Raw genomic sequence first — 70,086 nt, 5'->3', positions numbered from 1 at the left:
GCTGAGCTGTCCCCTAGTCTCGTGGCCCTGCTGGGAATGGTGGGGAGGGAAGGCAGATGGTCCAGGGTTCGGAGGGGGCGGTGGAGACGTGGGACTGGGCCATCATTTGCATTTACTCAGGCAGCTTTGCGCGGTGGCTGAGAGGGCAGGCCAGAAACCGTCCGCCTGGGCCAGCAGCTCCCTGGCTTTGTACCTCCGGGCAAGTGACTTTATCTGTGGCTCGGTTTCCTCCCTGTGAGAGCATCACATCGGCGCCCACCCCCCAGATCACTGTGAAAAGTAAAGGAGTTAATACAGCGGAAGTGCTTGGTGAACGGATAGTAAGTGCTCAGTAAACCCTGGTCTTAAGTCGACCCAGCGTCTAGAGTGCCTGGTCCGGGCTATGCAGTCCTTTCCTAAGCTGCACTTCTCCCACTGCTGGTCAGTGATGATGGGGAGGAATGAGCAAGTACCCCCGTTTCCATCACTAAAATAACCCCCCAGATGGAGATGCACTTGCACCAAGCAGCCTACCGGGCATGCACTCCCGCCTCCGCAATCTGGCCACGCCCCCTCCTGGAGCCCCTGGGGCAGGTGGCTTCTTCTTGTAGGCTGTCCTTGCTGACCATCGACCCAGATCACACCCCCGGCCCCATATTTTGTAGAGGCAGTGTGTGAATGGAAGGAGCCCTCGGTTGACCTGGGCCCCAGTCCTGACTCCACCACTTGGGAGTTCCAATGTGTGACCAGAACTCTGAGTCTCAGTCTCCCCAGCTGCACAGCACACATCAGCTTGCTTCACCCCTTCCCCCCACCCTGTGTGGCTGTGGGGACCCTCCCGGAACATGGTGGGTGTTGCAGGGATGTCAGCTCTCCTTGCCTTGGGGAGGGGACTGGGTGCCCCCCAATATAAAACAGGCTAATATCAGGGGCACCTGGGTGGCTCAGTGGGTTAAGTGGCTGCCTTCGGCTCAGGTCACGTCTCAAGGGTTCTGAGATTGAGTCCTGCATCTGGTTCACTGCTCGATGGGGAGCCTGCTTCTCTCTCTCCCGCTGACCCTCTCCACCGCTGGAGGGTTCTCTCTCTCTCATGTATACTCTTTCTCAAGTAAATAAATAAAATCTTTTTAAAAAAATAAGGCTAACATCAGAGGGAGGGAGGGAGGGAGGGAGGGAGGGAGGTGTGGAGGAGGACCGTGTGCATATTTCCAAAATTAATTTTTAATGATACCAACGATATGCAAACATACCCTCCTGTAAACACGGATAAGGCTAAAGATGCCCCCTTGACGTGTGTCCCCAACTGCAGGCTCCCATCCCCTCCCTGGAGGCGGCTGCTCTATCGGTCCGGTGGGGACATTTCCGGACCCCCCACAAACACACTGACCTTTATATTTGAATCATCTTTGTAACAGGGAGGGCTTTTGTCCATCTCTTTTGAACGTGCACTTACGATTCGGAGCACATCTGTCTGCTGCTTGCTTGCTTCTTTTCACTCCCTAGCCAGTGCCTCATTTTCCAACCTGGTGCTGGTGCGCAGGAAATTCTGAAAGCCATTAATTCTGCTGCCAGCACTCTTTCCAGCTGCCAGCCAGGCTGTCTCTGAAGCTTGGCATCGCGGTCTTGCATTTGAATATGTCAAGGCCGCCGAGTCCTCAGGGGCCCGGGATTAGCCTAATGGGACAGGGGGTTGGCAGGTTGGCAGCCCAGATAGGCACAATTGCCAGGCAGGGGCCACCTTGCAAGTGCTTCTCTCAGTGGCCCCCACCCCTATTCTTCCCATCTCATCCCACACTTTCACCCAGCTTTATGGACACCCACTGTGTGCTGGGTGCTGGGAGACGAGGTCAAGGTGACACTGTCTCTCTCCTTCTGCCCCAGAGCACACGGTGAAGGGCATACCATTGGCCGGAGCATGGTTCTGATTATGGCATGTGCTGTTATGGGGGGACAAATGGTGTGCCCCGGGGGTCCCCAGAGAGGAGGCAGCCATGCTGCCAGAAGCTAGACTTGTTGGATTCTCCTCTCCAGAATGCAGGCCAGTCACCGACACTACTGAGCTTCAGTTTCCTTATCTGGGAGACAGGGATTTTTGACATCTCCCCACAGGTTCTTAACGAGTTGAAGCCAAAGTTTGAGCATGAGCTTGTAACCCCTGTGCTAACATCCGGAGATGCAGGCACTGCCCACTTGCTCGCCCCGCCACTCCCTGCGACCCCTGTGTGGCCTGTTTCACACCCAAAGACCTGCCTTGAGTGACGCAGTGAGTTGAAGCAGGGAGTCTTGGAGGCTAGCACTCACTCATCCCTGATTTATTCAAGAAGCAGAGAGCACCTGCGTATGCCAGGCACTGGCTGGGCAAGAACAGTAGCAGGTCAACATCCTGGCCTAGCCATGTTCACGCTGTGTGGTCTTGGACAGGGTGTTCACCCTTCCTGAGCCTCTTTTTGCTCACCTATACCAGGAAGCAGAGGTTTGGGGAGGAGTCTGGGAGGAAAGTCCGCATGAGGCACATGTCCCACCCTGGCTCTCGATACCTCTGAGCATGTGTCACTTCCCATTCATTATCTGGTGAAGAAGCTCTATTTCATCCACATGGGGCAGATGGGGAAAACTAAGGTTTAGAGAGGGCCTGACCTGCCCCAGGCTGCGCGGCCAGCAAGCGGCAGGGGCCAGATGTGAACCTTAGGCCAGCCAGGTGCCAGCACTCTGAGTTCCTACGATTCCAGGCCTGGGTGATGTGCATGGAACAAATCGGGCAAGACCCCTACAGTCATGAAAATTATATTTATTAGTATTATTCTAACATAGTCTACACAAATTCGCAAGCCACTCACTCCATCTCCAGCTCTGCAGGGAAATGTTGGGGGAATTAACTGTGTCTGAGCCAGGCTGAGCCACACATTAGCGACATGACCTTGAGCAAGGGCTTTAACCCTCTGGGTCTCAGCATCCTGCCCTGGAAAATGGGGAGAACAGTGACTGCCCCACAGGCTGGTGGGAAGGGTTGAGTCAATGACTGGGAGGGGTTGGTCAGGAACCCCCGTGGCCTCACTGCCTGGGGTCTCTCTCTCCACAGGTGATGTCTTCATCCTGGTGTTCAGCCTGGATAACCGGGAGTCCTTCGATGAGGTCAAGCGCCTCCAGAAGCAGATCCTGGAAGTGAAGTCCTGTCTGAAGAACAAGACCAAGGAGGCGGCCGAGCTGCCCATGGTCATCTGTGGCAACAAGAACGACCACAGCGAGCTGTGCCGCCAGGTGCCCAGTACCGAGGCTGAGCTGCTGGTGTCCGGGGATGAGAACTGCGCCTACTTCGAGGTGTCGGCCAAGAAGAACACCAACGTGGACGAGATGTTCTACGGGCTCTTCAGCATGGCCAAGCTGCCCCATGAGATGAGCCCGGCCCTGCACCGCAAGATCTCCGTGCAGTACGGCGACGCCTTCCACCCCAGGCCCTTCTGCATGCGGCGGGTCAAGGACATGGGTGCCTATGGCATGGTGTCGCCCTTTGCCCGCCGCCCGAGTGTCAACAGTGACCTCAAGTACATCAAAGCCAAGGTCCTTCGGGAGGGCCAGGCCCGTGAGCGGGACAAATGCACCATCCAGTGAGCAGGAGGGACGCGGGGGTGGGGCATGGGCAGTGCCTTCGCGAGGCGGCCCCAGATGCCCGCTGCCCGCGTCCTCCCCCACCCTGCCTAACGAGACCCCGACACCCCGACGGCCGTGCAAAGGGCCCTGGCACCAGACTGCGGGACCCCAACCTCTGACCTCTGTAGGTTCTGCCGCCTTCTCGCCACTTCCCCCTGATTCTGCTTTTCAGAGCCCCCCCTCCCCCGCCCCCTGCCTTCAGCTCCTCCGTGCAGGGCCGGAAACAAGGTTGGGAGACGTCTGGACTCCGAGCCGGAGCTGAGCCGGAGCTGGCCCGTCCTTGGGGTCACACGAAGTGCTGATGCTGGAGGGGCCAGACTCCCTACCTTGACGGAGCATCCTGGAACGGTTGGGGGGGACGAGCCCGGAGCCAGGTGGGAGAGGTCTCCACTGTGCTGGACCCGAGCCCCCGCCCCCTCCCCGCCCCGGCGTCCCTGACGACGAGCCCCGGCGGCCAGGTGTTGGAGGGGGCGTGGCCACGCTCCAGGCCACGCCCACCGCGGCACCGCCTCCCTCCGCCTTCTGCCTCGCAGTTTCTTTCCTCCCGTCCGTCCGTCCGTCCGTCCGCCCGCGGGTGTGCTTTGCAGCTCCCGCTGTCCTCGCGTCCCGCTGTCCTCGCGTCGTGCTGTCGTGCCGTAGCTGTAGGAACGGAAATCCTTGTACTGTAAAGCCTCCCCCGCCTCTTCGGCCAGGCCCCGCCCCGGTTAGACCCGCTGCCTCTGCTGGGCGCAGCCCCCGCCCCCGATCCCAGCCGACCCCGGCCTGCCTGCAGCAGGACACTGCCCTCCGTTCGGAGCTTCACAGTTTACACTCGCGCAGACGGGGCGGGCAGGCTGGGGCTGCTGCGCCCGGGCCCCCACCCCACCCCACCCCGTGTCACAGAGGAGGCAGCTGAGACTCCGGGGGGCGGGGGTGGCAGGCCGCAGCCCACCCCACCCCACCCGGTTCAGGGCAGAGCTCTGCCTAGAACTACAAGGCCGTCTTCTACTGTGCTCGTTCCTCAAGCATTAATTGAGCATCTGTTGGGTGCTGGGTCCACTGTGTGCTAGGAAACAAAGAGGGTGAGCAGTGCACTTTATTCCCCCCAGGCCAGGCCTTTCCCCAGCCTCGGCTTGTTCCCTTGGCCTGTTCCCTCACCCGCATGGCCTGTGCCCACCCCGCCTCCCTGCCCCACTGCCCTGTGGGCTCACCGCTGTTGGGGGGGGGGGTGCAGGAGGGAGCTGAGCCCGGAGAGGTAGGTGGGAAGGCTCCTTGCGGGTCCCTTCCTTGTACCTGGCTCTAGACAGCTGCATACCAGGTGTGGCACCTGGTGTGGCACCTGTAGACCAAAGGTCTTGTCAGAAGCCCTTAACACATACATTTTGTATCCTAATCTCCTTTAAAATATTGAGATTTAGGGCTACGAGGAACCTTAGTGATCATCTGGTGAATCTTTCCAAGGCCCAGAGAGGGTGAGTAACTCACTGGCTCCAACCCACACACAGCAAGCCTGTGAGTGGCAGAAACAGGGCTTAGTGTGAAGCTTCCTTAGCCCCCCAGGGAGGTGGGGGGCGCCTTCAGAAACTGGAGGTATTTTCCCCTGACCCTCTCTCTAGCTCAGTCCTTGGGGGCTCCTGTAACTTCTGTGTACGTCACTCCCGGGTATGTCCGTGTACAGGTAAACACGAAGATACACACGTACCCCAACTCCCATGCCGCAAACTCTGTACCTCTACCCTGGCACTTGCTGCTCCAGGCAGCAACTCTGACCCTGCTTCTGTGCCCTCGTTTGGCCCCAGCCTGAACCCTCTCAGCAGACGGGGTATCATGGTCAGGACAGGTGTGTGGCCTGGTCCCACCCCGTGATGTCCCCACTGCCCCAGATCTCTGTGTACGCTACCAATTAAAGTGGGTTTGTTTCTAAGCTGTGTCCTTGACCGTGTGAATTTTCTGTATTTTCAAAAGGAGGGATGCTTCTTCCTCCAACCAGAGCTGGCCTTGCCCTCCTTAGATTGTATCTGCCTGGTGCCCTTGCCACAGTAGCAGCACCGAGTCAGTCCTCAGGTTTAAATATGTGGGGCAGGGGCACCCCCAACAGGAGGTTGTGCCTTGTGCCTCTTGGCCTTGCCCTTCTGGGCCTTCTGGGAGGTGTGTGCCGAGTTGTCAGTGTCCCTTTGGAGGGGTAGCAGGTTCAGAAAAGAGATCCCCCCATCCCTGCCACCCCATAGACCATCAGCCCTTTGGGGCCACTATATGTCTGAGTTCAGTGTGGCTCCTGTAGACCATTGATTTTGCTCCAGGAATGTTTGGCATTGTTTGGAAACATTTTTGAATCCCCGAGACTTGGGTGGGAAGTACTGCTAGCATCCTGGATAGATGCCAGGGATGCTACTAAACCCTCAAGAAAGAGCTGTCTGACCCCATCTGTCAGTAGTGGGCAGCCTCAGTTGGATGGTTGGACCTCAAGGTCAGGACAGAGCCCAGGTCTGTATGGTTGATCTGATGTACAACTTCTGGACAGTATTTAATAAACACAGGGCAAGCAGAGTGAGCCCTCTTGTGAAATGAGGCAGGATGTGGGTGGGGATAGGTGGAGACAGAAGGACAAGGTCTTATGTCTGCCACTCTGAACCTATAACCCTAGACCATAGCTCTCCCTGGGTAGAGGGGAGAGGAGGGGACCAGCCTCACACCTGCTGTGAGCTTTACATTTCGAGTCTCGTGCCACCCTCCCATCATGAGAAACCTGCTCCTCACGGTCATCCTGTGGTCCCTACCTCTCCAGGATGGCATAGCTGGTGCTGTGGCAGAGAGGGGATTCCCAACCGGAGGCCATCTCAGCTTCATGTGGGTGAGGAAAGGATTTTGCATCGATGGTCTGTGCTTTTGATCAATCAGCAAATGCCACGAAGCATGGAGGTGAGGGGGCTCGCAACTCAGAGGGAGAGAGCGCTGTGCAGACATTCACAAAGCAAGGTGAGCCTACCTGTGGTGGAAGCAAGCCCAGGTGGGCCTGGGGTGTGGGGGAGCAGGAGGAGAGCTCCCCCCTCTGCCTCCGAGGGAGCCCAGCTCCCCTCCTATCTTTTACCGACACTAGGCAGAGAGGCTAAGCGTAGGAGGCAGATCACTGACCCTTTCCCAGTCCTGGTCTTTGTAAATGTGAGACACCGAGCCCAACAGGGCCTCCTGCATTACAGGGCCAGCACTGTACCCTAAGAAGGGCTAGCAGGGCTGCAGCTGGGCTCACCAAAGCAAGCCTTCCCCTGTGGGTCAAGCCTGGGCCCCCTCTGCCACTCCCTCCCTCCACCGGGTCTGTGAATAAGTCTTGTCCTTTCCCAGACTTCAGCTTCTTCATCTCTAAACAGGAGGTGGGGACAGAACAGTGGGACCAGACAACACACCAACAGCCCCTTGCAACCCTATGTTCCCTGCAAGAGGGAATTAAGATTCCTATTACGTAACCTGCCACATTCCGCTCGTTGCTAAACAGAACACGCTTGCTCCGGTCGGGGCCCAGCCCCGGCTCCCCGCATCCCCTGGGCTCGCCCTGGGCGTGGGTTAGTGAGCACCGGGCTGGCTGCGGCAGAGGGGGAGACTTGCCCCACAGACCTCTGTTTAGCCCTGGGACAGAGGGTAGAATAGGATTGTAGGAAAATTCGCCCCCAGCGAGACCATCCAGAGACAAGCGCGGGCCGGCGGGCTCAGTCCCAACCGGAGGACAGGAACACTGGGAATCGGATTTCAGAGAATTCTGCACTGCGAACTCCAAGTGCTTATTCTGTTCCGCCTCCCTGAACCTGTCACTTACTCAAAGGAAAAACTTCAGGCTGGGTCACGGCTTGGTGGGGCTGATGGGAGGCCAGCTGGGGCTCAGCAGCAAAGGCTGCTGGGAGTATGGGGAGGGAGGGAGGGCTGGCCTTTGCTGAAGACCTACTGTGCATTGAGCACCGTGCTGGGCCTGACACCTGCAGCCTCTCGTTGGATCCTGGTGGCAAAGCTGCATGCGAGGATTATGAGTCCCTTTGTACTTTACATCCGAGGGAACCAAGGCTCAGAGAGGTGAAGCCACTTGCCCAAGGTTGCACAACTGTAAGTGGCAGAGCTGAGCTAGAATCCACGTCTCATTGCAAAGCACGTTATCTCCCCAGAGTTTTCCTAACTGAGTTGACTGAGGGGCTGCTGGAGGGAAAGGCAGGCAGGCTGAGGGGTGCCATCTGAACGCAGTTCAGCGACTTTGAACAGATGTCGTTCATAGGGAGGTAGATGCTCTACAGCTCTTTACAAAAGGCCCAGCCACTGTAACAGAACTTGACTTCTGTTTCCTGGGAACTTCTGAGATGAGTGTGCTAGGCCGGCTGGGGGCAGTGGGGGCCAGGCTCTGCCCCCCTCCAGTCATTCAGGCATCCAGGTTTCAGGCCAGGCTGTCCCACCTCTAGGACCCTGTCACCATCTGCAAGATCAAAGTCTCCACCACATTCACATTCAGCCCTTAGGGGAAGAGACTGCAGGGATGCCTACCTGCTGCTCTCAGAGCCTGGACACATCCCTCCCCCCACTTCCCCTGGCCAGGCTCCCCAGTGAGAAGCACCAGGAAACGCAGTTCCTTGCCAGGTGGCCCCGGGCCCAGTGGCACCTCCGCCTGGAGAAATGGGAGAGGGCATCTGGCTGGCCAGCTAACGGTCCCCTCCTCCCGGCACCCTCACTCGTGGGTGCAAGGCTTCAAGGGCACCTTGTGCAACCTGACTTCACTCAAAAAGCAGCTTGACCTCCCACTGCTTCCTTAAGGAGGATCTGGGCTTTATTTCCACCCCCACCCCCGTCGCTTGATAAAAACTTGGACTGTCCCGTGATTTTTCTCATCTATACCAAGGCACTTCAGGTGGCAGGAGCAGCCTCAATTAAACATCCCTTTGACCCACATCATGATGATGGATGGACACTTCAGTCTTTAGGCAAAGGAAAGACACTTTCTCTTCCACCCCCTCCCCCCAGCTGTGGTCTGCTCACACAAAAAGATAGAAATTGAGGAAGAGCAGGATGGGCAGGATGTCTTTTTCTTGCTCTCTGGCTCCCCTTTTAGCTAATTTCAGTTTCTCTTTCCGCTGTCCTCCATCCTTGGGAGGTGGGTCTGGGGGTGAAGGTGGGGGGAGAAGGTCAGAGGCACAGGAAACTTCTAACTGGCCTGGTACTGTGGTGTCTCGGGAAGACAGTGTCAAGCTCAGAGCATGGGAGATGTTTAACAATGACATTAGAACTGCAGGCATAATTCTGTGGATTTTCCTGACACGATCCCACCATCCCTGGCAACGGCTCACCTGCGCCCAACCTGACGTGAGTTCTGTGCATTTTCATGTGGGTTGCCTGCTAGGTCCTTCTGCAGCCTCTAAGAATGTTCTAAAACCTGTCTGTTTCCTGTGCTGTGGCCTCTTGCCCCTCCAGAGGGCTCTGTTGGATGGGGTTTCAGGCATCCCCCTGACAACTTTCTCTCGAGGTTTTCCCACATCTGGTCCATATGAAACTCACATCCTTGGCCCCCATCAACTTTAAGAATATAAGCTGATGTGAGTTCAGTGAGGATCTCTGGCCTCTAACTCAAATGGTCTATCACCCATTAGATTTATCAGGCAGAGGACAAACAGGACAAACAGTGGTCCACAGAGCCCTCAGCTAAAGGGACATGCATCAAGCACTCTAGGTTTAAAATAGGGGCAGGCACTCCCACAGCATGCTACATAGCGCTCTTAGAAAAGCCTCTTTCCCAAAACACCCTCTCAACGACCGACTCTTTCCTATCTTTGACATAGGTGAGAAGCCTGAGAGTCAAGAAGCTGGGTCTTGGCCAAACATGTTGAAACTTTTGCCTTTGGTTTGGCACCTGGCTTTGGAACCTGAGACCAGTCTTGCTAGGGTGCTAGGGTCTCGGCAGAAATGTAGGGGAGCAGGCCAGGGCCACCTGCTGGGCAGGAGGGAAGCTGGAGATTGGACTCAGGGAGGAACTCCAGCCTCGCCTAGGAAAAAGAACACTGCCCAGGGCCAGGCTGGGCCTCCATACCCATCCGTCCTTACTTGAAATGTTGGTATTTTGTTCATTGGGGATATCTCAGTCCATTCAGGCTGCTATAACAAAAATACCATAAATTGAGTATTAAGGATAGACCCATACTGCAACATAAACTGACTTATAAAGGATAGAAATTTATTTCTTACGGTTCTAGAGGCCCAGAAGCCCAAGATCAAGGTGCCGGCAGATTCTGGATCCAGTGAAGCCTGCTTCCTGGTTCAAAGATGGCAGTCTTCTCACCATGGGCTCACATGGTGGAAGGGACGAGGAAGCTCTCTGGAGTCTTCTTATTTTATTTATTTATTTATAAAGATTTTATTTACTTATTCACGAGAGACACACAGAGAGAGGCAGAAACACAGGCAGAGGGAGAAGCAGGCTCCCCGTGGGGAGCTCGATGCGGCACTTGATCCCAGGATCACGAGATCACTCCCTGAGCCAAAGGTTAATGCTCAACCACTGAGCCACTCAGGTGCTCCTGGAGTCTTTTGTGTATAAGGGCATTAACCCCACTCATGTAGTTTCCACCCTCATGACCTCATCACTTCCCAAAGCCCACCCCCATCCTCTCCAAATACCATCACACTGGGAGTGAGGTTTCAACATATGAATTTGGGGGGCGCACAAATATTCAGTCTATAGCAGCAGATTTTTCACATTACTATTTATTTTTAAAATTTTTTACATGAAAATATTTAGGCTTGATTCCTGAGTGTTTGGGCAGCTCTCTAAATTCTGCCCCACAGCCCGAGTGGCTCAGCAGTTTAGCGCCTGCCTTTAGCTCGGGGTGTGATCCTTGAGACCCGGGATTGAGTCCCACATCGGGTTCCCTGCATGGAGCCTGCTTCTCCCTCTGCCTGTGTCTCTGCCTCTCTCTCTCTGTCTCTCATGAATAAATACATAAAATATTTAAATAAACAAACAAACAAATAAAATAAATTCTGCCCCAGGGGCAGTTGCCACCTCCACCCTTCCCTGGCTTCAGGCTGCGTTTCAGTCTGTTCCATGTGTTCATTTTGGGACCCCCAGGGCTGAAGAGCCCACAGCCACACAGCGTATGCACTTCTCAGGACAGATCATCGGAGCACAAGGGGGTAGGTGGGAGCATGAGACACCCTCAGCCCGGGACAGACACACTGTCACTTCCATCCTGTTTCAATGGCCAAAGCACGTCCTACACAGTCAGCTCCCGATCCACGGGGTAGGGAAATGCACCCTGACCACCCCAGGGGAGCCACACGGCAAAGGGCTCGAGCACATGTTCTAGCACAGGGAAGGTGTGAAGGCTGGTGAGCATGGCTTACTCTACTACACCTGGCTTCTCTGTGACTCAGTTTCCTCTTTTGTAGGAGAGGTAATCATCACCACCGTCTCACTGGATCATAATGAGTTAACAAATTAATACTTGTGGAATGCTTAGAAAGCTGCCTGGCGTGTAATAAGTGCCAGCTGCAATGACGTCCGTGCCAGGAGACTCTCAGCCGAGCCCACTGGGGTGGGCACGCGCTCCCCATGGGGCTCCTGCCCTGCAGCAGCGGCTCTGGCTGTGTGCCTCCCTGGGACCCAACCTTGGACACGCCGCTTCTCTACACCTCTTGCTTCCTCAACCCTGAATCTCAGTGGGGACCACTGAGACAAGGAGTTCTTGAAAGCACTGGGTGCAAACGTCGACATGTGTTCACTGTAGGGTTTTAAGACGTGGCTTAAATTCATGACACCCCCTGTCCCCAAAAGGTGGGGTCCATGTCCCCCCACTTTGATCTGGATGGATTTCTGACTGCTTTGACCGACAGAGTGTGCTGGGGTGGGCCAGTGCCATGTGACTTCTAAGGCCAGCTCAGGAAAGGCCATGTACTCTACTGGTTTTCCTGGAACGCTGTCTTGTTCTCAGGAGCAGCCTCTGTGCTGTGAGGAGCCCTGTCCACGATCCACGTGGGGAGGCTGTTGGTGGGAGGTGCTCCTGGCACAGTCCTGGCTGAGCCTGGCCTGGAAGCCAGACACGTGAGTGCAGGAGACTCCAGGTGGCTCCAGCCCCATCCGTTCGAATCTTCTGGACATGATGGAACAGAGATAAGTCGTTCCCACTGTGCTCTGTTCAAATTCCTGATCCTAGGATCTGAGAGCAGAATAAAGCATTTGTTTCATGCCACTGATTTCGGAGTGGTTGGTTAGGCAGCGATACGAACTTAAAACATTTACTCGACTGTCTTCACTGTCCAGGTCTCGAGGCCCAGATATGAATCAGATACAGTCCCTGCTCCACAAAGAACAGACAACAAACAACAATTGTGATGTAGTCAGTCACATGCTCCGATGGGGGCTGTGGAAGCTCAGAGGAGGTGCCCCTAATCCAGCCGGGGTGAGGATCTGCACTGACCTCTCTGGGGGAGATGATCCTGGGGTGGAATCTAACAAATTAAAAGCTAACAAAGAGGATGAGGAAGTGGGTTTTTAAGCAGAGTGTACAAGGGACTAGAGTTCAGTGTAAGTGGAGCATAGAGAGCAAAAGCCCACTAAAAACTCAGCTGTCATGGGGCCTTTGCACTGGCCATTATCTCTACCTTGAACAGTGCTTCCTCTACAGACCCCACTAGCTCCCTTGGCCACTCCATTCACAAGTATCACCTCTTCAAAGAAGCTTCTCTTGATCTCTCTACTTAAGATTCTCTCAGTCAGTCCTTTTCCATCCTCTTCCCTGCTTTATCTTTCCAGATAAGCTTATTACCACTTGACTCTATAATGTGTGGCTGCTGTATGTCTCTTCCCCTGGAGTGTGAAGTGCACAGGACTAAGGCACACGTCCAGCATAGCACAGTACCCAGCACACAGTAGGTCTTCAATAAATACATCAGGAGCAGGTAAATGAGTGAGAGAGACATGATCAACTACCCCTTTGGAAGCCCACCCTGGCTGTAGGATAGGGTTGAGGAGCAAGAAAGGAGGCGAAGGAAGCAGGTAAGAGGTGGCCACAGTTGTCCAGGTGGGAACTGCCGGCATGGAAGAGCCTCTCTGGGAACACGCTGTGGGATGCTGGGGGGAGGGTGGACCTGGGATCCAGCAGCTGTGGGGTGTTGCCCTGGTGGAGAGTCGGTGTTGGCATTTGGGCAGCTGGGTGACTGGTGGTGCCAGTCACCAAGATGGGGCTCCAGGAGGAAAGGGTGCAGGTTGTCAGGCTGTGTGTGTGGGGGAAGCAAGAGCAAGAGGGGAAAACAAATTGAGCTTGAGAGTGTGGAGTTTGAGGCCCCCATGATCCTTCAAGGGCAACTGCCCAGCAGGCACCTGGATTCGAGGGTCTGAAGGGGGGGGGAGCCGGCCTCCATAGATCTGAGCTCCTGTCACCGTGGGGGTGGGGAGACAGTCAGTGGGACATACCAAGCAGAAAGAAGAGGACCCAGAGGAACAGCGAAGTTAGGAGAGGACAGAGAACCAAAGAAAGGAGAGCAGAGCAGAAAACTAGAGTGTGGAGCTGTGGATGCCAAGGGAACAGGAAGGTTTGAGAAGGCACAGGTGAGCCCAGCCGCCAAGAGCTGCCAAGAAAGGGGCCAGCGAGCGTTGGGGGGTTGCTGGAGGAAGCCCACCTGAGCAGGGTGCACGCGGTGAGGGAGAGCATGATGCGCACCCTGCAAGGGCGCCTTTTCCTCCTTCCTTCTGAATGATCGTGGCTGTAAAGTGGAACGGAAGCATGGTTACAAAAATGGGGGAGCTGGGTGCTCCAGGGGCACTGTTGCGGGTGTCATCATCATTTCCCAGGATGTACCCAAAGGCCATTGAGAAAGATCCAGAAGGGAAGGACAGCAGGAGGGGCTGGGATCCCAGGGCAGAGATGAGGTTCTGGACAGCCAAGGAGGGCGGGCGGGGAGGGGGTGGTGCGAGCCCCACTGGGCTAAACTAGGCCAAAAGGAAGCCTGCCTTCTGGGGCAACTGTAATCCTGGTGTGCTGCCCGCTGGGGACGGAGGCCGGGCCCCCAGAGACCCATCTCAGCTCTCCAGTGTTTTCGCAAGAAATTAAACCCCAAGTGGAAAAGCCTGCACCATTTCCATCCCAAATGCGAAAGAGTGGGCTGCCGTCCAGGGGGTGGGGAGCAGGGTCCCTAGGGACAGCGGAAAGGAAGAAGCCCGTGTGACATTTAATGTCCACGCCACAAACCGGAGCTCTCTCTGAGCCCCGAGCTGTGCTGGGACCGGGGAGGGACAGCCAAGGTCCCCAGGGCACCTTAGGGAGGCTGGGGGCGGGGGGCGGTGGGGGCAGACGGTACCGCTCAGGGAGCTCATCGTTCCTCAGAGGAGGCAGCACTTGTAGCCGCCTCTGAAGGATTTGTAGAATTTTGCCAAGGAAGAATTTCCTGGAGGTGGAAAATCATGTTATTCTACTTAATATAAGGATAATTAGACTTAATATAAAAGCTCTCAGCTTCACGTCTGCCATATTGTCAGCTCTCAATATAGATGAGCTATTAACATATTATCACTAATCATTTCCATGCATTTATCAGTCTGACTCCTCCCCAGCACCCCCCTCCCCCCGGGGTTCTTGACATGCACCAGGCAGTGGAAGACCAGAGCTCTAAGAATCCCACCGCAGGCGCCCCCGCACAGGCCATCCGCCCCTAAGCAGGAGCAGAGCTGAGATGGAAGCTGCTGTCTCAGCCGGTTAGTGACCTGTGGAATATTCCTCAGCCATTAGAAATGACAAATACCCCCCCATTTGCTTCAACGTGGATGGAACTGGAGGGTATTATGGTGAGTGAAATAAGTCAGTTGGAGAAGGACAAACATTATATATATGGTCTCATTCATTTGGGGAATATAAAAAATAGTGAAAGGGAATAAAGGGGAAAGGAGAAAAAATGAGTGGGAAATATCAGGGAGGGAGACAGAACATGAGAGACTCCTAACTCTGGGAAACGAACTAGGGGTGGTGGAAGGGGAGGTGGGAGGGGGGTGGGGGTGACTGGGTGACGGGCACTGAGTGGGCACTTGATGGGATGAGCACTGAGTGTTATTCTATATGTTGGCAAATTGAACACCAATAAAAAATAAATTTATATATATATAAAAAAAAACCAAAGCAGGTTCTGCAGACTTCGCAGTGCGCTTCCAGCCTCGCCCAAGGCGCTCCCCCCTCCCCCACCACCCGAGGACTTCGGGGAATCACTTTCCCTGGAGGTCGCTGACAGCAGCATATGGTGGGCTCGTTAGGAGCCCGGATCTAAGCCAGGGCCAAATCCCTCTCTCCACCCTAATCCACTCCCCGCTTCCCTCTGCAGACTAAAAGCCCAGATAATGTTGCAGATGTCTTCATCTCTCTTCTGAGGAGCTCTAGCAACTGGCATTCTTTTGAGGCCCTTTTCCTGAAAGCAGTCGTGTCTGTCACTGGGTGGCCGGCTAGGCGTGTTCACTAGCTAAGTTCCACACTGACATTTTTGACTCATCAAAAATATCAACAACTACAAGCCACGGCCTTGGGGTTACCTGAGCTGAGCCCCAGCTGCATGCTAACCCCTTGGCTGTCAGGGGCTTCTGCGGCCTTTCCAATCCCCGTCCCTCCTACTGAACATAGCCTTCAAGTCACGTAATATTCCATAGTACCTGACACACACATGTGCACACAGACATACACAAGCACACCCATGCACAGGTAATGCACACGCAGGCATATGCGTTTGGTCATGGACATAGGAACGCACATTCGCACACAGGCACATCCCAAGGCGCATGCAGCACAGGCATGGCATGCACGCAGGTACGCAAGCATGCTTGCTCACACAGATGCTTGTACACACACATGAGCACACATTCATATCGTACATGGGGCTCACAGGCATGTACACAGCTATCACCACACATGTACAACCCATACACGCACAGGAACGCACACGCATGTGCAGTCATCATGCACACCCACACAGACATTCAAATGCTTGCACGCACATACATGCCCAATGTGCACACGCGGAGACCCCCTCATGCACATACACATATGCACACACCACATGAATGCCTGCAAAGCACACCCTCTGCACACTCCTGCACATGCATGCAGACAGCACACACACATACGGGCACGGCACACACAGGCACACACAAGACTCTGCCGGGAACAAGTGAGGAGGAGGAAGAGGAGAAAGGTAGACACATCATTCTTTTTCCTCCAGTTCAAATGACTTGTCTTCTTGGCACCAATTTTTGTTTTGATATCTTTTGTTATTTTATTAGATCACGAAGACATGGGACTAGAACCAAACCCCGGGGTTTTACAGATGGGTGATGTGATTTCTAGCAAAGAATCTGTCAGAACAAAATATAGAAAGAAGAACGTGGAGGCCACTTGGAGTGTCTGCAGCACCCCTCGCCCCCACCCCGCCCCCACGCTCCCTGCCAGGAGGGAACACAGTGGAGGGAAACACGCTGGACTGGAAGGCTTGCCCTTGCTTTAAGCGACTCTGCCACTTCCGCTGTGTGCACCTGGCCCATCCACTGCCCATCTCTGGTCCTTCTGGCTTCAACATTTGGAGGCTCGGGTACCTTCCTAGAGCAGATGGAGAAATTCTGGAACTTTCCCAGGTCATATAACCAGGACTTCAGCATCAGAGCTTCCATACAGGGCTTCCCAAATTTGAACATGCACGTGAATCGCCAGGGGATCTTATTAAAATGCAGACTCTGAGTCAGTAGGTCTGGAATGGCCCTGAGATTCTTTCTAACAAGCTCCCAGGTGACTACACCTTTACTACAAATAACTTATGCTCTTGCACCTTTTTTTTTTTTTAAGGTAGGCTGAGGCTGAGATTTGGCTCCCGCACACTGCACCCCCAGTTCCTGGCTGGGATAGGACAATGGTATCTTCTCTCAGAGCTCTCCCTTCCTCCCTGGCTCTGGCGCCCACCCCCCCATCCCCCATCCCCGGTGTCACCTACTTCCCTTTTCAGAGCCAGCTCCTTACCCCACCTCCACCTTTGGAGCGGTAGGTGCACTGCCCTGGCCTCGGCCTCAGGCTCCTGTCTACTGGGAGGCATGGGCAGGTCCCTTTGCCTCTTGGAGCCTCAGCATCCCCAACCGTAGGAAGAGGAGGCTGGACCTGCACCCAGCCCTGGCTGCACTTTACCAAGTAGCCTGGCCCTGGGTGCCACGCTCATAAACTCCTTATAACTGGACCAGGGTGAGACTCAGGCGTGGATGATTTAAGACAATGGCCCAGATGTTTCTCCCGGGCGCCAGGGCTGAGGGCCACAGGTCTGGTGCTCATTAAGGGCCAGCACACTGTGTCGACTGTCAGCGTGCAGTGCAGCGGCTGGGTCTGCACACTGACCCCATGCTGTCAGGTGCTGGGCTCAGGGACAGATGAGGGACACTTCAGAAGGATTTGGGTTCAGCTATCAGACGAGGTCATACTCACCCTCTCATGGGAAAGAACTCTTGAAATGATGCTCAGGATAATGACCTCAGCTTCAGGTTGAACTTTCTTTTCTTCTGACTGGCACATGATGCCTGCTTTAATTAAAGACTCAACCCCACACATCAATCACCTGCAGACCTCCCCCACCAACGCACCTTCCCACGGGAGGGCTGGAAACAGCGCTTGTGTGCGTGGTGGGGAGGAGGGCCTGTCCCAGGCTGCTGCGCACTCGAGAGTTTACCTGACATCCTGGCCAAAGGGAGGGGGGCTCAATTAGCCAGAGCTCCCCTGGCCACCTCACAGCAGAGCCTCAGACGGAGCCATGAAAAGGTTTCCTCGAAGCCAGTGGTACGGCTGCAGAGTCCCGTGGTTTCCATAGTGACGTGTGTCTTCCTAAGGCTGTGTGGGTCCTATCACCAGGAGGAGTTTTTCAGGGCTGGGGAAGGTCAAGGCATATCCCTTTGGCAAGGGACGGAGATGTCACGTGTGCAGCAGCCCCACCCACATCGGCTCCCCAACCCGAGGATGGGAAATCAGTGGGTATCTCTCAACACTCACTAGCCAGGGTGGGGGGGTGGCCCAGCCTTGGATGGACGCTGGGGCCAGACTACCCCGGGTTCAACCATCCTGCTTCTGCCAGCTAGTGGCTAGGAAACTGTGCATAAGTTACTTTGTAGCTCCAGCCTCAGTATTCCCATCTATGAAATGGACCATCCTGCTCATCAGACTCTTTGGAGGATTACATGAGTTAATTAAGGAAAGTTGGTACAGCAGCATCTAGCACATTAGAGCCCCTGGGTTTCCTCCCATTATTTCCAGCCCCATAGTCCTCCACAGTGAGACAGTCTCTAGGCTCCTCCTGGTCTCCCCTCTAGCCAGGGCAGTGGTTCTGAGGCTTGGCTGGTGGGGGGCAGGTCTCCTGATGTCCAGTGCACCCCACATCTACACTGGAATCTGAGAGTGTGACTCAGGCGTCAACTTTTTTTTTGAAAAGTCTACCGATAATGTGAATGCTCAGCCAAAGTTAGGAACCAATAGAAATCTAGAAGCTTTTGCCCCTGGAAGGTTTATTCAGCCTGAGTCCTGAGTCCCTGGGAGCTCCTGAGGTCAGAGTGCAATCCAAGGTTGGGGGAAGGAGATGGAGATGAAAATTTGCCCAGTCTGGACCCCCCTCTGCTCATTCTCCCACTGCACACCAGCACTTCAGCTCCTGCGATGAGCCTGCACCTTGCACACAGCCAGGGATGATGCCTGTGGTGCTCACTGACTCGTGGGGGGACATGTATCCACTTATCACAAAAACGCACCTGTTGGGGAGGGCCATGAGGCACAGACTGAGTGGTTTGGGAAGGCTTCCCATGCCAGCCGAGACCTGTAGGGTACGGACAAGATAGCAAGCAGTAGGGGGCAGATTCCAGGTAGAGAAATTCCACAGGGGCCACAGGTCCTGTGGCCAGAAGGAGTGAGGCATCTTTCGGAAACCAGAGGACAGGTGTGTAGTTTTATCAGGAAGAGGGGGAGCACGACAGCACAGGCTGGGCAGGCCCAGGCAGACGGCAGCGGCTCAGGCCAGCTGTGGCCATGAGCCTTGGTCCAGGCAGTGGGAGGCCACGGGTGGGTTTTAAGGGAGGGATGACACGGTTGGATTTGCAATTTAAAAAGATCCTTCCGGCTGCTGTCAGGGACCAGACTGGCAACCTCACAATGGTGCTGTCAGTGAAGTCGATTAGACAAACAATGAACAGAGGCCCAGGAGCCCTGGTCACCTGCCAGCGTCACGTGGCTAGCAAGCAACAGAGGCCAGACTCCAGCCTGGGGGCTTCACGCCCAAATCTGGGTTCTTTTCATGCCCTTCCCTGGACTGTGTCTACCCTCTCCTTCTCACTGCCCCGGCATCCATCCTATGCAGCCCTCTCACCCCCACTATCTCATAAACTCCAAATGCCCCACGGATGCCAACCAGCCTGCTAATCCATGTTGGTTGACATCCTTTCCCAAAGCCATTGTGAGGACAAGTCTTTTTTCGGATATTGATCTGATTTTGAGCTGCATCCAAAGGCCACTGGCAGCCAGACTTGGCAGGATAAGGTGGCCGAGATGGGTCGTCTATTGCTGTATAACAAATCATCCCCAAAACTTAGTGGCTAAAACAGTAAACACTTATGATCTCACATGGTCTCTGTGGGTCAGGAATCTGGGAGCAGCTTAGCTATGTTGTCCTGACTCTAGGGCTCTCATGAGGCTGTGGTCAAACATCACCCAGGGGCTGCCCTCATCCTAAGGCTGGTCTGGGATTGGAAGACCCACATCCAGGGCAGCTCCCTGACATGCTGGGCCATTGATTCTGACCACTGGCTGGGGCCTTGCCATGGGTGCTTAGGAACTTGGAGGCTGTGAGCAATGGGTGATCTTTAGGGGATGCAGCTTGGGTTCTACAATTAGAGACAGAGATTGGCTCCTTGGGCATCAGCAGAAAGTCTTTCACCTCTTTCTTGAGGGGCAGGACCTGAAGTGTCGCTCAGGAAATGCAAGCAGTCACCTTCGATTCAGCTCAGATCCACCAGCATTGATTGGTTGGGGTGGGGTTGGGTGGCTAATGCAGCTGGGCTCTGAGCGTGGGTAGAAGCACAGATCAGACCTGGCCGTCATCCTGGGTCGTTTCCTGGGGGCTGGCAGCTCAGAGGCCTTCCCCGCCCCACCGGCAGCCCCAATTCCAGCCCATGAGCCTCTAAGGCCTCGGCCCCGCCCCGGAAGGAACTGGCGCTGTCCCCTGTCTGTCACTCCTGGAAGCTGGCCCTGCCTGTTCCCTGGTTCCAGCCCCTGCTGCTTGGCTCCGGGACGCCTGCCATCCTGCTCTTCCAGGACTCTGACCTCTATGAAGTGGAGTCAAGCCTGGCATTGTCTTGGCCACACCCCGAAACCAGCCCCCCAGCCCTCTGAGCCCCACATGGTACAAGAACCTCCTTCTTAGGTCCCCCTGACCTCCGTTCGTCACACAGTCTGTCCCTGAACAACAGGCAGATCAGACCCCTCCCCTGATGCCAGCCACGCAAAGGCGCCCCCACCTCACTTGGCAAAAAAGCTAGACTCCTTCCTGGGACCTCAGAGACTCGAACCACCTCTCGGGCCCCCAGGCCCACTCCCACTCAGGCCTTCTGCCTCCCTCCAGCTCCCTGGTTATACACCCACCTTAGGGCCTTTGTCCCTGCTTTGTCCATCTGCTTAAGTCTCTAGTCAAAGAGGCTACTCTGTTCAAAATAGCCCCTCCGGCACTCTACCCCCTCTCTCGGCTTCATTATTATTCATAATACTTACTACACTCTGTATATGTGCAGCTTATCTTATTTGTGATCTGGGTCTCGCCTAGAATGCAAGTTCCATGGGGTCGGAAGATTGGTTTGCTCACTGCTGTCTCTCCAGGGCCTATAGCACCGTCTGGCACATAGTAGTTCCTCAGAAATACAGATTGAATGAATGAATGGATGAAGAATGTTGGCAAAACAGAGACTGAATAAAGGAGAATGCTCTGATTGCCAAAGTTTGGCCCAGAGTTGGTGGATGGCAAATGTTTGTTGAATGAGTTTGTGAACACCAGGTCAGTACCTGGGTGCCCATCAAGGAGTTCTTGCTGATCAGCATCGTACTTGTCTCCTCCTGAGGTCTCAGTCTCCATCTCTGTAATGTGGGGGACTTGGAACAATGACTTTTTAAGAAAATATCTTATTTTTTAAAATTAATTTTTTGTTTATTTTTTAATATGTCTTTTTTTTTTCCCTAAAAGTAGATTTCAAATCTAAAGGTATGTGGCAACCTGACAGATGCCGCAGAAGTGTTCTTGCTGGGGGTGGAGGTCTTGGAACCCTGACCACTTGTGGTTCCTCCAAGCCCAACATCTCCTAATTCACTGTGGCCCAAGGTGGTTGGGAGTGTTTCTGAGAATAGTTTAAAATCCACCAGACTCAGGGTCCCCTAAGTCCCAGTGATAAGTGATATTACTGTTCAGCAAATAGTCCTCACCAGCCCTGCCCATTGGTGTTGAGCTTGGCCATATGACTTGATTTCCCCCTCAAAATGTGGGCCTCACTGACAGGGTGGAAGTTTCCAGTGGAGGCCTGAAGAAGTGTTGAAAGTTTTCTCCTTCCTCGTTGGGCTGCAGCCCTCAGCCATGAGAACGTGCATCCCGGCTAACAGCTGCTTCTTCAGGCAGGGCCCTAGAATGAGAGGCGTGTGGAACAGACCTGACTGTGCACAGATGGGACCCGAGCCACAAATGCTGAGCCCCTGACACCTTCATGCAGCAGGAGCAGGAGATAAATAGTGTTGCTGTAAGAAGCGGAGCTTTGGGGATGCTTGTTACACAGCATAGCCTGGTGGGAGCTGACTAATGCAGGTGCCCGGTAGCATTGATGTGACTGGATCTTAACTATGGAAGGAGGAATCCAGATTTAGAATTTTTTAAAAGATTTTATGTATTTATTCGTGTGAAACACAAAGAGAGAGGCAGAGACACAGGCAGAGGAAGAAGCAGGCTCCTTGCAGGAAGCCCAATGTGGGACTCAGTCCCAAGACCCTGGGATCACAACCTGAGCTGAAGGCAGACACTCAACCACTGAGCCACCCAGGTGTCCCAAGATTTGAAATTTCTTTTCAAGCTTTTGGCTACTTCCTCACCCATAATCTACCCCTAAGAATATGATTTCTCTTCCTTACCCTAATGCCCGGAGGTCTCAAGCTTGTGGTTCCTGGTAACTTGAAGACCTATCATTCCCCCCCTCCCAAATTTTATTTATTTATTTATTTATTTATTTATTTATTTATTTATTTAATTATATATATATATATATATATATATATATATATATATATATATATCTCAGGTGAGCCTGGGGATGGAGCAGAGGGAGAGAGAACCTCAAGCAGACTCCCCGCTCAGTGCAGAGCCTGATGTAAGGCTCAGTCTCACAACCCTGAGATCATGACCTGAGCTGAAATCAAGAGTCTCATGCTCAACCGACCGAGCCATCACCCAGGTGCCCCAAAGACATGTCTTTTTGACCCAAATTCATCCATCCATCCATCCATCCATCCATCCATCCATCCATCCATCCACTGTATGCCCATGCCCCTACACCTGAATACAGAGGATCTCATGATCGTAGGTTTCTGAATGGCCATTCAGGAGAAACCTTCTCTTCAGTAAATGTTCATGGTGTACCTACTTTTCCAGGGCTGCATAGATGAAAAAATCAGTCCCTGCCTCCTTGAAATTTAGGATATTACACTCAGGGTAGGAAAAGAGTCTGACATGAGTAAACCACCATCAACAGCACCAAAAAAAAAAAAACCCTTCATCTTAAATTCAAAAAGCACCCGTCATTTTTAGTTAGTGAGGCTGGATAATTTCTGAAATTGATGGATGCGTATAGCATACACAAGAAGAGCATTTTTGCAACAACAGAACCTTTTATCCGGCTTTCAGGCAGCTAAAAACATCCCAACCCATGCTTTTTAGCTATCTTTACTGAGACTAATTTTCACAAACATCATTTTGAAAGAGGGCTGTAGCGCGGCAAAGTGGGGAGACGTGCCTCAGGGTTGAGGCGCACTATGTGGTTTGGGGTCCTGGGCAGGGGGAGTCATTTTTCCCCTTTGAGCCTCAGTTTCTTTATCTGTAGTGTGGGCTCATGTGATCAAAGAGGGCTGGACCAGATGATCCCTGATTGCTTTAGGGCTTGTAGGTTGAACCCAGAATTGTAAGAGTGTGTTCTTGCTCATCTGCTAGGCCCTAGCAGCTTACTGGTCTTGGAGGCAGGGGTCTCAGAGGAATGACTCCAAAGCATACTCCCTCTCTCTCTAGCCCAGGAGGCAAGGATCCCTAACCCACTTCTATATCACCTCCTCTACCCTCACCTTTCCTTCTCTGACCCTGTCTGCTTCCTCCCACCCGACTGGTTCACAGTACTCTGGCCCCAGTGCCTTCTTGCCAATTGTCACAAATGCCAAGCAGATTCCAGCCTCAGGGCTTTGCACTCCCTGCGTCCTCTGCTGGAAATGCACTTGCTCCAGATATTCGTGTGGCCTCCACTTGACTCTTTTAGGGTCTTGTTCAAATGTGCCCCCACCCGGAAGATGCCTCCTCTGACCCTCTCTACCTGACAAACACCATAGTCACTACGCATCTCCCTGTTTTATTTTCCTCCCTAAGGCTCGTCACTACCTGCCAGACAGGATCTGACTGCTTCCATCAGAATGGCAGCTTCCTAAGGTATAACCTTGACCATTGCTGTGCCCCCAGCACCTAGAACTTGGCTTCTAGTAGGTGCTCAGAGGGTCTTTGCTGAAGGAGTGAGTAAATGAACACATGTGTGGGGAGAGGGGACGGCTGCTGGCCCTCCCCAGCCCTCAGCCTTGCCCAGTGGATCCCATAGGGTGGTCACGCTGGTGGAGTTCCCAGAGACCCAGTTGGACAAAAGGGAGACTGAGGCCTGGAGGGAGAAGAAGACTCATTTACTCAGCTCTGCAAGGCCATGGGGTGAGCTGTCCAGAGCAATTTTCTTGATGTCAAGAACCTGTAGCTTCTTTACTCGCACAGACCACCCCAGCTCATGCCAGGTCTTCAGCCCCTGCCTCAGCTAAGCTGCTCCCACCACCAGGTGCCGAAGGAGGCCACCTGTCTCAGCCCGGGAGTCCCTCTCTGCCTCCTGGGGAAAGAAATGAGAGGGAACCGGGGTGCCGCGTCTGCTGGGGGCTGGATATTTGAGATGCATGCTCCTTCTCCTGCCTCGCTCACCACAACCCAGTGGGGTCGCAGCAACTGTCCCCACTTTATGGATGAGCAAGGTGAGGCCCAGAGAAGCAAAGACCTTGCTTACACAGGTCACAGCAAGGCAGGAAGTGGCCCAGGAGAGCCCATCTTCCACCCCCCTCCAGGCTGAGAAAAGCCATGTGGGGCTAGGGCTGCAGCCCCCGGAGCTCCCTGCCCCGGAGGGAGAGCTGTCAGTAAGCGGGGAGCTCTTCTCCTCCTCCCACCCACGTCCCCCCAATGTGTCACATGGCCCTGGCAAGGAGTGGAGCCTGCGGGGGCGCCTCCCTTGGGAGGCTGTGCAGGGAGCCCCGGGAGCTGCACCTTCTGGGTGGTGGCAGGGGGTGTGCACATGTTCAGGTGCATGCACGTGCTCGTGCTCACTCTGGCTCTTGTACTTTTTATACAGCTCCTCCAGGGGCATGTCAGCTGCTGAGTCTGAGCCCCCAGACTGGGGGCTCCCACGGAGGAGCCTCCAAGGTCAGAAAAGGCAGGGAACCTTAGAGACGATCCAGGCTGGCCTCTCTGCCTTGTCAGTAAGATCCAGAGTCCCCAGTGTCAGAACTGGAGCAGCATGGTGAGAGGTCGGGGTCCTTTTGAGAGCATCATCCATTGAACATAGGCATTAAGTATAAGGGTGCCAATGTCAGGCCATCTGGGTTAGAATCTGGGCTCTCTCAGTGGTTGACCCTGGATAAGCTCCATGACCTCTCTGAGCCCCCTTTTCCTTATCTACTTTACGACAGTGTTTACTAAGCCCTTGCTTCGTGACAGGTGTGGCCCTAAGGTCTGTAACTACACTTACTCCTCTAAGCAACCTTATGAAGCAAATACTTTGTCATGCAATTTAGGGATGAGGAAAATGAGGCACAGCGTGGTTAGGTCTGTGACTGCCCAAGCTCACACAGCTGAAGAGTAATGGTGCCAAGATTTAATCCTGGGCAATGAGGCTCCAGAGTCCCGGAGCTGGATCACTACTGGGTTCACTGTCTGCTGAGGATTGGATGAGATAAGGTGTATTAGTACTTAGTACTGAAGTCGCTCAGGGTTGGCACTCAATAAATGATTAGTAGCAACAATATAATGGGCCTCTTGCCAATTAGATGGAAGACATAGACCTTCTTGGTAGAAGGTGGCACATGCACACACGAAATCCTGCATATGGTTTCAGGGTTCCTGTTCTGAAGTCCACCCACGAGTCGCCCTTGGGACCTCTGCTCAAGCCCAACCCTGCTGTTCACATATGAGGAAGGGAGAGGAGAGGCCGTGTGGGGTACGTTCACATCGTATTGCTTCGTTTAGTCCTCTGAGGTGAGTATCACTAGCCTATTGGAAAGATGAGAAAATTGAGGGGAATGTTGAGACCTCACAGTAAGCTGGTGGCAGACATGACTCTTCTCTGCTCAGGGGGCTGCCCCACTCCTCCCTGGTGGTGTGTTGCCTGGCTCTGAAGTCAAGGTAGGAAATGGACATCCAGGGCCATGCCCTGATATGGGGTGGGTGAGTGAAACAGAGTCATGAGTGGGTCTATGCTGGGCTTTGCCATGTCCCGCTGACCCAGCTCCTCTCCTGGCCCTACACAGCCTTTCATGAGAACCAGGTTTCGGGAAAAGTTGAAGAGCCGCAGGAACCCTGCATGTCAAGAGCCCCTCCCACAACCCCCTCTTATTCAGGCAAGACAGCTGAGATCCCAAACCCAACTTTGTCATACACGGTCACCCACCAGGGTGGCTGCCAGGGCTGGACAGTGGGTCTCCTGATGCTCAGGTCAGAGCCCAGGCAGTGGTGGTCAGATGGAAGATCACCAAACTTAGAGTTGGCGCTCGGGTCCAAATCCTGTCATTTGTTAGAGCTGTGACTTCAGGCAAACCCACTTTCTGTGTTTGGAAAATGACGGCAATACCTCCCTGGTAGAGCCGCTATTAATTAAGCAATGTGACAGTTGTCCAGTTGAGGTTGTCCAGCCTTCCCCCCCAGCTGTCAAACAGGGTAGGTTGTTGGGAGGACTGAGGGAGAAAGTAGGTAGAATGTCTGGTGTAAAACAAGAGTCCGTCTGGTAGGTGGTAGTGGTAGCTGTTACTACAGCAGGTGGTACTACGATGCTGAGCACAGAGGATACGTCTCTATTGACGTGACATGAATGGGTGGGTGGGACCAGTAGACAAGCTGGCATGTCAGTTGGACATTAGGAAGTGGGGTGGGGTGATGGGTGAATGAGAGGGAGGTGGTAAATGGATGGCTGGGTGGGGAAATCGGTAAGAGTTTAGGTAGATGGGTGGATAATAGATCAATGCACAGGCAGAGAGGTAAGTTTGGGGTGGAGAACAGGTAAATGAGGGAAAGTATAAGATATGGATGGATGAGTAGATGGATAGATGGGTAGGTGGATGGATGGATGGACAGGTGGAAGGGTAGACAGGTTGGTGAGTTGTTGGATGGGTGATGGATGGATAGATGGGTGGATGGATGGGTGGATGGGCTGGATGGATGAGAGAAGATGGATCAACAGCAATCGGACAGAGATGGGTGGCTATTCAGACCAATGGTGGATAGATGGACATATGGGTGGGAGCATTGAAAGATGACTAACTGGACCAATGGGCAGTAAGATGGAGAGGAGGAAGGCTAGAGAACCAGAGACGGGATGGGTGGCGGGGGTTCATTCCCCTTGAAGTGAAGCTGAGGAGCTGGCGGTGGCAGCTACAGAACTGCCATAGACCTCCACGGAACGTGGAAGAAGGGGGTCAGGGACGGGCGCCCGGGGGGCTCAGGGGGTTAGGTGGCTCAAGTCATGATGTCAGGGTCGTGAGATCGAGTTCTGCATCAGGCCCCTCGCTCAGCACAGAGTCTGCTTGAGCCTGTCTCTCTTCCCTCTGCTCCCCCACCCCATGCACGTGCTCTCTCTGTCTCTCAAATAAATAAAATCTTTAAAAAGAGAGAGAGGTCAGGAGCTTCTTATTTTGTTTACTGTTCCAACAGGACAATCCTGGATGTGGGGCAGTGAGCAGTTGCTTGCTGTGTCCCCAGGTCTGTGCCTGGAATGGAAGTCCTAGGGAGCCAGGTGACGGGGAGGAGGCAGGCACGGGGCTGAGCCCACGCACACGCACGTGGTGGGACGGCTGCCCTGGTTGTGCACAGGTTCTGACAGACGTGGCGGCAGCGCCACAGCCTGGAAGGGATCCTTAGCCAGAGAGGCCTTCCGCAAAGGCAAACCCAGAGGGTGCCCCTGGGGACTCCCTGGATGTGGCCAGGAGAACGAGACGTCCCGTGATCAGGGCCCTGCAGCAGGAGGGGACCCGCCCTGGGAGGCAGCAGCTGCAGGGGTTGCTGCTGACACGGCCACTGTGTATGGGTGGCCTGGGACAGCCTCTCCCCGTCCCAGCTCCTTGCCTCACCTGTCATCCAAACCACCTCCAAGCTCCCTTTTAGTACCGCTGCCTTGCCACCACCACCGCCCCCCCAGGGAGGGGTGGGCCCCGGGGAGGGGACAGTCCTGGGTGGTGGAGAGTGGCCATCCCACTCCTCAGACGGCAGCCCAGGGTTTAAGGCCCTGTTTCAGGCTTTGGGGGTGTCGTTGACCATGAGGACACTCTCTGATGGCTCCACTTCACTCGTGGGACAGCCCGGCTGCCAGATGCGGTGCTCCATGGCTCCACCGCACCCCTACCCGAGTTTCTCCTGCCACCCCCTGGGGGCTCACCTCTCAGCCCTCCCTGACCTCTCGGTTTGCTTGGACATGCCGGGCAGCCCCCACCTTGTGCTGCCCAGCCACCCTCCCCCGACAGCCACGTGGTCATGCCCTCACCTCTGTGTAGACAGCCCCCTGACTCCACCCCGCATCCCCCAGCCCCTGCACTTAGTCCTTTCTACCACCCTGGTTAGCAAGCACACTTACTTGGTTTGCTGGGGCTTCTGTGGCGGGGTCCCGCACACAGCACATGCCCAGTATTATTTGGGGTTCATTACAAACTGAAGTGTGTAGGGGCCCCTGGGTGGCTCAGTGGTTGAGCGTCTGCCTTCAACTCAGGGTGTGATCCTGGGGTCCGGGGATTGAGTCCCACATCGGGCTCCCTGCAGGGAGCCTGCTTCTCCCTCTGCCTGTGTCTCTGCCTCTCTCTGTGTTTCTCATCAATCAATAAATAAAATCAGAAAGAAAGAAAAAGAGAAAGAAGAAAGAAAGAAAGAAGAAAGAAGAAAAGAAAGAAAGAAAGAAGAAAGAAAGAAAAAAAAGAAAAGAAAGAAAGAAAGAAAGAAAGAAAGAAAGAAAGAAAGAAAGAAAGAAAGAAAAGAAAGAAAGAAAAGAAAGAAAGAGAAAGAAAGAGAAACTGAAGTGTGCCCGCGACGGGGGTAAGCCGTGATGGGGCATTTACCAGGTGCCCGGGGCACAGCCCCCCTACCTCCCTGCTCTTATCTCTGTGATTACAGAGGAGACAGCCCAGGCTCAGAGAGGAAGGAGGTTGCTCAGGTCCCACAGCAAGGCTGGGACCAGAGCTGGCCAGAGTCACTTCCAGGGTCATCCCTTGAGAGCTCATGCAGGTGGCAGAGGCCCAGCACTGCCACATGGGACCTTGACCTTAGGCAAGCCACTCCTCCCTCCAGCCTCGGTTTCCTCAACCCACAAATGGGACTGGGTAGCAGGCTGCCCTTTGCGGGGCCATTGTGGGGTGAGGATGCCGGTGGGGGGGTGTGCTTTAGGAAGAACATACATGTGTCGCTGCGTGTTACGGTCCCCACCCCGGGGCCCCACGTGCCTGGGCAGGGAGACCCATGGTCCCCCCGACGAGCCCGGGCCCCAGGTTCAGGGTAATCCAGGCTGGTGCCACCACCCACCAGCTCGGGATCAGGGATCAGGATCAAGTCCCCTAGTCTGGGTCTATTCCTCCCTCCAGCTCCACTGGACGCTGCCTCCGGGGAACTGCGGACAGCTGTGGGGACAGGGCCCCGGGAGGGGCAGGCGGGGACAGGAAGGCAGCAGAGCTTTCCCAGGCTAAAGGCCACCAAGGAGCTGCTCTTGAATTCTTCCACCACAGCTGGGCTGCTCTAGCCTTGGCTTTCCCAGACCCCGCCGGCCCCTGTCTGCTGGGGATAAATATGCAGGAGCTGCTCCCTAGGGAAGGGCAGTGTGTGGGGGGAGGAGGACTCCCCAGGGCTTTGGGCTTGCTCGGGTCCTGTCAGCTTGGGGTTCGAGCCGCAACTCTCCTGGGCAACTCCAGGCCTTAGTTCTGTCACCTGGAAAATGGGTTTGGATGAACCCATGGGTGGCTGCCCAGCGCTGGTGTCTGGAAGAACAGAGCATGCAGCTCCAGGACCGGGCCCGGGGGAGCCCTCCCTCCCCTCGTGCACCTCTGGGAGACGTGGCAAGGCCTCCCGTAACTCTGGCCTCAGGCTCCTCATCTGTAAAATGGGCTCGTAGAGCAGCAACATCCCAAAAGTCCTTCCCCCTCTGTTATTTCATTATAGTTGGAAGAAAAAAGAGGGTTAGGACAGGTGAGGAAAGAGCATTTAGGGAGCTCTAACTGGATGCCAGGAGCTTTTTAAACATTATCTCATTTGTCTGTTGATGAGTTTCTTGCTACTCTAATAGATGAGCACACACTGGGTAGCTTAGCACAACACACCTTCACTACCTTACAGTTCTGGGGGCCAGAGCTCCCAAATCAGCCTCACTGGGCGAAAGATGTCAGCAGGGCTGGTTCCTTCTGGAGGCCTGAGCGGGGAAGCCTTTTCTAGGATGCATGCTGCCTATTACCATCTTTCCACTCTGACACTCCAGCCTCCCTCTTAGAAGGATCCTTGGGATTCCTTGGGCCCACCTGGATAATTCCAGATAATGTTCTCCTCTCAAGATCCTTGATCGCACCTGCAGGGTTGCCTTTGTCATGTCAGGTAACAATCATTGAGTATAGGATGCAGATATCCTTGGAGGGCATTATTCCGCTTCTCTATCTGTCAACACAAATCGGTCATGGAACTGAGTTTCAAATCCCAGATTCAGATTCTTTGTAGCTGTGTGACCTTGGACAAGGACCCAACTTCTCTGGGCGTGTTTCTTCACCCTTAAAATGGAGATAATGGGGGCACCTGGGAGGCTCAGTCAATTAAGCATCTGCCTTAGACTCAGGTAGTGATCCCAGGGTCCTGGGATCAAGTCCCACTTGGGGCTCCCTGCTCAGTGGAGAGCCTGCTTCTCCCTGCCTCTGCCTGCCACTCCCGCTTATGCTTATGCTCTCTCTCGCTGTCAAATAAATTTAAAAAATCTTTTAAAAAAATAGAGATGTCTGGGGATTGTTTGAAATAGTGCAGGGAAAGCTCTGAACACAGAGCTTGCTACTGTTGTTGAATGCATATAGTAATCGCGATTATAATAAGAATTAATAAGAACACTGGGTCCTGTTTATCAAGGACCTACTTTGTGTCCAACACTGAGCCAAGTGTTTTGTAGGTAAGCTGCAGAGACACGGTCCTGGCCCTCATGGAACTTACAACGGAGCCAAGAGACACAACAAATAATCACAAATAATTAGGTAATTACCAGAGAGGCCCAGAGAGGCCCCAGGTCACACAGCTGGAAAGAGGAGAAGTGGGAGGGATTCACACCCAAGTCTGTCTGGCCTCCAAGTCCTTAGTTTTCCATGACACCCCGTGTCTCTCAAGGCTGGTTGAGGCCAACAGGAGACCAGAGATGGGAAGGGACTTGCCAAATGGCGACCCAGATCTCTGGGCGTGCTGCCTGAGATTCTTCCCAGGGGAGACTCAGAGACAAGGAGTAACGACCAGTGACAGACAGCACTCCCTGAAGCTCCGGGCCCCGAGGCAGGAGAGAATATACATGCTTGGGGTCATTTGGTCTCCATGGTGCCCCAGAGGACACTTGCCATCATCTCCAGCCCAGATGAAGAACCTGAAGTGTCAGGCAGGTCAAGTGACATGCCCAGGATCATCCGGTGAGCTCACCCCAAGGGGATGCAGGACACTCACTAAGAGGATGGCCCGCTGTGCAGCCTCCAGGTGCAGGTGTGCCTGACCCTAAAACCCGTGCCCAGCCCCCACACGCTCTGCCCCGGGGCGGCTGGCGGGTCTGCAGCGGGAGGGGCAGGTGGCCGGTCCCTGTAGGCCCCGGGCAGGACTTCCTCCCTAGGACCCGCCTTCAGGGAGACCCATGAGCCGCTGGCGCCACCTAGTGGCCCCGAGGAGGTCGCCGCTCCCCGCGGGTTCCCTGGGGACCCACAGAGGTCATCTTCCATCCGCCAGATCCTGGTTGCAAACTGTCGAGGCTGAGCCGAAAGTGCCCTGAAGGACCGTCCTCCTGCAGGTGAGGAAATGCCGTGGTTCTTAGAGACGAATGTAGCCCTGTCCTCAAGGAGCTTCATTCACTCAGGGGGCGCTGAGCACCTGCTCTGAGCCTGCCCGGGCACCCGCCGGTGACCCTCAGGCCAGCCAGACTTGCAGAGCCCAGTGGGGAGGACAGACAGGCAAACCCGTGGAGCCGCGAGGGCCGCAGACCTCACTGCAGATCCCGGCAGGAGGAGTGGTGAGCATTTATGGAGTGCCTGCTGTTGCCAGGCACTGGTGGAGGCACGTCCCGTGTATTAGGGAATTGGGGGAAACCTCGACTCTCTCTCCCCAGCTGTGTGACTGTGGCACATTAATTAACTTTCTGATCCGTGGCTTTAAATGAGGTGGGCTGTGCGCGCAGGTAGGCGCAGGGGATGCAGTGGGGACTCCATGAGTGATAGCCAAAGCCCACCTAAGTGCCATAGGGAGGGACGCTGAATGGGCCCCACAGCCTCCTGCTTCTGCCTGTCATAGGGTTGGGGAGAGAACGGGTGGGGGGCTGATTAGGAAAGGAGGGGAGTCTTGGCGGGAGCCTTGCTTCCCCTCCCCCCCAGCTTCCTTCCTTCCCCCTGCCCCTCCACTCCCAAGTCCACTGCCCTGGGCCAGGCTTCACCATCTCCAGCCTGGACCTGTGTTTCCACCCGCCTCACTGCCCCTCCCCTGCCCCTGCAGCCAGAAGGAGCTTCTAGAACACAAATCAATCTGTTCCTCTGTCTCTTTCCTGCTCATCGATCCCCACCGCACCAGAGAGCCAGTTCAAATGTGATGCTCCAGGTCCACCCTCTCTCCTCCCTTGGACTGTTTCCCTCGCCTCCTTCCTTGTTGCCAGAGTCCCAGGGTTTCAGCTCCCAAAACTACACTCAACTGCCTGCTGCTCCCTAACGCACCCACCCTGTGGGCTCCCTTCTAGTCTGCATCCTGGCTTTGTCTTTCCAGGTTCCCGTGCCCTCCCAAGGGAGACCTTCCCATGCATCCTCCCCCTATAGGGTCAGAGGAATCCCCCTGCCCCCACCTGTGGCAGCTCTGCTCCCACGCCCAGGCCACAGGGTGCTCTGTGCCTGCTTGTTAGGCCTCTCCCTCACTGGATGACGGTGCTAGATGAAAGGAGAGCGGCATCATGAAATGCTTCCAATAGGCCTCAAACCCATTGGGCATCCTGGTTTCACACAGGGCCAGGTCTTTGTCATGTTTGCATGCCAAGGCTGAATAATGATCAGGACTCCAATTTCCCCAGCACTTACTCTGTGCCAGGCCGTGCACAGGGCTCCCCCTGTGGTCCCATCCCCAACCTTCCAACCCACAGGGAGTAGGGACTATTGTGATCCCCACACCAGGCCCACAGGGGAAGCAAATGAGTGCTGGAGTCAGGAAGGCCAGCACCAAGGTTGCCACACGGCCTCCTCTCACGGTGCACAGATGCTGTTCCCTCTGCCCGGAACACCCTTCCCCCCGACCACTTTGTTATGGGCCACCACGGCACCTTGGTTGTTTCCATTATAGAGAGAGTCTCAGGGCTTTCTTCGGGGTTTGCTCTGGTTTTTTTTGCACTCACCCTCCCACACACACACATGCACACACACACATGCACAAACACACATTCCCACTTGGCAGCGGGAACAAGAACTGTGATTTGGGTAGCTATTGTATCCCTGAGGCATGCACCAGCTAGCCAGCCTCTGTCACCTTTGTATCATCTTCTCCCACACTGAGCACAGGGACCCGTGTCACCAATAAGGTATTGCATGATGACAGGGTGCGGCTTCCGAGGCTAGGTTGTAAAGGATGGTGTGTCCCCACCTCACCATCTTGGGCCACCCACCCTGGGGACTGCCAGCTGCTGGGCGGACACTCAGGCAGCTCTGTGGAGAGGCCCACAGGCCAATCACCAGCACGAACTTGCCTGCCTTGTGAAGGAGCTGCAGTGGACACAGACCCTCCGGCCCCAGTCCAGCATTCGGATGAGCACAGCCCTATGGCCATCTCATGAGCGAGAACCAGCCAGCCATGTGGCTCCCAAATTCCCGACCCACAGAAACCATGAGATAATAAATACATGTTGACTATTTTAAGCCACTAAGTCTTTGAGTACTTTGTCTTGAAGCAATTTGTTGTATAAACATGTGGGTGTATAACAACAACTCCCATTCACAAGCCCTTTCTCTGTGCTGGGCGCTGTGCTAAGGGCTTCACACATGTGATTTGGAATAAATTATCACAACAATTGTGTAAGATGACCACTACTCCAAGCCCAATTTGTGGATGAAGAACCAGGTATAGTGAGGTTAAACAGCTCACCCAACATCACACCAGCAGAGCTCAGACTTGCCCCTGGCAGTCTGGCGCCACAGGATTCATTGCCGCATGACACTGCCCGGGTGGCTCTTGTCCCCTCCCATCCCCTTCACTGGGAAGGGGGCCCTCCTGCAGGCTGACCTGGGGCTGAGTGGACAAGGCTGAGCTCACTGCCCAGAGCTGGCTCCCCCTGTCCAGCCCCCGGGGGTGCTGCCCCGTGCCCACCTGTGGATGCCAGCTGGCTGGGACAGGTGGGGGAGGGCAGCTTCTGTTGAGTCACCTCCAGTGGAGCCCGGTTGCTGTGGGAGTAGGATGGGTCAGAGCTCAGGTTCCAGTCAACTTGTCATCTGTGCTCCTTAGCAAAGCTGCTAAGGTTACACACCCAGGGTGCTGGCCGGGTACACAGGGACCTCAGAGGCTCTGTGCTCTGGATCTAAAACAATGAGGTGGGGCCAGGGCTAAAAATAACTCTGGAAAACCACCAGCCCCTCTTGACCTCTAAGAAGGGAGGCTCACAGAGTCTCCCAGGGAGCACGGAGCACTCATCTTGTAAGAGGGGAGCTGGGCCGTACAGAGCTGGGCCCCTTATGAGAAGCGTGAGGGACGAGGGGCCTGGGCACAGGTTAGGTCTACCTGCCCCCTCACTGTGGGACCTCAGATGCGTTCACTAACCTCTCTGCACCTCAGAAAAATTCATCCGAAAGAGATGGAATGGTGACAGCACCTGCTTCCCGAGAATGCAGGAGACTGGCCTGAGACAAATGCTCATGTCCACAGGGGCTTTACCCGCTGGCGGTCTTTCCAGTGACCTTCCAAGGGCGTTGCGACAGCCATTTACAGATGAAGAAACTATCCACACAGAGCTAGGAAGTAGTGGTAACAGGATTCAAACCCGAACAATGTCCTTACCTCTGTGTCACCTTGTCCGTGCTTGTTTCTTAGCCTTCAGCACCTTCCTCTGTGTGCGTCCCCTGGTAGAGGCAGTTCCTTGTTGCAAAGCAAATGAACAGAATGGGTTGCACAGGTCATGAGCTCCCCATTACTCCAGAGGTATGCAAGAGCAGCCTGGGTGTGTTAGGGGTCCTGAAGCATTCGATTTGGGGTTGGACTCAGTGCCATTTACGGTCCCTCACCACCCCTAGTTGCTAGGGTTCGTCTTTGTCTTCCTTTGGACGGCAAAGGGGACATAGAAATGATTAGGCTTGTTTTCCAGTGGGAGAAACTGAGGCCCAGAGCCAGGATTTGCCCAAGGTCATTCATCCAGCCCAAGGTGAATCTGTGTTGGGGCCTCAGCCCAGGTAGATGCTTAGCTGAGCATTGCTTTGCAACACACCAGGCAGGGAGGGAACACAGCAGAAAGGGGGTTCCTGCCTCTGCGTGAGAAGAGAAGCCAGACAGTGGAAATTGAGGACCTGGGACCCCGGGCCGGACAGGGCTGAATCCTAGAGCCAAAGGCAGGTGCTCAGGAGGTGTGTGGGGCCAGGGAGGAGGCCAAGGGACCTTAAGCTTCTTTTGGTCCACTTCCCTCGGTGGACAGATGAACAAGAGGCCTCTGGGAGGAGGGTCTGTAACACCATGCAGGGCGCGTGACTGCGGAGCGTGTCGGGGGAAGGGAGCCGGGGCCCACGGGGAGAGCCTGGCGCTCTAGCCACGTGGGGGGAAAACTCGTGCCAGGCAGGAGCGGGACTGAATTCGGGGCCTTCTGCTCACTCAGCCCTCGTCCTCGCTCCCCCCCTCCACCAGCAAGAGCCCTCATTTCCCCGAGCTCAGGACGCGCTCTGCCCCACGGCCTCTGTCCTGCACGGAAGGCTTCGTTCATCCTAACGACAGGCCTGCGGTGAGAACTGGGACGAGCATCACCTCCGAGTCTTCAGAAGAAGCTGCGGCCAGAGAGGCTGAGCAACTTGCCCGGGGCCACACAGCCAGCCACAGAGAGACAGAGCTGGGCGCTCAGTCCTGGCCGTGGCTGCCGAGTGTCCCAGGCCTCTGCCCCTCGGCCCCCCGGCTCCGGCGGCCTCCTCCTGAGGGTGGACGACGGGCCCATCCTGCTTTCCCTCCAAAGTCACCTCATCCGACCTTCAGCACCCACCCTCTGGAGAATGACTCATGCTCTGGCCAAGGGAGCACCGCGCACGCGCAGGAGGGGGGCAGGTGCGCGCCCCCGCACACCAGCCACCGAACACGCATCTCCTGTTCTCCGCTGGCTTTCCGGAGCTAGGACCTGCACTCGGGAGCCTTCGCCCATTTAAAGCACACAATTCAGTGGGTGTATATATTCACAGAGCTGGCAACCGTCGCCAGCCTCCTTTCTAGGACATTTCCATCCCCAGAATGAAACCTGCAAAATGGAACCCCATTCCCTCATCCGCCCCACCCTGGACACCCACTCATCCACTGTCTCCCTCTGTGGATTTGTCTCTTCTGGATGTTTCTATAAACGGAGCCGCATGACATATGGTCATTCGCCAGCACCTCTTTCGAAGCCTTACCTTTTGCGGTAAGACGGTGCTCGCTTGATTGTTTAGGTGAGACAGTGGTCAAGTGACTTGTCCAGGGTCACCCGGCTCCGAGTTGGTGAGTGGATTTGCACCTTTGGTCCCAAAGACCCCAGGGCCCACCTCTTAGGTCTGGTGCCCAGGGCTAGCTGACAGCTCCAGGAGCCAGCACAGGGGGGCAGGTGCAGAGGACTGGGAGCGGGAGGAAGGCTGAGAGGGTAGGGGCATTTGTGGGTACAGGGGGCTGGAGTGTCAGAGGAGCCAGGGAGGCACTGGGTCCCACCACCAGGTAGCAGGACACGGGGGGGCAGGCAGGGGCAGGGGGGCTGACTTTCCCTTCAGAGGGCCCAGGCCCCCCAGCTCTCTGCCCTTCCCCGCTGACTGGTCCACTCACATCTCCTGCCTCCTCTCCCTCTAGAAATAGCTCTCTCCCCTCCGGCTCTCAGACCCCAGCCCTGCAGGATGACTCAGCCCCAGCCCTGGAGCCGGCTCTCCGCCTGCCTCCTCCTCCTCCCCTGCACCTGTCCTCTCTGGAGGCAGCTCCCACGACGGACTTAGCACCATCACCGGGGGGCTGTGCCAGGGCTGCCTCGGCCGCATCGAGGGGGGCCGCCCTGCCCTGCACGTCCGCGAGGCCGCCTCTGCTCTCATGCCCTTTGCGCTGGGAGCACTGCTCCTGCCTGCTGGCACTGACAAGGCCCTTTTGGGCAGACACGATCACCTCAGGTCCCCTTACAGTCCTCGCTGTGTTTGTAAAACGCGTTCTATATCTTGCCCCCCAAGAAATCAAATTTTGGATTATGGCCTCTCAGGCTGCCCTCAGCTTGGGACCCCAGCCTGATCCACCCCACTTGTCCTCGTAAGAATCATTGACTCAACGACCTGCTGACACCGCCATCAAGTGCCCTCTGTCATGGGTGGGGACATGAAAGAGGAGGACTTTCCCAGGTCCCCTCTTCCGGGAAGGGCCAGGCTTAGGGTGTGAACATGCATCCCAGGCTCCCAGCACCACCCACTCCTGGAAATGGAATCTGAGGGAAGGGTTGTGGGCTCAGCCTGCCAGTGTGGGGAGAGGAGCTCCGTGACCTTTGGTGGCCCAGGATTCAAATGACAGCGGCCCCTGCCTACTGTGCTCAGAGGCCACACTTTTATTCACGTTTCATCCACTACTTCGTTTACAGCCAGAGAGCCTGGATTGGAACATCGGCTCCCCCGAACAGCTCTCTGTGACTTGGAGCAGGTCGGTGGACCTCTCTGAGCCTTGGTTTTCTCATCTAGACAATGGGTGTGATTTAGCCCCTGCCTCCCAGGGCTGCAGTGAGTTAGTAGGTGCACAGCAGGCAGAAAAAGCCTGTTCCCACCCCCCGGTCAGCCACTGGCCTCAGGGACCTCACAGGGACCCCAGGGAGGTCTCCCCTGCTGCGAAGGGTGCCAGCTGGCTGTCGGAGAGCGGGGCTCTGGTCCCAGCTCTGCTGCCCACCTGCTCTGTGACCTTGGCCAGGTCACTTGCCCAATCTGGCCTGCAGGCTGTCACTCTGCCTGGTGCCGACTGTCCCTCCGGGGACCCGGGCAGGCAGACATCTGGAGGCCCGCCACAGCTCCCCGGGCTATTTTTACCAGGACTGTGGGCATCACAATCAGAACCTGGACCGATGCGAGGGAGTCCCAAGGTCATGCAGTGACCCCTACTGTGTGTGAGGCTCTCTGGACCCAGTTTAACCCCTGCTATGGAACCTGAGATTGGGGCTCATCTCTAGGCCCCCACGTGCACTGCACACCGGGGATTGCAACCTGGGTTCTCCCCCCACTGCAAGCTTGTAGACTTTATTTTAATTTGTATTTCAAACTGTTTGGAGAGCCGTAGAGACATCAGCGAATTGGAGGTGGGAAGACTGGAGGGATAGAGACCGGCTATGAGTGGCAGAGACAGATTTAGAGCCAAATACAAGGAGACAGAGGAGGAAAAATAGAACTGGGTTTAGAGAGAAAGAAGAGACATAGGAAAGAAAGAGTGACAGAGACAGTAAATGGAGGAGACAGAGAACTAGCACAGGGGCGCACCTGCCCCCAAGTGCACAAGTACCTGTCTCCTTCCACGTGTGTACACAGCACAGGCCTCTGGCAGGAAGGGGCCAGGAGTGGGGGATCAGGGGACAGACCAAGGTTTACCTTCCCTGAGCCTCACTTGTGTCATCTGTAAGCCAAATCCCAACTCAGGGACCCCAAGCGCTCCCCGAACTCTGATGGGCTGGGGGCCTGGGTCCTGCCAGGCTCTTAATTCTTCAGAGTTGGACGAAGCTCTAATATTCCATCCCCTGCTGTGGGCTTGGTGTCTTGCCTGTGGAGCAGATGGGAAGCTGGAGCTCAGAGACGTGCGGACATTTTCGTGAGGCCACTCAGCAGGACCAAGGGCTCTGGCCTCCTTGTGTCTGGGGACCCAGATCCGTGTCTCCCAGGGGTTGGTTCACCATCTCCCCTGCTTTCTCCCCTCCTGGCCGGTGCTCAGAAGGCAGAGGTGACCCAGCTGCACACAAGCTCTTCCCACGTGCTTTGCAGACCTTCTCTCAGCAGAGAGCCTGGCTCTTTCTCCCCACTTCCTCCCAGAGAAACTGCAGCCTGGGGACACCTTCACTAAGGACAGAAATAAATTCAGGAGGGGGACCCCTGGGTGGCTCAGGGTGTGATTCTGGGGTCCTGGGATCTAGTCCCATATCAGGCTCCCTGTAAGGAGCCTGCTTCTCCCTCTGCCTGTGTCTCTGCCTCTCTCTCTGTGTCTCTCAAGAATAAATGAATAAAAATCTTAAAAAAAAAAAAAAGGAAGAAATCAATTGATTCAAGGGGAAGGGGCCCGGTTCCCGCATCCATCTGCCAGCAAGGCTGCCCCCAGCTTGCACACCTTACTGCTGATGGCGAACGTCAGGAAGAAACACCAGGCATTTTCTGGGCCTGTGATGTCACTTCCTTGGATCATCACCAACAGCCTCTGGGGTGAGTCATGAGAAAACCTCTGTCTTCATCTCACAGGTGAGGAAACGGAGGCTGGGAGTGGTATACACACTCACTCTAGATAACAGGCTGAGAGTGGTGTACACACTGGCCCCAGATCACAGCCTGAGAGTCATGCACACACTGGCCCCAGATCACAGCCTGGGAGTGGTGCGCACACTGGCCGCAGATCACAGGCTGGGAGTGGTGCGCACACTGACCCCAGATCACAGGCTGGGAGTGGTGCGCACACTGACCCCAGATCACAGGCTGGGAGTGGTGCACACACTGGCCCCAGATCACAGGCTGAGAGTCGTGCACACACTGGCCGCAGATCACAGGCTGGGAGTGGTGCACACACTGACCCCAGATCACAGGCTGGGAGTGGCTGCACACACTGGCCCCAGATCACAGGCTGAGAGTGGTGCACACACTGACCCCAGATCACAGGCTGAGAGTGGTGCACACACTGACCCCAGATCACAGGCTGGGAGTGCTGCACACACTGACCCCAGATCACAGGCTGGGAGTGGTGCACACACTGGCCGCAGATCACAGGCTGGGAGTGGTGCACACACTGGCCCCAGATCATAGGCTGGGAGTGGTGCACACACTGGCCCCAGATCACAGGCTGGGAGTGGTGCACACACTGACCCCAGATCACAGGCTGAGAGTCGTGCACACACTGACCCCAGATCACAGGCTGAGAGTCGTGCACACACTGGCCGCAGATCACAGGCTGGGAGTGGTGCACACACTGACCCCAGATCACAGGCTGGGAGTGCTGCACACACTGACCCCAGATCACAGGCTGGGAGTGGTGCACACACTGACCCCAGATCACAGGCTGGGAGTGGTGCACACACTGACCCCAGATCACAGGCTGGGAGTGCTGCACACACTGACCCCAGATCACAGGCTGGGAGTGGTGCACACACTGGCCGCAGATCACAGGCTGGGAGTGGTGCACACACTGGCCCCAGATCACAGGCTGGGAGTGGTGCACACACTGACCCCAGATCACAGGCTGGGAGTGCTGCACACACTGACCCCAGATCACAGGCTGAGAGTCGTGCACACACTGGCCCCAGATCACAGGCTGGGAGTGGTGCACACACTGACCCCAGATCACAGGCTGGGAGTGGTGCACACACTGGCCCCAGATCATAGGCTGGGAGTGGTGCACACACTGGCCCCAGATCACAGGCTGGGAGTGGTGCACACACTGACCCCAGATCACAGGCTGAGAGTCGTGCACACACTGACCCCAGATCACAGGCTGAGAGTCGTGCACACACTGGCCGCAGATCACAGGCTGGGAGTGGTGCACACACTGACCCCAGATCACAGGCTGGGAGTGCTGCACACACTGACCCCAGATCACAGGCTGGGAGTGCTGCACACACTGACCCCAGATCACAGGCTGGGAGTGGTGCGCACACTGACCCCAGATCACAGGCTGGGAGTGCTGCACACACTGACCCCAGATCACAGGCTGGGAGTGGTGCACACACTGGCCGCAGATCACAGGCTGGGAGTGGTGCACACACTGGCCGCAGATCACAGGCTGGGAGTGGTGCACACACTGACCCCAGATCACAGGCTGGGAGTGCTGCACACACTGACCCCAGATCACAGGCTGAGAGTCGTGCACACACTGGCCGCAGATCACAGGCTGGGAGTGGTGCACACACTGACCCCAGATCACAGGCTGGGAGTGCTGCACACACTGGCCCCAGATCACAGGCTGGGAGTGGTGCACACACTGACCCCAGATCATAGGCTGGGAGTGGTGCACACACTGACCCCAGATCACAGGCTGAGAGTGGTGCACACACTGACCCCAGATCACAGGCTGGGAGTGGTGCACACACTGACCCCAGATCACAGGCTGGGAGTGCTGCGCACACTGACCCCAGATCACAGGCTGGGAGCGCTGCACACACTGGCCCCAGATCATAGGCTGGGAGTGGTGCACACACTGGCCCCAGATCACAGGCTGGGAGTGGTGCACACACTGGCCCCAGATCATAGGCTGGGAGTGGTGCACACACTGACCCCAGATCACAGGCTGAGAGTGGTGCACACACTGACCCCAGATCACAGGCTGGGAGTGCTGCACACACTGACCCCAGATCACAGGCTGGGAGTCGTGCACACATCCACCCCAGCTCACAGCCTGGGAAGAGGCAGGGCTGGCTCTAGCACCTGGTGACAACCCAGGATTTTGTGACACTGTCTACTCTTTCCCGTTCACGCCTGAGTCTGTTAAGGGTGACAGCCCGCCCTGGGAGAGTGTCCTTATATCCTACCACCAGGCTAGGTGCCCGGTGTGGATCATCTGGCTCCTCCTGTGGCCAAGACTGCTGCTTCCGGCCTGACTTCCTCCTTGCAGTAAGAGTCGCCCCAGGGCAGTCACCAGTACTGCCCCGGGACAATGACTCCAGTCTGAACCCACCCTGACCCCAGAGGTGAGTTACAGTTGCCCTCAGGCCACCTTGGTGGTCTTGCCCATGATCTACATAAGCGAGGGCATGTAATCTAGTCCTGGAAAATGAGGGCCAAGAAGGAATCTGGAAGGAAGGGGGCTTCTAGGAATTATTTTTCTTCAAAAAGGGATGTGAGGCAAAGACTTCCCTTTTCCTCTCTTTGGCTGTTGGGTGGAGATGTGATGCCTGGAGCTGTAGCAGCCGCATTGCAAGCTTGAGGGGAAAGTGACGTGGAGAGGAGCAGACTTAGAGCTGGGCAAGCGGCCCTGAGCCGGGACCCCCTGGCTGAGCCCTGTTCATCCTGAGGGCCATGAGAAGCGATAGTGAAATGTTGAATTGTTGTGTTCCACACCACTACGTTTTGGAGTAGTTTGTTATGCAGCAATAGAAATCAGAACAGTAAGTGGTTCATAGATGCTTAGTGAGTTAAACACATGGAGTATGCGATTAGGATTTTTTTTTTTTTTAATGAGAAGCCACCATGTGAAAGAATGCAAATTTCTACCGAGTGGCAGGAACTCAGGTTCCCCCGGAGTGGTTCACTTCTGCTCCAGAGAGTTCTTTAGTGGCCTCTCAGAGACACTTTCATGCTAGGTGAGAGGTGAGATACGAGTGACCTGGATCTGGCCAACCCAGTAGCCTTTGGAACGTCACCCACAGCTTAGGAGTCTCGCCAGCCCTGCCTGTAGACACTTAGCGGGGGATTTGGTCCCTTGGCTTCGACTGGCGGGTTAGTGAGTGTTGCCTGGGGAGTATCACTGGGTGTCATGGGCGCTGCCTCAGGGTGCCTACGGGATGGAGGGCGGGACTGCAGGACCCGGGTGTCTGGACAAGGCTGGTCAGCAACACCCCACCCCACCCCCGGAGAGAAGTCTGATCCCAGCTGGGGGGCTGGTGACAGGGCAGCCCCAGGGGGCGCCACAGGGGACAGATCAGGGCCTGGGGCCTCTTCCCAGCCGCATTTGCAACGGGACTGGCCCTCTCCCCGGACTCAGTCGGCCCCTGGGGTCTTGGACGATCCTGGAAGAAGGAAGGAGGTGCCGCCAAACTGGCTCGGTGGGGGGCCTGCTTCACCCCAGCCCGGCACCCCTAGACTCCCTCCCACCTCCCCACCGGAGGGGCGGCGAACTCCTGCCCATCCTGCGGGACCCAGCGTTCCCTGACCTCCTCTGGGAATACTGATCACGTCTCTGCTTGCCCCTGTACCCTGGGCACTCCGCCCTCTCTGTCTCTCTCACTTCCTAGATTGCAAGTTGCCCGGAGCTGGAGCTTTTGTCTTACCTTTTTGCCTTCCTTGTCTCAAAAGGCGTGGCACAGGGGCCTGTGATCCCTGTTGTGGGATGAGTTGCATGGTCCCAGCCAGCGATCATTCGGTCCACTCTTGTTTGTGTCTGATGACGGGGAGCTCACTTCCTGCCCAGGCAGCCAGCTCCATTTCCAGAAACTCTAATTCATTGTAATGGCCCAAGAAGTATAAATGTGGGACATCTACAGAATCTCCCTCTGCTGGATCTGGCAAAGACTATCTTTTGATTTTTTTGTCCATATTTTGCCCTCCTTGTCCTCTTCCTAAAGAGGAAGGTCATTTTCTAATTGCTGGGAGGGAAGCCAATTTGTTGTATATAATACAGGCATGGAGGATGGGGAGGGAGGGTGGGCAAAGTTGCATTGGCTAGGGGTTTTAAGAAGGAGGTCACCTTGGCCGTCCTGGGGGCCTGACTGCCATGGATCTCAGAGCATCAGGGAGTGGAGGAGTTAGATGAGTGTGCTCACTGTCACACTTATACACAGTCTTTTTTTGTTGTTGTTTTTAGAGATTTTATTTATTTGAGAGTGAGAGAGAGCACGAGCAAGGATGGGGAGGAAAGAGGAGGGACAGAGGGAGAGGGAGAAGCAGGCTCCCCACTGAGCAGGGAGCCCAAGTCAAGGCTCAATCCTAGGACCCTGAGATCATGACCTGAGCCCAAGGCAGATGCTTAACTGGCTGAGCCACCCAGGCACCCCAGTCTTTTTTTTTTTTTAAGATTTATTTATTCATTTTAGAGAGAGCAGACAAGCAGGGGAGGGGCAGAGGGTGAGGGAGAGAATCTCAAGCAGACTCCCTGCCAACTGCAGAGCCAGATGCAAGGCTTGATCTTACAACCCCGAGGTCATGACCTGAGCCGAAACCAAGAGTTGGCCACTCAACCGACTGAGTCCCCCAGGCGCCCCTCGCCTGCAGTCTTGAGGCATGAGAGAAGTAGACAATTCTGGTAAGTATTGGTGGCCAGTGTACCGGGGGCTCTTTTATTATCCTTCAAGAAATTCAAGGGTGGGGGCAGCCCTGGTGGTCCAGCGGTTTGGTGCTACCTTCAGCCCAGGGTATGATCCTGGAAACCCGGGATCGAGTCCCACGTCAGGCTCCCTGCATGGAGCCTGCTTCTCCCTCTGCCTGTCTCTCTCTCTCTCTCTTTCTCTCTGTCTCTTCTGTCATGAGTAAATAAATAAATAATTTAAAAAAAAAGAAATTCAAGGGTGGGATCTCTCCTTAATTATTTTTGGCTGTTGAACTGTCTTATTCTAACATGATATTGTTCTGAGCCTGAGCCAAAGGAGTCCCTAAATGTATTGGGGTTATCCATATATACTCAATAGTAGATTCATTGGTGTTCAGATATGGTTTTCTCTTTGAGGTTGTGGCCTTTACTTGTGTAAAAGCAGGATGATGCTACTGAGAATCAGTTTAGAACCAGTCCATGTACTTTTGGAAGGTTGATTATTATCTATTGTGCAACTTTCATGAACATCCTCCCCTACATCCCTCTCCAGCCCCTGTACTCTTTGAACACCAGAAACTGGCACCACACCAGAGGCATATAGATCAGTAATTATCAATGCTACCAGACACTACCCCTCTCTTAATAACAAATATTTGCTAACACCCCCTTCACTATCCTGAAATGAGGCTCATTGATAATATAATTTACCTACATCCATAATTTCAAAAATTCACTATCATGTCATAACTACAATATGTATAAAGATAAGAAGAAAGTTTTTTAAATAATAAAATAAAATGTTTTTCAATATTTAATTTTTTGTTTTTTAGAGGGAGGGGCAGGGGCAGAGGGAGAGGGAGAGGGAGAAGCAGACTCCCCAATTTGGGGCTCAATCCCACAACCCTGAGATCACGACCTGAGCTGAAACGAAGAGACGGACACTTAACTGACTGAGCCCCCAGGTGCCCAATATTTAATATTTTTTTCATATCTAATATGATGGCTGTGGAGGAGATATGTAGTGCTTAGGCGCTCGCCCCTTTGCCTAGAATCACCCCGTATGCAGTGCTCACCCGCACAGGTGGCCGCACCGTCAGGACAGGCTGGGCTTTTGCAGCAAACAGCCCAAATCATCACAACTTCACGAGTTCACTCACATTTCATGTTCAGTGTGGCTGACAGGGGCTCTGCTCTCCCCAGAGAGACCCAGCCAGATAGCGGAGTCTCCACATCAACCCACACGTTCATGACCTCTGTGACAGGGGACCTGTGACCGGGGAGGGATGTGGAGACCAGCCACCAACTCGTAAAACTTCCACCGGAAGTGACACACATCCACTCATGTTTTGTCGGCCCTAATAAGCCTTACAGGTGTGAGGAAATGCCACCTGCTATGTGCCTGGTAGGAGAGGACACTCAGTCCTGACAGACACCTGTGAAGACAGGCCCAGGCCCAGAGAGCCCGCGGTGGCACTGCTGTGGGGGTGCCATTTTTTTGGAAACAGTGAACAAGTCTTGGTAAAGTTCCCAATAAAATCTTTTTCCCCCAGTAATGCACCATTTTTTAAAACAGTTCAAAGATAATGTATTTACAAGCAACATTTATAAGTTCTAGAATTTGGTCTAGAACATGGGACAGATTCGCTATGTGTTTTTTCCTGCACATTCTAGAACACCTGGGATCCCTTCCTCCGCTTGCCCCCCTACTACATGTCAGCATCCTCATTGCTGCAACAGAACACTCCCACGAGTGTACAAAAAAAACGCCCCCACCAGGGACAATACAGCCATTCTGAGAGCATCCATCTAGGCTAATGGCTTGTAGCAAACCTTTTCCAGCAGAATAGCCCCATTTGGTTTATTCCTAATGAAATGTCATGCAGAACTCCATGATTGGTTAAAAGTACCACTGCTTTGGCTGAAGCGGGGACTCCCATCCCACCCACTCCCTCCTCCCCCAGCCCCACATGCATCAGAGCCCCTGGGTCCTGGGTGCTCAAACTCTGAGGCTCCACATAACCCAGGCGACAAATCCACTAGGCCCACGAAACCACCTCTGCTCCCTAAAGCATGCGGTGAAGGGGCCGTTCTGGTTTCTGAGTGTTGTGAATCTGATATATCTAATAATTTCTGTGAATACTTGTGATGAGCTGATTAAAACTGACATCTGCCACCATGAGGGCAAGGCCACTGGCCAGAATATCAGGGGCTCCGGGCCCTGGACAGGATGCCGGTTTTCCCTGAGGAGACGCCATCCTTTGATGCTCAGAAATATTTCCAGGGAAGATCCTACTCTTCTAAATGCCTTAACACAGGCTCAATGTTGTGTCTCTATTTCTGTGCAAAATGTCAGCACAGAAAGTTTTCACATTTGTGGATAATCTGTGGCCAGACGGAAAGAACAGAATCGATACAGGACAATGGGAGGTGGTGAAGAGTTTGGGGTTATTTGTTGTCGTTGTTTTTTTTTTTTTGATAGACTTTTCATATGTTTGGGATCACAAAATGGATGGTGTGTGAGAGAGAGAGAGACAGAGAGAGACAGAGGCCACACCAGGAAATACACGATGTGAGGTATAATTCAGGTCACCAATAAAATGGCAAACACGGGTGTGTGGTGTGTGTTGTGTGGCACCCTCCATGAAGCCTGCCTTGCTCGTTTCGTTCTGACAACACCTGATGCCTCTAGCTTGCTTAGCTAAAGGTTTGCTGAGAGCTCATATGAGTGGTCACCATCTAAGCCACCCAGGCACCCCTGATAATTTATGGCTTCTGCCCTCCCAAATATGCCCCAAGCCCTGGTGGCTCAGCCTGGCTGTGCCCAGAAAGCATGGTCCCAGGCAGAGACAGCAGAGCTGGCCCTCGCGTCCCTGAGGAGGTCACCTTGGCCGTCCTGGGGCCCTGACTGCCATGGATCTCAGAGCATCAGGGAGTGGAGGAGTTAGACGAGTGTGTTCACTGTCACACTTATATACAGATGCACACACATCAGGCTCAGAGACACGGCACACGTGGCAAAGGACCAACAGACAGAGACACACACACATACATGCGGCTCAACCTCAGCAACCAGATATTCAGCACCAAGCTCCACCAGCACCTCCCAAATCACTAATTTTTAAAATGTTCTAGAGCTGATAATATGCCTTTAAGCCCACGGGAGGGAGTGCCGGGTAACTCAAGTCCTCACTGAGCTGTGGGCGGGAAGGGGGCAGAGGGCCAGAAGCCAGGTGTGCAACAGTGAGCCACACACAGGAGACCCCTGCCCTCTGTGCCCAGCTCGGGAGAAATGAAACGAACAAGGGAAATAAAATGGGCTTTAAAAAAGTTATAAATCCTGACACAGATTTGCATTTCTGGAAGTACAGCAGACGAGTTACTTATGGTGAAATATACTCCACTTCTGATGGTGTAATATCTCCGGATAAAAAACAGTGTAAAAACTTAAAAAATATGTAACTGTTCAAGAAAATAAGAGGTCCCTCCTCGGAGTGCAAAATAGCAAAAAGGTGGAAAACAGGAAAGAGTCATGGAGGATGATGTGAGTCAATCTAAAAAGACAGGAATTCTAGGAGCACCTGGGTGGCTCAGTAGGGGGAGTGGCTGACTCTTAATTTGAGGTCCTGGGATCCAGGGACTGAGTGTGTCAATAGGATTTATTTTTATATATAATACATATTTTATAAATATATGTAAGATTTCACATTTGAAGAGAGATTTTACATTTAAAATATAAAATATTTATATAAAATATCCCTTCAAATGTTGTCTTCCCTACATTTATTATCTCTTTCTAGAATTACTGAGTTGTTGTTGTTGTTGTTGTTGTTGCTGTGGTTAAGATTTATTGGGACCCTTGGGTGGCTCAGTGGTTGAGCATTTGCCTTTGGCTCAGGTCATGAGCCCAGGGTCCCGGGATCGAGTCCCACGTCAGGTTCCCTGCATGGAGCCTGCTTCTTCCTCTGCCTGTGTCTCTACCTCTCTCTCTGTGTCTCTCATGAATAAATAAATAAAATCTTAAAAAATAAATCTATTGGTTTGTTTCTCTGGAGAGCCCTGCTTGATCCGGCGCCGTCGCTGTGACTTTGGTCTGCCGTGACAGCCCCGTCCCCCTCGACTCCCCAGGATTCAGCCTTAGCCCCCACCCCCAGGCCCGGAGCCCTACATGTTCTCCCCAAAGGCAGGGACCAGGCCTGTCCGTTCTACCAAGACCCAGAGCTGAGCTCCAGGCACGATGCAGGCCTCAGTAAATATTTGGCGAACGCCCCATCGAGTGGACGCCCCATTGAGTGAATCATCGAGTGAATGAGGTTGGTTCCCTGCATCTGACACTGTCTCCCACCGTCTCTACATACCAGCTCCCACCCCCCAACACCGTCCTGAAGCCCTGGCACAGTCTCTGGCCTCCCCAGGCTCGTGCCACAGAAGATCCATGAAAGCAGAGACACATTTGTCCTATGGCCCGGAGCCTCATCCCAGTCGGGAGCCCGGCACATAGTGTTTGCTCAATAAATATTCGTTGAATCAAAGCAGAATAAACGCCGTTGCAGCATTACATTTGTACAATATTCGCCCCTACTCCTCCTCCCCCTCTGCACCCTCCCGCAGGATTTCTTTTCTTCTTTTGCTCTTTCCTTTTCAGACAGCAAAGGCATTTCTGAACCCCAGTTCAGGAAAAAACGTGACAGCTGAAAGCAAGAAAAACATGTCTCTTGTGTGGATTTGTGGATTCAAAAGCTCAGGCCCTGAGAGGACCAGAAAGAACACATAGAAAGGGCAAAGATTTGGAGGAAATCGCAAGGCATCCCTGCTTCCCAGGCTGGAAAAAAATGTTCTGAACTGTCAAGGAGAAGAGCTGAAAAAGAAACAGATTGATTGCAGTGGGGGGGGGGGGCAGAGAAAGTAGTTCTTGGAGGTGCTTGTGTGTGATGTAGGAAAAGGCACCGCTTCTGGGAGCCCAGCTTGGCAACTGGAGCACAGACCGAATACTGCCCTTAGTTGGTTCTGTCCTCCAGTGCTCATGTGGAGTGCACAACCTGTACAACCATACAGGGCACCCCTGCGCACCCCTACCAAACCCCAGAGGAGGCTGGGAAAGCTCAGACAGGACCGTAGGGTCTAGACTCCGAGGAAATCTGTGCCTCCCATCCCAGGTGAAGCCCTCATGGGCAGGGGTGGTCCTACAAAGAAGTGGCCCAGGCAGGAAGAGCCTGGGAGAGCCTCAGGGTTTTCCCAAGCACCTGATGAGGACCCTAAGTGAGGACCAGGTGGGCTGCAGCCTCCCTGAGGACCCCTGGGAAAAGATGACAGCCACAGGTCGCCACCTTCCCGCCCACACGCGCCACTACTTGGCACACGGACACCACCTTAGAATGAGCCAAAACCCCAAGGAAATTTGGGACCAGAGAGCGCCCGACCTCCAGGAGACTGAGACGGAGCATGTGCCTCGGAGCCACAGTGAGGATCCCAAATAGAAAAAAAGAGGTCGCGTTTTGGGCACATCAAAGGTGTGCACTGAGAGTCTCCTACCGGCTGTGCCCAGTGAATATCTGTGGAACGTGTGCTGAATGAATGACAAGTGACCGGTACTTCTCTGCAGCCCTGATTCATTCTGCCCCGGTCTCATCATCAGGGCACCCGAGCTCGCCAACCGCTTGAGGGCAGGGACCAGCCTGCGGCAACTCCAGGTCCTGCACAGGGGCCTGCGTGCAAGTGCTCCCGGCCTGCGCATTCAACGGAATTATTATAAATGCACGGAATTTTCCCCAGGCTCCATGATCCCGAACTTCCCCTCCCCTGCCCTCCCACTCTCTCAGATGGCAGAATTCCTAAAGCCCGGAGCCGACCTAGACCTACGAGGGGGACCGTGGATACAGCAGCACAGCCTGATGGGTGAGCCTTTTAGGATTTGAGACGTGTCTACACTAGCAGAGGAGCCCTGCCCCGTTCAGCTGCCGCCGCGAATCTTGACGTGGTCTGAGGTCGGGCTCATTACAGGCAGTTGGACCTCAGGGATTCAAGGGCAGAGGTGACTAGGTCACTTGTTCTGGGAGTTCCTGGAGCTTTATGGGGCCGAGGACTTGCAGCTTCCCAGAGCTAGCACCAGAGTCTTACGTGCTTTGAGGCCCTCCTGGCCTGGGCACTCCGATGGCCCCGGGCCACTTCTCCCCCAGCCCCCGTCCATGGCCTGGGCTCCGGCCTGCCGCCTGCCTGGTGGCCACGGTCACATAACATTTTATTCTGGGTCCTTGTGGTAAGATCACACATTCTGTCTGTGTTCGGCATCTGTAGATGTGGATCGTGTCTCCTGGCCCGTGTCTGTGAGTTCTTTCCCCTGCGTCTGTCCCTCCTCTGTGGCCAGAAGGTCAGTGCCCGCCCCTGTCTGGTCACCTCTTTGCCTCCCCAGCTGGAGTCCCCGCTGCCTCCCCAGCTCGCCGTCTGTCACTCACTAGCAGTGTCCTTGGCATGTTATTGAAGTTGCTGTAACCACGGTGACCACCCCCCCTCGCCCCCCAGGCCTCTCCTCTGGGTGCAACTGCTTGCCTCTGGGTGCAAAGGTCTGGTGACCAGCCCACCTCCGCCACCCACAGGGCTCCCCCCACCACCCAGCCCCTGCAATTCCCCATGCCCCACATGGGGTCCCTGCCACTGAGGGTGATCTGAGGAGGGCAGGTTCCGTCTGTTTCCCTCCTCTCCTCCTCTCCCTCTGCCTCCGCCCCCCAGGGCTGTCTGCGCACACAATCCCAGCCACTTCTTCCCTGGGGCCCTCTTCACTTGCTCCAGGAGAGGAAGCTCACCAGACAGAGACTATGATGTTGCAGGGTCTTTTATTAAAACCAGGTGAGTCACTCCATTCGCTGAGAAAAGGCACACTTATGTTCCAGATCCACGTCGCCTCCCTCGGGCTGGGGGGTGGCTGGCCCACTCTGTCCAGACGTCTCTTTCATTACAGATGGACACTGGGGGGCAGTGATGGATCAGAGCGTTCTTATGGCCGGGCCTTGGTTTATGGCTTGGATTTGGGATCAGAGGGGAGGGTGAAGGTGTGGTTGAGTTTGAGGAGGTTGGAGGGATTGGGCTGGAGTTTAGGAGAGAGGAGAAGTGTGACCAGAACTCTGTGGGCCACAGTGAGCAAAGGGCCACACTCCTCCCGGTCCCCGTGGCGGTGACCCTCCACAAGGGGCCCAGGCCCCAGGCCCGCGAAGCCACCCTGCACAGCCTCTCCCGCCCACTTCTCATCAACAAAGCGGACACTCAGAAGCAAAGTCTACACGGCTACAAGAGATCAGGCCCGCCCGCCCCTGGGGCCCCGGGGCCCACGTGGGTGGGGGCGACAGCGTGCAGGGGCTTAGCCCTGGAACCCCAGCTCCTTGTACTTGGCGGCGATGTCATTCCGGAACAGCTCCAGGGCCTTTTTCATGGCCGCCTCGGTGTCGGCGTGGAAGTCCCCGGAATGCTTGCTCTTCAGGACCTGGATGATGGCATCTGAGATGAACTGCAGCGGGGAGGAGAGAGGGGTGCGGGTCACAGGAGCCAGACGGGAATCAGGCTGAGCGCCCCCTTCTCTTTATTCCACGCCCATTTATGGAGCGCTTACTACACACCAGGCGTGCGTCCGAGGGCTGTCCGTGGATTCGTTCCTTCGCTCCCTACCACCCTGTAAGACAGGTGCCCCGGGGAGCCAGGCCCACCTCGGTACAGGCTCCAGGTCACGTAGCCAGGTGGGCCGGCTCACCTGCCACCCTCCTCAGCTAGTGCTGGGGATGCGGGGGCCTGGGGTACTGCCTCCGTGCTGGCAGCCAGAGGGAAGGGAAATGCTCCTATTCCATGGTTTTACCCAGGATTTTGCAGCCAGAAAATCTAGGAAAGAACTATTTCCATCCACGTGTGTTTAATTTTTGCATTCAGTGGCGTAGTGTGGTTATTGCTCCAAGTAGCCTGTGTGGGCGCTGGTGGGGGTGGGGGGCAGAGCATCCTATTTTCTATACCAAACACAGAGCCGGTGCTCAGAATTATTGGTGGAGGGGGAAGGAGGGAGGTCGAGGAAGGGCCACTGCTCCCCCTCAGGACCCATCCTGTCTCGTATCAACCTCACTGTCCCACATGCACTCAGACACCCACAGTGTCATTCCCAGGAACATCTACAGCACCGCTGCTTTAGCCACTGAAAGATCTCAGCGCCGTAAAATGCCACTGGGCCTTTTTGACATTTAGTAAAGACTTGATGCCAACCACAGCCCTGGCCGGTGGACCAAGCGGCATCAGGTTACAGAGGCCCAGACGGGAACGTAGCCAGATCACATAGCAAGTGGACGGCAGGGCTGGAATTTGCACCCAGGGGGTTGTAGACAAACGGCCGCCAGAGCCAGGGACGGACGCAGGGACCGCACCTCGGTTGGCTTTTCCCATTTTCTCACCCTGAGCACAAGCGACCACAGGCAGGTGGCGGGGGGCACATGTTGACAGAGACCTCAAGAGGCACAAATGGCAACACCCAGTAAACACGGTTCTGCCCAGAAATAGGGACGGCGGGGTGCCCGGGGGGCGCAGTGGGTTAAGCGTCAGATTCTTGGTTTCAGCCCAGGTCATGATCTTAGGCTGGTTGTGAGACCGAGCCCCACGTCAGGCTTCACACTGGGCATGGAGCCCACTTAAGATCCTCTCCCTCTGCCCCTCCTCCCGGCCCTCATGCTTTCTCTCTTTCGCTCTCAAAAAATGAAAGGAAGAAAGAAAGAGAAAGAAAGAAAGAAAGAAAGAGAGAGAGAGAGAGAGAGAGAGAGAGAGAGAGAAAGAAAGAAAGAAAGAAAGAAAGAAAGAAAGAAAGAAAGAAAAAGGAAGAGACAGGGACAGCTCCACAAACACCTGCCTTTGGGCACCGATCTGGACACATGCGTAAGCTCACCCTTCAGGTCATAAATGTCACACAACAGAGAGGGGGTTTGGGCTACCGTGACATAAACCCTGCCCTGGAGACCGTGGGACACCCAGGTTCTAGGCCCTGCTCTGCTGTGACCCCCATGTGTGACTTCACCCTAAAACAGCGGCTCAGGCGACCCCACGGGTCTCCCCACTCAGACCCTAGTGGCCCTGGGGCAGAGCCACTAACATCTAGGAGAGTGTGGGCCAGGCCAGCCGGACAATTGAGAAAAGTTGCCCTTGGCACCCAGCGCCCTCTGTGGTCCCCTCCATCCCAGCTGGGGAGCAGAAGCCCCTTTGCAGAGCACGGGAGGAGGTCTCACAGCGGGGTGGGGGGACCCCGGGGCTCTGCCTCAGATATTGCAGGGTTTGCGCAGTGAATTAAACTTGTTTGAAGTAGACCTGGGTTCTTGTCCCCGGGCCGGCGAGGTGACCTTGAATCGTCGTTTTCTCTCTCTGAGCCTGCTTCCCGGTCCCCCTAGAGGCTCATTCAGGCTGTACAGTGAGGCCACCACATGCCACTGGGGTTCAGAAATGGGAGAGCGGGGGTCTGCCCCCGAGGAGCTCATGCCCCAGCCCAGAGACAGCTGGGGAGATGCAGAAATCACAGTACAGCCGGGCAGGTGCCGTGGCAGGGGTGAGGCGGGGCGGGGGTGGTGGTGCTGGTGGATGGAGCAGCTGATGGCCACATGCAGGGGAGGTGGCCCCCGGGGGATGGACAGGGCTCTGCTGCCAAGAGGAGACGGGGAGGGCAGGGGCCGCAGCGTGCGCGGCATCTCCAAGGCAGGACCCGCTCCTCACGTGTGTGAGGCTGAGCGGATGGGCGGGCAGGGCCATCTGGGTGTGATCTGTGAGGCAGCTGTGATCTGTGGGGTGCATGGGGGAAGGCTGAGGGGCTGAAGACATGGGTGGAGGCGGTTGATGGGAGACGTGGTGCCATAGGGGTGAAGAGCCGGAGTTCCCAGGTCCCGCAGCTCAGACCGTAGCCACCGGCTACTTAGCTGTGTGACCTCGGGCCTGCTCCTTAACCTCTCCGAGCCTCCAGTTTCCAAATCTGTACAGTGGGTATGAGAAGGACACCTGCCTGGCGCGGGGTCTGCTAATTGCCTGCCCCATGTCCGTCTTCTCCCTCTGCCTGGGTAACAGAACACCAGCTGTACCTGCAGCGGCGAGGGACCTACCATCCCTGGTTCCCGTGCGGATGGATGTGGTCTTACAACTGACTTCTGGCCAGTGAGACCTAAACAAAACTGTTGGATGGAATTTCTGTGACTCCCTAAAAGAGAGCTTTCCTCTCTTCTTCCTGCTTCCTGTTTGGAGTATAGCGCAGATGGCTGGAGCTCTCGCAGCCACGTTGGACCAGGAGTCAACTTTGGGGATTCACGCTGACATCGGCAGCAGGGAAAGAGCCTGCACCCCGGGTGGCTGTGGGGCCCCTAAGCCAGCTCTGGACTCCCTACTTCTGAACTTCCTTTGTGGCAAAGAAGAAGGGGCCCTGGATGCAGTGCCTCACCTGGGGGAGGCTGTGGGAATTTCACGCAGCCATCCAGGTGAAGGCTTCCCTGGCCTCTCCTCATGGTAGCGATGACCACCATCTTGATCCTCTTCCCTGCACCAGCCTGGCTACTGCTCCCACCTCCAGGGATTGCTCCTATCCCCTGAGGCCCTCTCTCCAGCCCCGGCCCCAGGGCTTCCTCTTGTCACACCCCTCCCCCTACTGGCTGTAGAGGCAAGACCTGCAGCTCAGACTCTCCCCTGCCCACCAACTCCCCCCATCCACCAGCCACCCCTACCCCAGGATGGAGCCCCAGCAATTGTCTTGCCACTTCCCGTGGCACAGGGGCTAGAAGCAGAGGGTCTGGAGGCACGGCCCCTGGTTTGAACCCTGGGAGTGTGCCGTAGACAAGCTATCACCCTCCCTGTGCCTCAGTTTACTCATCTGCCCAATGGGTACAAGAATGGTACCTTCCCGCAGGGGGCAGGGAAGGGGTGTACCCCTGTTTCCTCTGAATAACATCCTGATTTGGGGGAGAAACAGGTTAAGTCTCTGTGACCCCCGGAGGAAGGCAAAGCAGGCGATAGCTCCCCTTTACAGATAAGGGAACAGGGGGTACAAAGAAGAAGCACAGGGGTCACCCATGCATCAGCAGCCCAGCTGGAACTCAGGCCCAAATCACACCCCTTTCGAGGCTCCTCCTTCCTCTCGCCCGCCCTGCCCACCCCTGCCCTGCCTCCCACCTCCAGGTACTTGACGGGGATCTTGTGCTTGGTGGCATGTGACTGGGCCAGGGGCTTCAGCTCGGCCTCGTGATGCCCCTTCTTCTTAAGGATGCCCCCCAGGGCGGTGAGCACGGTGTTGCCATGCTTCTTCAGGTCCTCGGAGCCCTTCATCTCATCCTCTGTCTTCAGGTGCTTGAATTTGTCGAACTTATCCAGGGTCTCGGGGTGGTTCTTAAAGAGCCTGTGGGCACAAGGAGGTCTGCAGTCAGACACTGCAGTGTCTGGGACACCCCACTGGGACGCGCAGTAGGGTCTGGAGGTGGCCAGGCACCATTTCCAGCCGAGGCCCCCCTACTTCCCAGCTGGGTGGCCTTGGGTGCATCCCCCACCTCTGTGCTTCAGCTTTCTCATCTGAGCACACAGATGACTGGTGCCCCACCCGTAGTGGTGATTATGTGAGCGTGAGAAGGCCGAGTACATGCGACGGAGGGGCTCCCCGTTACCATCTTCCCCATCCTCATTGTCTGCTACTGTGCCAGGCGGGGAGGGAGGACGTGGTGGCCTGGCTCCCTGGCTTCACCCCAATCTCCTCCAAGTTGTTTGGAGGGCAAGTGACCAACTGGCATCACGGTTAGAGGTGGGGGGGTGGGAGGGGCACCAGGGCTGGAGGACCCTGGATCTGATGGTACCCCCTGTGCACTGGGCCCTGCACCTGCAGGCTGTGCACCTGCATCTCCCATTTTACAGATGAGCACACAGAGGCTCAAAGGGGATAAGTCGTAACTCAACATTACAGGGCGGGTGTGAGGCAGGGCCAAGGCCTGAGTGACCCTAAAAGTAGACCCAGCAGGGGGCCATCCCTGCGGCTTCCTGCCTCAGGATTATCCTTTGGTTGCCTGAATACTTCCAGCTACAGGAGGCTCACAACCACTCCGGATTAGCTCTCAGGCTCAGAAAACACTTGCTTGTTTTGAGGTTGGACCCCCTCCCCACTGCGTCCCTCCTGGGCTCCCACAGTAGGATGGTGAGGCCCCTGGGGTAGGGCAGGGGAGCGAGCCACCTGCCCCAGAGCCAGTGAGTTGGCCGCAGACGGCTCTGCCTGTGAACCTGAGCATCCACCTGAACCTTGGACCTGTGTTTCCTGCTGTGGAAAGGTGGGTGTTGGCTGAAGGGAGTCCTACCTGCCGCCTGGGCAGGGGTGGTTCTCCCCATTTCACCTGTTGGCGAGAGGACTACAGAGGTAGGAGAAGTGCCCAGGGTCACCCGGCTGGCCGGTGGTGGCAAGGCCTGCTGCAGGGGCTGGATGGTTCTACAGCTCACACCCAAGGTGGTGTGTCACAGCCTGAAGTGTTGGCAGGGGTGACACTACCTGCTCGGCTTTCCCGCCCCTGGCTTCAGGCCCTGGGAAAGTTTGTCCTGTATAACTTCCCACCGAGGCCTGCAGCCCTGCCGCGGACACGCTCCTGTTTGTGACCACATCCGACAGCACACACCTGTATTCATGGGCACACGCCCAGACACACACAGGCGTGCACAGGGTAGCACCAGCAGGGAGCACATCCTTCCCCCAGGAGCCAATCCCTCCTGCTTCCCCAGATCACCCAGGGCTGTCCTCCCCCTGCCCCGCGTCACCACATCACCAGCCCCAGCCCCGCCAAGCCTTGTGCACTGACAGCTCCTCTCTGGCAGTTTTCACCCAAGGGTCCCTGAGCTCCACTTATTATCTGGTGACAATGATCCTCAACCCCCTGCCTGACAGATGCGAGACCCAGTACCCGCAGGTGAAGGCCAGATGTCGGGACACTGGAGAGAGCCTGTCAGGGGCAGGAGAGGCCCCAGGACCTGGCACCCAAGGCAGCCAGGGGATCGCAGATATCCTGGGGGGCTCCCAGAGGTGATGGAGAAAGAACACGGGGCTGAGATTTGTGGAAGCTGAGGCCCAGTCCCTGCTGCCTCTAATGTGCTGTGTGACGCTGAAGAAGTCACTCAACTTCTCTGGCTCAGGGCTCACCCGTCTATAAACCAAAAGGGTTGGTCTAGCTGATATCTCAGCCTCCAAATCCTAAGGCTTGACCCCTGCCTCACCTTCCCCACCAGTGAGCCAGCAAAGGGAGCCCAGATTTACTTTGAACAGTGCGGGAAAATAGGGCTAGTCAGCACCCCCAGACCATTCTAGAGCCTCCCTCCCCTGGCCCATGGTCCTGCCGCCGGGAGCCCCAGGCAGCCACACAAGGCCACACCTGGGTTTACCTGCAAATGGACAGAGGAAACCCCTCACCCCACAGAGAAGGGTGGACAGATTTTCTCTACTGGTTCAGAAGCCCCGTGTTGTCACCTCCAGTCCCACATCCACCCACCTCGCTTGTCACAGGCCCAGGAGGCCCCCTCCCAGTCATCCTCTGAATGGAGGCCCCATCGGACACCCACACGGCAGACTGAGGACTGGGACCTGCTCCAAGGACTACTTCTCTGCTCCAGACCCAAGAACCGGACTGAGGAGGGGGCCCCCTCTGGTGTGGCAGGAGTGGGGGTGGGGGACCAGTGGAGCACGGGGCTCCCAAGCGGGACTGTGATAGGCCAGGGTCCGAGCTGCCTGGATTTGAATTCCAGCTGTGCGACCGTGGGCAAGTCACTCAACCTCTCTGTTCAGGGTGGTGATCATAACATCTACCCCATAAGGCTCTTGTGAGGCTTTAAGTGAGTGAAGATGCATGAAGCACCCAACACGGGGCCAGGTGGTGTGCACGTGTCCATACTTGCTGTCCTCACCCCTCCTTCTTGTCGCCACCACCGTGATCACTGCCACGGCCCCCACCGTCACCAATATCATCACCATCACCATCATTGCCATCAGGATCAGGGATTTGGGGTCCTGCCTGCAGCCGCCCCTGGCTGGCAGTGACCCTCAGGCCCTGTTTCCTCTCTGTAACATGAGAAGTACTGGCTACCAGCAGCGATTTTCAAACATTTCGTGGCCTCAAAATTCTTGGGCTAAATGCAAAAATATAAGAGAAGGAAAGGCAGGAGCACACCCGGAAGCCCCCTCGGTCCTGGGCCCCTGCCCCGCTCCTGCAGCCAGGCTCTCCAAGCGACCCTTGGGCTTTTTCGTTCCAGCCCCTTGTGATCATGTACTTGCAGCGAAGCCCTCGGTGTTTTAATAGCAGGGTCAGTGGAGCAGATTTGTTGTCTTTTACAGTCAGACGTGGAGGACAATGACCTTGCCAAGGTCGCTGAGGAAGCCCAGGCTCAGGGCTGGAACAGAACCAAGAGGCTAGCTCTCACAGAGGCACGTGCAGCCCTGGGAATTGGCATCCCCTCCCCGCCCTCCACACACAGGGGGGCCCTTCTCCTCGACCCCAACACCCAGCGGGCGGGACCAGTTGGCATGGTCTCCGGTCTCAGCATGTCCCACAGCCTAGGACACAGCAGGGCATTGAGCTTTCTGGGACCTTCCAGGGCCCTAGAGTCTCAGGCATCATGTCTCATCCCTGGCCCCTGGCCCCTGGCAGGTCTTCTTGATCCACCCTGGGCCAGGAGGGAATGTTTCCCCTAATGAAATAATACTCCAAGTCTCCTTCAAGTCACTGCCCTGGGGGGCTGGTGGCCCCCAGATCACCTTGGAGAGACTTGCACTTGGCAAACTGGTCCCCAACCCCAAAAACCCTGCCTCTTCTCCAAAAGCAAGGGAGGGGCATGGGCTCAGGGAATGCCAGGGCCTGAGAGCAGAGAGGGACCTCAGAGACCCTGGCAGACAACCAAGAGGCAAACAGGACCAGGAGAGGAAGAGTGACTTGTCCAAGGTCACACAGTAAATGTGGCTACAGAGCAGATGTCAATTTGGGGGGTACTTTTGTCTCCCCAAACAGGACCTGTTGCAGCCCCTGCAGCCTGCTATCAGAGGACAGGCGGAGAAAGGCATAAGGGGACACCCCGATGATGCCACCACCCTTCCCCAATGTTTCTAGTGTGGCCACCCAGGGCTCGGACTTCGGGTCACAGAGCTTATGGGCCTGGCCATTCTCCCTGGTTGGGGAAGTGGGAACAGAAGCAAGAGGGAGACCAGAAAGACACCTGAGTGGGAGAGGAAAATCTGGCTGACAAAGGAGAAGGCCCCCTTGCTCCCAGCTGCAGAAATGTTGATTTACGCCCAGTTACATGGTTGACTCATGCTGCCCAAAGCACAAGAGAAGGGACCAGAAGAGAGGTCTCACACCATCTGGGGTGGCGGGCAGTGGGAAAATAAAGTCCCACAGTCCGTCCTTTATGGACAAAGCTTGGGATTTTGTTTTCTTTTGCATATTCTGGAACCCCTTGCTATAGCAGTCAAGCCGTGCTTGGAGGCCACACCATTCAGAGCTCTCGAATTTAAGCCTTCCTCAACATTTGGGGTCACGAAATGGGCCTCTGTCTTCTGTTTTCTAATTATTGTACTGTGAAGATCCGTAGTCTGACTCCACCCGTAACAATTACTACCACCTTCTAGAACCTGTTATATTCCAGGAACAGTGCCAGGCCCTTCACGTGCATTATCTTATTCCATTCTCACTTCCACTCTAAAATGTAGATATTAGCATCCCCCCCCACCCTGCCGCCATTGTAGAGGAGAGGCTGTTAGACTCAGAGAGGTTGTGTACTGTCCCAAAGGTCACACAGCTGCTCAGTGGCAGAGCCAATTCTTGAGCTGCAGGTCTCATCTAGAAGACCATGTCTTAGCCTTGACAGCTTACAGACCTTAAAGGACTTGTGACTCAGGGGAGGTCCTGCCCCGCTCAGGTCCTTTATGTCCTTATCCATTAAGTGACGTAGCTGGACGAGACGTCTCGGGGCCCTTGCTCATTCTGTCTACAATTCTAGGATTCCTCTTGGTGGGCACAAGGCACCCAGGGTTTGAGCACCAGTCTTCTCTTGCTGCTGACACAGGCATGAGCTGGATCCCTTTTCCTTTCTCCCTTCCCAGACTCAAGTCCCTGACTCTTACAAAGCAAAGGGGAACCAAGCGGGGGCTTTAATAAATTCAACTGATGCAGCCAACTGGTCAACCCCACACAAATGTTCCACCTTACAGGCTCACACCTTTGATCTTTGAGGGGTGGGTGACAGAGGCAATGGGATCTCTTCCTTTTACCTGATGAGGACCTCCTGCCCATGGCCCACCAGGTCAGTCTCCACCTTCCCCCAGATGTTCAGCACCAACTGCCATTCCCCGTCGCTGAGCCCCATGGTACAGGCTGAAGAAGACAAAAAGAGCAAGTCCGGGCTGACTCGGCGTCCTGGCTTTGACAGCTGGGGTTTGAGATCGCCTGGCCCCAAAGGGATTTTATACTTTCCCTGAAGCTTGACACAGATCACTTGACGGCTCGCTCACTCTCTCTCTCTCTTTCTCTCCTCCTCCCTTCTTTTCATGTGGGGTCTAATCTTTTCCTTTCTGTAGCTCTCACATGGAAGCTATTTTGGGGCAGGTGCCATTGTGGGGTGGTAGGACAACTCAGGCCACAGGGGCGTGGGGGTGTTTGTGTATGTGGCAAGAGCAGGGAGGAGGCTGGGCCACTGTCTGGAGTCTCCGAGGCCAGCAGAAAGGGCACCATCAAAGCCAAAGCCAGCAGCCTGAAACTCAACTCCCCCCGTTGTCAGCCATCCCAGGAGGAGCTGTCATGTTTTCAAGCTCAGGCAGCAGCACGCTGGCTGGCCCTGGGGCTGGCCTGGCCCTGAGAGTCTCCTTGTCCACAGCCCGCCCACTTTGCCAGACTGCCCCTCACCCAGGCAGAGGCAGAGGGCAGGAGCCAAGGTGGTACCCCTTATAGCTGGTTGAAGCCCAGGCAAACCCACAGCTCCGTGGAGTCTGAATTTTCCCGCTGTACCCAGAAAACTCCTGGCTTAGTGGCCTTCACAGCCTTACTCAGCTATTTCCTTCTGAGAAGCTTTGCTTGACATCCCCCCCTGAGGCACAATTTCTTCCGCCTTCCATTTACGTGTAGGTACTCCTGCTGTGCTGCTCCCTTCGTTGGGCCATGTTTCCATGCTGGCTCCACCCATCCATCCATCCATCCATCCATCCATCCATCCATCCACTCTCTCACCCATTCATCCATCATCTGCCCATCAATCCATTCATCTATCCAACACATTGTTAGGGAGTATCTACTGTGTGATGGAAACTGCTACACGCTGAGGAAAACAAAACTAAATGAACACATTCTTGTGTTCAAGAAACTCATAATCTCTTGGGGAGACAAAAGGAACAAGCTTATAGTACAGTTGATTTAGTGCTATGATCAAGGTACACAGGCCCTTCTTTCCATCAACACAGAATTTTACAGTTTACCAAGTGCCTCCTTAGGTGGGATTACATCTAATTTTCACGAAGGCCTTGCAAAGTAATGAGTATCATCACCCCATTTTATAGCTGAGGACAAAGAGGTTCAGAAAGAATAAGCAGGTGTCCTGGCTGTCCTGAGTCTGTACTGGACTCGTCAGTTATGACTACCCCACATACACAGCTCTTTCTAAAGGCATCTGCTCTGCTCTAGTCCCTCCATGACCATGTGGGTCATGTTCTTTCCCCATGCTCCTGCCAGTCACAGGTGACCGGACCAGGGCTGGCATGTGACCTGAGGTAGCCAATGGCAGGGCTGTGCCCATCAGTCCGTGTCTGTTAGTTACATCAATCAGATCCCTTCCCCAAACGTGAATGGGGCATTTGGTAAGAATTGTCTAGGTGGTAGGAAGTGTGGCATCGAAGATAGTCTGTTTCATGGCCAACACTGAGTAAGAACCCCAAACTTAGAGCTCTTTGGTATAATCTAGGGGTTCAGAAGTCACTCAGTTCTCTGTCAAGTCTGGCCCAATTCCCATTTGGGGATCACCATGAGCTGCTACTTCCTGTATGACCCCTCATGCCTCCTTTCAGTGAGCCTTGTCTATGTCTTTATTGTATCAGCTCGTTCCCAACCAGAGGCTCAGGGCTGCTTCTCAGGCGCCCCTCCCAGACCCTGTGCTCCAGGAGTCCCACTCGAGGCTCGTGTTAACCCAGGGATGTGGAGCCCATCCACCGTTCACAGTGGAAGGTGTAGAGGGACAATGAGTAGCTAAAAACGCCAAGGGATGGAGAAGGAATTGGGGCGGGGCGGGGGGGGGCGGTGGCTATCCTATGTCTATGTCTATTCAATCAGCAGCCCAGTACTAACGGCTTGCTCCATGCCAGGCCCAGGAACAAGAGAAAAGGCAACTCCAAGAAGGTCTGCCAGGGGCTCAGACCCTCAGCCACCGCCGCCCCTCCTCTCGGTCACTCGCTGCAGGCCGAGCCCCGCAGGGCAGGGCGGCGGGGTGCCCCACCTGGCTGTAAGGGCACTGTGCCCGCTGCCCGGGGCTGGTGAGCAGTGGGGCTGGGACCCAATCTGAAGCCACAGCTCTGCCATCCCCAGCCTCTGAGCTGTCTGGGGACAGCCTGAGCATTTAAAAGCTCATCAAATCATTACCGATGCTAAAGTGTTGAATACTTAGCTGTCACCCCTTGGCAGGCGCCCCCATTAACTGGCGTGCTCATGGAAACCTGTGGCTTTGAAGTCGATGGACCTTTTAAGTTTTACCATTTAAGCTAAGAGGAAGGAGCCGACATCTGTTTGTACTTACACATCTCTACAACAGAACGGGCATTACCTAACGGTTGCCATGGCTACCTGGAGTCGCCAGCTTTGTTTGGGGGCTATAATTATCCCTGCGACAGCCTTCAAATGGCCGGGGCAGAGAAGCTGGAGATGCACGAACTAGGAAAACCTCCAGCAGCCTTATCCTCACGTGAGGCACACGCGCCACACACAGAGGTGGGCTAGTTCAACACTCCGTGGGGCAAAACTGGGTCCCTCCAAGTCGGACGAACCCCGTCCTCTTTCCCCTCTCATGTCACAGGATCCTTTGAATGCAAAAATCCCAGACACGTAGGATCAGTCTCGAGTCTTCAAATTCTGGAGTCTTGAGATCCCAGGGTTAAAGTTCTGAGTCACCAAAGTCTCCCAACTTTGGCCACTTTGGAAATGGGCTCCAGACTCCAGACTCACAGAAAGGCAGCGGTTAGAGAAGTGTAGAAGGATAGGGCTGTCCCATCTTGAAGCTAACAGGGGACTCTGGCAGCTTGTCCAAGAAGATCCCTGGTCCACGCGGGAATTTCCCCTACCGATCATCACCCAGCAACTGCTTGAATACTCCTAGGAGTACCGAGCTCACCACCTAACACTTGAAAGTGTCTTCTTTAGGTTGAACCAAAATATGCCTTCCTGTCACACTTACTCCCTTGTCCGTGCTCTGCTGGCTCTTTGGGGATACAGAGGACCAGGAGAATCTCCCTCATGAAGGAAGCTGCAGGCTTTTCTTGTCCTTACTAACCATACTTTTCTTGTCCATACTAACCATGCCCAGGACTTGAACTGAGCACCTGCCCCTGGCAAGGTAAACCAGGAGCCTCTCTGGCAAAAATAAGATCAGTGTTGCAGTCTTCAAGGCAGCAATTCTCTCCTCTCCTTGAGCACATAAAGAGAACTCTTTAGCAAGGGGCTTCCAGCATCCCACTCCCACCCCCCACTTCCACACACACAGGTTTGGGTCCCCAGGTGTCTGTGCAACAAGGACCTGGGAGTTTGCTAGCCCTTGGGCAGCCAGCAACTCCCCGCAGTGAATCTGGGAGATTACATGTTAAGACTCCAGCGAGGGAGGGGGTGACTTCGGCCCTTCAGAGCCAAGGGTCCCATCAACCTTGACCGCCTCCCTTCTCCTCCTCCTCCTCCTGGGAGCCGCCCCTTTGGAGGCCAGCCTGTGCCTCCCTCCCGCCCAGCTTAGCCTGCTCCTTCCTGGCAGTCTGCTCTCCTGGTCCAGCGCCAGGCCAGACTGAGCAGACTCAAGGGGGCAGCGGGACCCCCAAGCTCACCCCAGACCCCACTCCTCCCAGCCCCCTGGCAGCCATAGTACTGACCACGTCTCCCCTTCTCCCCAGCTGTCCTCCTGGAGCCTCCAGCCAAGTCGTGGGGCTGGGGGCGGGGAGAGGTGTCTTATAGCAGCCGGACAGAGGCACAGGGAACTAAAAATACAGTTTACATGGCAAAGCTCCTCCTCTCCCTGGAGGCCTGGAGGGGCTTTATTGGAAGAGGACTGGCAGGGACACAAGGATCCCAATATCCCAATAACAGGTGCAGCCTGAGGACACCAGCCTTCCTCCCCGCCCCTCCCTTCTGCAGCCTCAGGGGCCTGGGGTGGTTCCTCTTGCCCCATCTCCCACCTGTCACCGGATGCAGCCCGGCCCCACCTCCGCAGCCCCCTCCCTCCCTCCCCTCCTGGTCCATGTCAAAAAAACAGCTCCAGCTCCAAGAGTCCTCCCCCAACTCCACCGCCTTCCTAGCAGGTGTGCCTTCCTCCCCCCATCCTCACCCCCCAGGCTCGGTGCAGCCCTATCTGTCCCGGCTCTGGGCTGCAGCTCCCCATGCCTGCCCGCCAGCTCCCTCAGAAGCACGAGGCACTCACTGCCCGTTAGTGCTCTCCAGGACACTGCCCCTCCCAGCAGCCCTTTTCGATAGATGCTTTTATAAACCTCACTTTCCGCAAGAGGAGAAGGAGGCCCAGAGAGTGAGTGACCAGCGAAGTCACCCAGCTAGGAGATGCCAAGTACAATTCGGGGGGGTGGGGGTGGGCAGGCTGGCTCCAGGGGTGCTTCGCGCCTGGGGACTGGTCTGAACTTGGCTCCCTCCTCTTCTCCCGCTCACCTCACTGACAGCACACCTAGCAGAGAGCTGAGCCAGGAAATTCTTGGCACGTTTATTTTCCTGAACTGGGTGGGTCCAGGGTCCTTCCTGGAGGTAGAGGCAGAGGCTGGAAGGCCGAGGCGGACCCCTGGGGGCCCTGCTGCCATCTAGTGGCGGCGAGGAGGACGCCTCCCGCTCTGGGAGGTCCCGCGCTCACCCATCCATGGGCCTCAGCGACTGGGTCTCTTTCCATCTCTGTGGTCATGGCACCCCCCAGGGACGGCTCTCCAAATTATTAAAAGATGAATAGCCTTGGTCTTTGCTCTTAAGGGACTCAAGGTCGAGTGGAGGAAACCTTGGGGGGATTGAGATTGGAGCAAAGGGCTTTGGGAGGGTAGGAAGGGGGGGTAGGGGGCTGGGAGGGATGGAGGGGTGGGGAGGGCTACATGAGGAAGACCTGCTGGCCCAAGTGAGGAGGGGGCTGGATCTTAAAGTATGAGGGCACGTTCTGCGGGGCCTATGCAGGAGGCCCCTAAGCAGCGCTAAGGGACTGTGTGTGTCAAAGCCCAGTGCAGGGGACACATGGAGAAAAGCATGCTGGGGATGGGAGCCCACCTGGGAAGGCCCTCCTGTGCCAGAACCAGGACGGGGGACTTAGACTTGAAGTGCTAGTCCATGGACATGTGTGCTCACTGGGTGCCAAGCTCTGCACTGGGTCCCAGAGAGACCAAGGTGCGCATAGGGTTCTCGGACTTTAGGGGGTGATGAGAGGGACGGATGTGTAAACAGGCGATGAAGTGCTTTGTAATAAAGGTAGTAAGAGGATGGTGCAGCATAGGGGAAGGCACAGAGAACCACACAGCTGGATTCCACACTTGGCCTCACCACCTGTTATTTCTGTGACCCAGGGAGGGTATTATGACTTTTCAGGGTTTGGGGGTTTTTTATCTGTAAAATGGAAACTTTGAAAATAACTGCCTATCCCAAATGTCCTCTCGTAAGAATGAAAAGAGAAAGGGCGGATGCAGGACTCTACAGGGTGCCTGGTACACACACAGTAAGTGCTCAATAATTGCTCACCGTGATATAAGGAACAAAGGAATCATTAAGGAGGAAATGATTACTTCCACCAAAGAACATGTAATAGAGAAGGTGATGCCCGAGTAGGAATTTGGAGGATTATTAGGGGTTTGCTAATAGGGTGAGGAAAGAATATTCTAAGCATAAGGATCAAATTTTTGGGGATGCTGCAGTTGGTGGGTCGGTTTGGTTGTGGGTGACAGAAAATCCAAAATAGGGGCACCTGGGTGGCTCACTAGTTGAGGGTGTGCCTTCAGCTCAGGTCGTGATCCCAGGGTCCTGGGATCTAGTTCTACATCAGTCTCCCCTCCCCACAGGGAGCCTGCTTCTCCCTCTGCCTGTGTCTCTGCCTCTCTCTGTGTGTCTCTTGTGAATAAATAAATAAAATTTTTTAAAAAGGGAAAGAAAAGAAAAAATCCAAAATAGCATGGCTTCAACAAAAGTAGTTTCCTTTCTCTTTCATAAGGAGACCCAGAGGTAGTGGTCCAGCGCTGGTAAGGAACACACCCAGCTGCAGCCTCCTTTAGTGCTGTTCCATATTACACACGTGGCCTCCACCTCCTGATACAAGGTGGTTGCCTAAACTCCAGCCATCATGTCATTCCAACCAGCAGGAAGGCAAAAGGGGCAAAGACAGTCATGCCCCTTACATTTAGGGACAGTTTTTGGAAGCTGTGATCCATTCTCTCATTGCACACCATACAGCCACACCTTTCTGCAAGGGAGGTCTGGAAATGCAGTGTTTTTTCTATATGGCCACATCCCCAGACAAAAATTGAGAGTTCTATTACTCAGGAAGATGAGGAGAAGGAAAATTGGATGAAAACTAGAAATATCTGTCACAGGATGTGTAAAGAGCATGATATATGCAGGCAAATAGAAGTACTTTAGAGTTTCTGTGGTGGGAAAAGGGAGGTTGGAGGGAAGGAATGGAAAAAAAAAACCCAGAAAAATAAAGTGGCCAACCACGGATGGCCTTGGAAGCCACAGGGGCTAATGTGCTCCTCCCCAGCAGAGAGCCACAGGAGGGTTTTGAGCAGGAGTGGGCCAGGGGCTTTGTGCTGTCCTGGGCGCACCACACTGGCCGCGATAGGAATCATGTCACCGAGGCGACAAGTCTGGACGCAGGAGACACTTAACCCCAACATTTTATTCCAAAAATGTTCACAACATGCTGCAAAGTTGACAGAATTCTAGAACTAGTGTGGTATGGCCACCACCTGTGCTCTGCCACCGGCATCTCACAGTCTCATCACCCATCCCCCACGTGCCCTTCAGTCTTATTTTTGTGGCATTTCGAAGCCAACGCAGACACCTGTCTGTCCCCTCCGCCGTGAGTCCCTGGGCTCGAAGGCCACTGATGGGGGCTCAACAGCTGTTTGCATTTTGTTTCTTTCGATGTAAAGTGTTCACCTGATGAAATGCACATGTCTGGAGTGCACCCCAACGGAGTTTCCAAGGTTTGTGTCCCGGGTGACCCACTTCTATCAGAATTTGGAAGCTTATCATCACCCCAGAAAGTTCCCGCGTGCCCCTTCCTGGCCAGTCCCCACCCCACCACCTCCCAGAGACAACCACCATCCTGATGTTTTTTCAGGCACAGATGGGTTTGGGGAAGGAGGCCTGTAAGAGGAACCCCCAACCCTGCCCAGCTGAGGAATAAAAAGGAGGGGACGGCCTCTGCAGGGGAGGCCAAGGCAGGGGGTTGAGTGGGTGACCCTGGGCCACCAGCCCTGGGAATCTGCCCAGTCTGGGGTGTGACTGGGCAGATGGTGGCGCCCTTAACTAACGTGGGTGGGGTCTCCCCTGGGACATTTGCATGGCAAGTGTAGGGGTACACAGGCTTGGCTGTCCTCCGGCAAGGTGGCGCTGGGGTGGTGGAGGCCGCGTTGCTGCAGCCTCTGCATCCTCCCTGGTCCAGCCCCGGCGCCCACAGGGCTCCTGCCCTCGGGAAAGGCAGAGGAGCCCCTGCTCCGCCGGACCGGGTGGCGCTGTGTGGCCGTGGCTGTGGCCGTGGAGAGGGCAGGTCACAGGGAGGAGCCCTCCCTTCCCTCGCAGGGGGAGCCCTGGGCTGTTTCCCCTCCTGCCCCCTCCTCCATCCTCTCCCTCGCATCCTGCAGCCCCCTGTCCTTCCGGGCCGGCCAGGCACGCAGCCCAGTCTTTTCCTCAAACCTCCTCCCTTCCCTCTAAAAACAATCAAAGCCCAAGGCCTAGCAACCGAGAAAGCTCCTCCAGGGAGGAAGGCACCAGCTGCGCTGCCTGGGAGGGGACAGAGGAAGCGGAGACAAAGTAAAACACCCTCCCACATCCCGGGCCGCAGTTGGGCTCTCTCTCTCTGATCCGAAATCAAACCCGAGTCACAGTGGCAAAGAGGGATTTCTTTCTCGAAAGCCTGCTTGGTCCACAGGACAGAGTCCCTTCTTCCCACGCACTGACTTTGACCTTTCCCTTGAGAATTGGTTCCCTGAGCTTATTCTGTGGAGAGAGGACTCCCCCCGCCCCACCCCCATCCAGGGTTGTGACACGGAACATCTGGAATTTATCTAGAGATTTGGGGGAGCCTCAGAATACGGGGCCAGAGCATGAGTGAGTGGTCAGCAGACAGGAAGCAGCAGAGGTCACCCAGAGACGGTGCCAAGGGAAGAAGAGAAGGACCTGGGGGCGCATCACAGTCTTTATGGATTGGGGAGAAGAAGAAGAGAGAGAAGGAAACTTCCAGGGGCAGTGAGGGGGGGCATGGGAAATTCTGAGGAGGGAGGACAGAGTCAGGTGTGATGTGGAGGATGGTGGAGAGGGGAGCCGGGTGGCGGCCGCGGGTGAATACGGAGGACTGGCGTACTAGGTGTGGCTGAGGGCACGTTAGTACCAGCTGCTGTAACAAACAGCCTGGTTCTAGCCATGGGCTTCGTGGTTTCAGCTGTCACTCACTTCCCATCCCAAGCAAGCTGCGGGGAAGGCTCTGCTCCACACAGTGACTCAGGGCCCCACACTCCACCCCAAGACCTTGGAAGGCCTCTGCTCCTCCATATCCAGCAGGCAGGCAGCAGAGAGAGAAGGGAGTGTGAGAGGGGTGATGCTCATCGTTTCAGCCTGTGTCCCATCAGCCCATGGAGGCCACAGGGCAGTGGTGCCACCTTCCAGGGAGGCTGGGAGGGAGACCTCTCCGAGGGCCCAGAGGAAGTGAGACAGGCTGACACAGCACTGTGTCTGCTGCTGTCCCCACCAAGAGAGTAAAATGTTTTGTGATCTAGTGGAAAGATGAGAAAGAGGGGCTGGGAACAAAGCCTTCCTGTAACTGATGTCCTAATCTCCCCCAGAGCACGTAGTAGGGGCTCACTGTCTGTCCTCTGGGTGTGTGTGGTCCCCACAGATAAGGCTGCAGGTGAAGGGACCCGGGGAGGATCAGCCACTCAGTTCGGGGTGTCTGGTAAGGCATCCTCCAAAAGGGGGCATTTGGATGGGGGCTTGGAAGATGGTCCCGAGAGTTAGGGAAGCAGGCATGCACCGGAATGTTCAGGAAACCCGGAGAAGGCTAGTTGACAGGGCCAGAAGCTTTGTGAAGTGGATTGGGCATTGATGAGGCTGGAATGCCGGCTTAGAGCAGATGAGGAATGACCTTGAACTTTAAAATTTTTGGCAGCTCCTGGGCGGGCCCTGAAGGGTGGCTGCGGTTGGCTGCGCCTGGCTGCCCTGCAGCTGGGCCGGGGTGGGGGAGGGAGCCACCTCCCATGAATCAGCAGGTCAGTTAAAATTAGGTGCGGTGGCCCAGCCCGGAGAAGACGTGAGGCCAACAGTCGCACTGGCTTGTGTGGTCACCAGGGTTTGTGTCCCCACGGAATCCAAGGCCTTCCTGCTTGGACCGGGGCCGGGGGGGGGGGGGGGGCATGTGGATCCGGACAGGGCTGGGGCCTATCTTGTGACCTCCACTCTGGGCCGTGGGGCCGGCACCTCCCCCAGCTCTGACCTTGGCAGCTGGGGCAGTGTGACCCACCCCCCGGTCAGGCTCTCGGACCACCTTGGCCTGGAGTGGCCTCCCCGTTCACCTGGCCAACCCCTCCTCCTGGGGGACCTTCTGCAGCAGAGCAGGTGATACAGATGCTCTTACCCCACCTACATGCCAATACTCGTATTTGCAAACTGGGTGGTGGTGGTGAAATTTTCCAATCATGCACTACTTGGCAGGCTCTAGCCAAAGCCCACCTCACCTCTCCTCCCTTACGCCCAGGCTCCATTCTTGAAGAGGAGCAAGTGTGGTGGTGGGTAGGAGCGGGGCGGGGAGGGGGGCCGGGAGGACGGGGAACCTGAGATCCTGAGCACTTACCAGGAAAGCTCGAGATCCCATCAATTGGCTCCAAGATGCCCCTGACACACACATGCACACACACACGTAATAATGAAGCGGGGGTGCTTAAAAGCAAGAGATAAA

The 70,086-nt window shown here is 55.3% G+C and overlaps 2 protein-coding genes across 2 annotated transcripts in view; one reads left to right on the top strand and one right to left on the bottom strand.

Moving 5' to 3' along the window:
* The window catches only part of RASD2 (RASD family member 2), an 11,291-nt gene extending 5,767 nt beyond the window's left edge, over window positions 1–5,524 (top strand). The window contains exon 3 of the mRNA XM_055329232.1: window positions 3,059–5,524. Coding sequence (XP_055185207.1) covers window positions 3,059–3,588 — 530 coding nt within the window. The 3' untranslated portion in view covers window positions 3,589–5,524. The remainder of the gene's footprint in view (window positions 1–3,058) is intronic.
* Window positions 5,525–50,529: 45,005 nt separating this feature from the next.
* MB (myoglobin) lies at window positions 50,530–60,216 on the bottom strand. The gene is made up of 3 exons (XM_055328702.1): window positions 59,981–60,216; window positions 54,874–55,096; window positions 50,530–51,214 (listed from the first exon to the last, which is right to left on the bottom strand). Exons 1-3 carry the CDS (start codon window positions 60,073–60,075, stop codon window positions 51,068–51,070), a joined length of 465 nt encoding a protein of 154 aa, XP_055184677.1. The 5' UTR covers window positions 60,076–60,216; the 3' UTR covers window positions 50,530–51,067.
* Window positions 60,217–70,086: the final 9,870 nt, after the last annotated feature.

This window comes from Nyctereutes procyonoides, unplaced genomic scaffold (genome assembly GCF_905146905.1).
Source record: "Nyctereutes procyonoides isolate TBG_1078 unplaced genomic scaffold, NYPRO_anot_genome, whole genome shotgun sequence".
In the NCBI taxonomy this organism is placed as follows: Eukaryota; Metazoa; Chordata; class Mammalia; order Carnivora; family Canidae; genus Nyctereutes; species Nyctereutes procyonoides.
The sequence above is the reverse complement of the archived record's forward strand: the minus strand, read 5'-3'. Positions and strand labels throughout refer to the sequence as shown.

Bases quoted from the DNA above. Each gene is read 5' to 3' on its own strand.
- MB (XM_055328702.1), bottom strand. From the start codon at position 60,075: ATGGGGCTCAGCGACGGGGAATGGCAGTTGGTGCTGAACATCTGGGGG. The intron at 55,097-59,980 runs GTAAAAGGAAGA...TTGTGCCCACAG, and splicing joins GGGCAGGAGGTCCTCATCAG to GCTCTTTAAGAACCACCCCG. The intron at 51,215-54,873 runs GTGGGAGGCAGG...TCCCCGCTGCAG, and splicing joins TCCCCGTCAAGTACCTGGAG to TTCATCTCAGATGCCATCAT.